This window comes from Idiotropiscis lumnitzeri, chromosome 13 (genome assembly GCF_059441095.1).
Source record: "Idiotropiscis lumnitzeri isolate Australia: NSW breed Sydney's pygmy pipehorse chromosome 13, RoL_Ilum_1.0, whole genome shotgun sequence".
NCBI classification, from domain to species: Eukaryota; Metazoa; Chordata; class Actinopteri; order Syngnathiformes; family Syngnathidae; genus Idiotropiscis; species Idiotropiscis lumnitzeri.
In genome coordinates this window covers 16849143-16916752 of record NC_142403.1, presented here as the reverse complement: position 1 = coordinate 16916752, position 67610 = coordinate 16849143, and the positions used below count along the sequence as shown (strand labels likewise).

Genomic DNA, 67610 nt, shown 5'->3' with positions numbered 1-67610 from the left:
TTTGTATTGGGCACACCACAGAAATGGAAAAAAAATATTTGAACTCCAAGGCTAATGATTTGGAGTTATCGGAGAAAGTTGCAAAGACAAGACACGAAATCTCCTTAGAATGCACGGAGAGTTCCACCTCAGGTCCAGCTTCCTCAAGCCGAACACAAAGAGGAAAGAGGTGGGGTGAGGATTCGTGAGCTTCACAGGAGAAAACAACCAGCCCTCCAGAAGGAGAAGGAGCCAGATGGACTGTCATGGGAAGACGAGCACCTCCATGGCAGACAACAAAGACACATCCCAGTGGCTGCAAAAAGTTGGACTTGAAAGTCAGTACGGAGGCACTAATCAAGGCAGAACAAGAACAGGCCCTAAACGCAAGATCAATGAGTTCTAGCAGATTAATAATATTCCCTTTATTAGTCCCACAATGGGGAAATTCGAGATTCGAACCCAGGCCTCCTGGGGAGACTGGGTCCTGAACGCGGCGCCTTAGACCACTCGGCCATCCTGGCAGCCACGAGATTCGAACCCAGGCCTTTTGGGGAGACTGGGTCCTGAACGCGGCGCCTTAGACCACTCGGCCATCCTGGCAGCCAAAATTCGAGATTCGAACCCAGGCCTCCTGGGGAGACTGGGTCCTGAACGCGGCGCCTTAGACCACTCGGCCATCCTGGCAGCAGATTAGACAGGAACCCAGAGGGAGATTATCCAAAGAAGCTGCACAGAAACCTCTGGCTAAGGACTCGAGTTTTAAGGCAAAATCTTACTTTTATCATTGAGAAATAAAATTTGTATATTTTTCGAAGATAAAAAACAAATGCTGAAAAGTCATAACCTTGGGAAATGTTTCAACAAAATGTACACATTTGAGGAAAAGCCTGCAAACTTAGTTTTTCCATCAACATCCACTGCGACTTGGAGCCTTTCCACTTTATTTACAGTGTTGAAAACAACTCAAACGTGATCTACCCTCACACTAAGCAGAGCCTGACTCGTCAAATCCCGCCTGTAAATCCTTACTGGAGGCTCCGATGTGACAGAATATGAGTGAGCGCTTGTTTCGCTTATCAATCCTCAGGAAAAGTGGAGCCTGGCTAGTCTGAGGAGGGGGGGGGGGATATCTTCCCTGGGATACGGGGGAGTTTGGTGGGAGGCCAGCCCGTTCACAGCACTGTTTACGTCTTTGATCAAACGTGTACGTGTGTACGTGTGTGTGTGTGCGCGCAGCTGGTACCAGGCTTGGTGTTGTATTACCTCGCTGGAGGAGGCTCCAGGATGACAGATGAACATAGAGAGGGGACGGGGGTGGGAGTGGGCGTGGGGGTAAAAAGGAGGGCAGTTGAGCCAGCGTCTGACACCCCGTAAGCTCTTCTTATGCTCGCTCGCTATTGTTGTTTGGCTAAGCTATGGCACAAATGCATTTGATCGGGACTGCTGTCGACACAATGTGGCCGTTGTTCACCGTGATAGACAAGACGGAGGGGAGGAGTAGGAGTGGAGTGCACGCCTGTCAGCAACACGAGTAGCGAGTACAGGCTGTGATTTTTGAGAGCCTGTATAACAGGTTTGAGGGGAAGAAAAAGAGATCAATCAAGAAAATAAAGTTGTATGTATCAAGAAAATGGTAAATAATATAATAAAATAATTGCCATAATTTCAAAATTGAGTTATATTTGCCCATTGGTGCTAGAAGGTGACGCCAAAGCACTACTTTTTTTCCCCAGTCATACATTTGATAAAAAGTTGCCCATTTTCATCCTCAATTTTTTTTTAAAGTTTGATGTCATTGAGAAAATATTTATTGTCTATGTTCACAAAAAGTGCATATTTCGAAGAAATAAAATTGCTCTACTCTTAAGAAAGATGTTAGCCTTTTTCAGAAAAAGTATTTAAGAATTCTTTTTTCTTGTCAAAAATAAAAAGAGCAGAATTTCGTCACAGAAATTTAACAAAAAAATAAAAGCTATTTTTTTTAGGGGAGAAAAATATGCCAAAGAACTTCACAGATTCAAGGGGTGTCCTTATGTATACTTTTGAAGAAGAAAAAAACTTTTTGATCACTCAAGTTAGCAACCTTTGTGACACATGTAGTTAATTACTAAAAAAAGAACTGTGACCAGTGACTTTAACTCCTCATTTATATGTTGTGAACACGTGCTTTTACCAGCATGATGAAAAGTTTTGACCCGGATAATGTGCTGTAAAGCTGTAAAATATTTGACTTTTCCTCACTTGCACAACTCTACAGAAGAAGCGAGCAGGCGCAGACGCGGCATTCCTCTTCACTCCATGCAGTTTGGCTCCACGTTTTATCATGTTAAATTGTTGAACATTTAAAATGTTAATGAAGGACTGTGTTTTTACCAATTAAAACATGACTAATGGACTGTCACAACTTTGGGGAGTTGAACGCACCGATGACTCCTTTATAAGAATACAACACGCATTTGGCGACATCTACTGGTGAAACGATGAAGTGCAGGACTGCAGTATGTTCTATAGCAGGTAACACGGCGACACTTAGCGACGCAGAGACTGCATAGCAGAGGAAAAACGTAACAGGTGAGGATAAAATGCTCATTTGGAATTGAAGTGCAAAGGTTGTTTATTATGGGATGGCAGAGAAGGCACTAATTCTGTTTAATGTTGCTGTGTACTATTTTTTTTACTTGTACTGTGATTCGAGAAGAACTGAAGGTCTTCACAGCTGAGTGTAGCGCAGATATTTTTTCCCAGAAGGCATGTCTTTAGTGGACACGCCTTTAGGGAAAAGAGCGGCCGCGTCGGCGTCGGAGACGTTGGGAAGCACCATGACTTTGTCGCCGGGCTGCAAGACGGCAGAAAGTCGGTACCGTGGTTGTGATAGCACGCGAGGCGGAATACGGGAAAGGACGTCGTCGTACCTTCCAGTCGACGGGTGTGGCCACCTTCTTCTGCGCCGTCAGCTGCAGCGAGTCGATAACGCGCAGGAGCTCGTCAAAGTTCCTCCCCGTGGTGGCCGGGTAGAGGATGGACAGCTTCAGCCGCATGTCGGGTCCGATCACAAACACCTGGACAAAAGTTACAAGTGTCAGAAAAGGATGTACTGCGCGTGTGGTTTTTTTTTTGTGTGTGTGTGTGTGCGTGGTGTGTGTTATTGCTTCTTTGAGCTTTTTTTCCCCTCAAATTCCAAATTGCAAGATGGCCGACAACAGCTGTCTGTGCGTTTTACACAGAACTCTCCAAAGGCAGAATAACGCCAGTCAAAGGAGTCATTTTTGTGACATTTGTGTCTAAACAGTACAAGCCCCAAATGGGGAGATTTTGCTTTTATCCGCTTTGGCCTTTCACACAACAACAGTTCTTACACAGCGAGCGGTGAGCGGAATGCCGTCGCCGTCGAGCTCATCCGGGTCCAGCATTCCCAGCTTGGTGGACAGCTCCCTCTTGTGGTCAGCAATGATGGGGAAGGGCAGAGGACTCGAAGGCTGATTGTTGAAGGCCATGATGTCCTGAACACAGTCAGACACGCGCAGTCCAGGCGGGTGGGGGGGGGTTGCGAGAGCGAGAGAGAGAGAGAGAATTAAATGATTCCCATCGTGTTCATTTAATTGGGTTTGTTTATTTCGAGGGAAAAACTGGATTCAAAACAATTGTAGAAATAAATAAAATTGGAAAATATAAACAAAAAATAAATAAAATCAATGACCGCAGTGTCACCGGAACGGTTGCAAAAGCGACAACGTTCAGCTTGGGTAAATGACGAACACGCCGTTGGACTTTATAAACATTTTCAAGGATCCGTCGACGCTCCTAACTTGTCATATTTTTAATTATCTTTCAAGTTAGCAAGTCGGAAGGTTTGAGGATTACAGTTGGATGACACTGACAAGCAGGTTATCGCTTGCGCTTTAAAGTTAGGCAACACAAAGAATGCGCGCGTTCACACACTCAAGTCAGGCATGACCTGCTGTGACACGCGCGCACACGCACACACACGCAGGACAGGGTGGAAACGGGGTCACCAACTCCAGTCGTCGAGGGCCCCAATCCTGCATGTTGTCGAGGTCTCCCTCCTCCGACACAAGCGACTCAAATGATCACGATCGTTGCCAGGCTTGCTAATGAGCTGCTCATTTGAATTAAGTGTGTTGGAGGAGAGAATTGGTGACCCGTGACCCTCAAATTGCGAAAATTTGCAAGCAATTGACACCCAATAAAAATATTTATATAAAGTACCGGTAAAGCTCCTTCTCTTGCAAGAAGCGAACATCCCGTAAAGATGGCTGCAAAAGCAGAGCGTTGGATGCTTCATCAGTTATAAAACAACCCCAGACTGTCAGCTCAATATTTAACAGAATTCACCGGCACATGCCAAGATCGGTTGACAGAGAGTATCTACCCCACGTAACACATTAAACAAGAATAAGGGTTCATGCGAGAACACCATCCCAACTGTGAAGGATGGGAGGAGCATTGAAAGTATCGGCATGTTCTGCTAACTCAGAACTTTTGATGGCGCGATTTAAGCTAAAAGTGTATGTACGCACAAAATCCGAAAAAAAATCGTACAAAGAAAAAAAAAAATTTCTGACCTACCATTAGGACATTTTCCCTTGTTAAATCACTTAACTTACAACCTGCACGTGCCACCCTCGCTATCTATATATCATATATTCATTTATGGTCAATGCAATAGCAGCACATGAAAATGACTGAGTCATGCTGTTTGTGAATGTTGAGCAATGCCGACAATAATCATCAGCGGAGTGGAAACAAAGGGAATATTGTTTGCTGGCCTCAGGCGGCACTGTACAAAAAAATCAAAAATAGGGACAAGCCAGGCAGGCCAGAAGAAAAACAAGAAAGCGGTCGGACTTGAAAGGAGAGGAATCCAATTGCGATGGTGCGACCCATCGAGCCTTGGCAGAGGTGTGCGTTCACACAGAGGGACACAATCCAGGAATGCAAATGTTGCCGTATTCAATTTATGTAAATTGCACTGAAAAAAAAGGAGTTGATTTTCGGTTGCACCAGTATGTGATTAAAAATGTGTTCAACTAATACAGAGCTTTTGTTTACTTGGGAGGAAAACTCAGGAAATTACATAAATTTAGCACATTATTTTCCAACCAATGGACATGTTGGAATTAAGGCCATCTTTTCACGTGGCTAAAATGTGAAAAGCTATGACAAAATGGTCTTAAATGAACCGACATCATTTAAATCAGGGGAGGGGAAACTTTTTGATTGGCCACAATGGCTTCTAAAATTTGACAGAGGGGAAGTTGGATGGAGAGTTTTGGAAACCTCACCTCATCGGAGAAAAAAAAACAAACATTTTATTTTAAATGAAAGTGAACAAAAAGCATTACAACCAAATATGTCTTTGACGCACCACAGTATTTAGAAAATAAAACATTAACAAGGTTTATTCATTTAATTTTCTCAAGATTGGCGGGCCATATTAAAATATTTAACGGGCCGCATGTGGCCCCCGGGCCATAGTTTGCCCACACCTGATTTAAATAGTTTCATTGAACAGAGGAAAAAAAATTACATTGTTTTGAATCATGTGCAACCCGAGTACATTTCCGAATTAAGTAAATTAAGTCTTTTATTTCCCCGGTTGACTCATTTAAGACACATTGTCGCTCAAATGCATCTGCCCAGCCAACTCCGCCTCCTCCAACTTACCTCCCGCCCACACCACAATGTGATCTTTCAACCAAAACACTTCATTTACCCCCCCGGAAGGTAACTTGAAAAAAAGCATGAGCAGCATCTTTAGAAATGCAACAGGTTTGGAAAGAGGAATGCTCCCGTGAGTGTGTGTGTGTGTGTGTGTGTGTGTGTGTCCTCCACCTTGCTCCATCCGCAGTGATCCTCCACACTGTCGACGGACAGGGCGATCATCTTGACGCCGCGCTTGGCGAACTTGTCGGTGAGGCTAGCAGCGCACGCCAGCTCGGTGGTGCACACAGGGGTGAAGTCCTTCGGGTGGGAGAACAGGATGCCCCATCTGCTCGTACAAAAGAGATGGAAAGAAAAATACATATAATATTAAGCGTTTGTAAACTTTTGAGGTGGCTGGGTCCTTTGCAAGGACACAAACTATGACCCCGCTTTAAGGTAATTTCAAACTCATCCTACACGCGCTGTGCTCTTAAAATAAATGGCTGACAGATGTTTTTTTTTTTTTAAATCCACAGAAGTGTGCATGCACATGCGGTGAAGGCCACGTATACTTCCACTAACAACACAGGCTAAACTTAGCTCCACCCTGATATACAAAGCTGTTAAGTAGTGAGGGGAAAATGAAGATTCATATTTGCTTCATGACCCAGCTGTTGTATTTTTTGAGTCCTGTAGATGGCACTGTTGACACCGTTTTTCATTAGAATTATTTAAAAATAGACATAACAATCCAAGACTAACTCCTCCGTCCGAGAAAAAAAAAAAAAAAGCAACGACTGAAATGACAATTCTTTTAAAGCCTAATTCCTTGGGTAGTCACATGCTAGTGTGACTTCTCACATGACTCCCCATGATAAACGCGTTCTCGGTTTGAAAGTCTCGATGCAAGAAAGCCGTCAAATAGGCTACATTTGCATGTGGGGAATTTAATTTAGGCAGGCACAAAGAGGGTGGGAGCATCAAGTGTGTGCCAACAAGCTCGGCCAGACGCCCAAGTTCCTGCATGAGACAATATAAGCCTTGTGTCCATGCTGGTCCCAGGTTTTGCTTAGTAACAAAGTTGAACAGTTGTTATTCCGCCAAATGCAAGCGAAAATGGAAGTATTGGAAACTAATACAATAACGCGTGGACCACACCATAAATACATTCAAAGCCGACACTTGATCATTATTGACACCATATTGTAAAAGTTGTTAAGGGGCGACAATACAATACAATCATGAACAACTATTATGAAAACTACGAGTGACCAATTAGAAAATTATCAGTCAGTATACAGCATATAGTAATGTATCAATAATGGCATTTAGTATTTTTCAGATGCATTTTCACTGGATTTTTTTAATTTGCTTTGTTTGAATCCATAATGGATATGATTTCTAACGAATTTAATAATAATAATATTCCTTTATTAGTCCCACAATGGGGAAATTCGAGATTCGAACCAAGGCCTCCTGGGGAAACTGGGTCCTGAACGCGGCGCCTTAGACCACTCGGCCATCCCTAATGTACAGGAAATTGCTAAATGTAAAAAAAAAAGACTTGAAATAGATGCACATGTAATCAGAAAAACAACGTCGGTGTGTAAATGTTACTTTTGAAAGAAATATTTACAAAACTTTAAAATAAACTTTTTTAATGATTTTCAAGAGATACACGATCTCTTCTAGCACAAAACTGAAACTAAAAATGTAAAATGACTCCAAAGTTAAAAAACAAATAGGTTACAAAATTAAAAAATAAAATGACTAAAAAAAGAGCAAGGGGGGGGAATATTCACAAAATCATCAAATGGTTACCGTTAATTTCCACCTCTCCATTTGTCTATGACGCAGATTTTGCTTATTATTATGAGCATTTCGGCACGCACACGTGTTTTCTGTAATTGACAAATTGTTTGCACAGAAAAGCAGACCAGCGGCTTGATTAAATAACGCACACGCCGTCCCGCTTGTATAAAAAATATGTCGAACTTCGTCCCCCGGAATAGCTGACTTGCTCCACTTACGACTTGCCCAGGAAGTCGTGAAACTTAATCCGACCGATGGTGGTGTCGGCCTCGAAATTGGGAAACTCTTCACCGAGCAGGATTCCAGGCATGCTTGTCTCCTTTGATGATCCACGCGTGGGAAAGATTGAGACCCAGTGGTGGTCGTTGACCTACCCCGCACGAAAAACAAACCCGGAAGTAGGCGTGCTTCCTGAGTCTGACATCGACCAATAAGAGGTGAGCACGGAGAAAGTCTTTTTTTGGGCCGTGAACTTTATTGAAAAACATATAATAGATAGCTACATTCTTGATTATATCTTCGTTTTAATGTTTTATTTCAAACGATAGAAATTAAGCAAATGTGGAATGATGAAGGGGACTGGAAGGGAGAAAGGAAGGAAGCAATGATGAAGAATGGAAGGAAAGAACAAGGACGTATGAATGCAAAGGTAGGAGGGAGAAAAGGATACAACATACTACAGTGCAGCAACATGGAAAATGGGTTGAAAATAAATCATAACCATAATTTTTATAATTACATTTTGAGAAAATATATTTGTTGCTTTATTTGTAAATGTATATTGTGCTAAAATTAAGAAGGAAAACAAATCAAAATTGTTAACATGTTAATATATATTTAACAAAAATCACGATCACAAAGCACACACTTGTCATCGCGTCCAGAGTTGATTGAAGAGGAAAAACTCAACTTCCCAGCAGGCTTTGCGATAGAACAACAAATATGGCGTAATACGGTTTCAGTACGTGATTTGAATACCCAAGCTTTTTCGACGAGATAAATCGGCGACAGCCTCCACAACACTGCGGAGACATTCCCATTGCGGTGCCATCCCGCCGCAACGACTCTAGCCGACAAAATGTCTTCTCCAAAGGCTAAAACCCCGAACCGCGCCGGCGGCGTAAGTGGGGGAAGCCCGGTACTCGGCGGTACCATCAACGGCCGCTACGAGTTCATGTCCCTCACCAAGCCGCTTACCCGGTCGTTGACGCCTCCTCATCTCCTCCAGCGTCAGAGCTCCGACACGGCCACCGCGCGGCTGCGCGCCTCGGAGAGCCCCACTCGTCGCCGCGGCTCCAGCTCATCCACCGGCTCCGGGCCGCCGGAGGAGGACGGCATCCGGCTCAACCCGTCGCTCCTACGCGTTGCCCTAAGCTCGCTGCTCGCCATCGACTTATGGCTGTCCAAGAGTCTTGGGGTGTGCGCCCGGGAGGACTCGTCGTGGGGGAGTGCGCGGCCCCTCATGAAGCTCATCGAGGTGACGGGCCACGGCATCCCTTGGCTGGCTGGAGCCGCCTACTGTCTCTACAAGAGTGACAGCGCTGCCGGCCAGGAGGTCATGCTCAACCTCCTCATGGGTAAGTGCAGCAGTCCGCTGGACAACCACCTTGGTCCAAGCCAAACAAAAAGTGACGAAAGGTGAAAGACAAAACAGAATATCTTGAAATTACCAAAAAAAATGCACTGAGAGCCAGGGAAGAGAAGATGAAGATGATCATGTTCACATTACTGTTTATTTTCTAGGTCTTCTACTAGATCTGGTCCTCGTGGGCGTGGTGAAGGCGATAGTACGACGGCGGCGTCCGGCCCACAACCGCATGGACATGTTCGCCACCTTCTCGGTGGACCGCTACTCCTTCCCGTCGGGTCACGCCACCCGCGCCGCCATGTGTGCCCGCTTCCTTCTGGCACACTTGGTGCTGGCTGCTCCGTTGCGGGTCCTGGTGCTGTTGTGGGCGGCCACGGTGGGGCTGAGCCGCGTCATGCTGGGTCGCCACAACGTCACTGATGTGGCTTTCGGCTTCTGGATGGGATACTGCCAGTACAACCTGCTGGAGGCACTCTGGCTCTCGCCTCAGAGTTTGCAGGCGCTGCTGGGACACGCAGCGTAGCAATCAGACTTCTTGTCGTCATTGTGGGAATGCTGAAGAGCAACGACGGATGTTTTGAACACGCTACTGCTTCCAAGTTTCTTAAACGATTCAAACCATTCCAACTTCAAAATATTCACCAAATTCAGGATATCCTGGGAGCCATTTTTTTTCTTTTCCCTCAATGTTTTGTTTGTTTTCCGTTTGCCATGAAATCATTCCCAAATCACTAAAGATATTTTAAATGTTTAACTCAGTCTTCCACATCTCAAATGAGCAAGTAATCCCAATTCAAAATATTGACAAAATTCAAGACATCTTGGGAACATTTTTCACATTTTCCATGAAAATCACATTGAAAAATGAATCATCCTTCCACATTTATTATATCCATTGATTCAAAACTATTCCAACTTCAAAATATTCACAAAATTAAGAACTTCTTTGGTGCAGTTTTTCCAAACTCCTAGTAAGTCCCATGGAAGTAAATGAGACATGTGGCAATTTGAAGTCCTTCCATCCTTTCATCTTTCTCAACCGATTAAAACAACTACAATTTAGAAATATGCACACGTTTCACTCACGGCATCCTGAATTAATATCTTTACAATTAATTCAGGTCATTTTCGGCAGTTTTTTTTGTCACATTCCTGCATTCTAGGGCATTCCACATGTGCCATAATTGCCAAATAAGTGGATACTGGTGGGCGTTTTTTTTTTTTTTTAATTTTGCTCCAATGAATTCCAAAATTTAGAGTTCAGCCTCAGCTCTTCAGCATTCACATACTATTTCTCCATCAATTGCATTCACTGTCGTTATTGTAGCTGCACTTCTGTGGATCGTGTGAAATATTTATTGTCTTACAAGAGAGTGGGTTGTTGGTGAATTCTACAACTTTTCATTTGGTCCAGTTTTATATGGATTCTTTATATTGTGACTCTTAAAGGCGGTTTTAGCTTTTGTTCTGTTGCAATTGAAAGCTCAGTACTGTTCTTGTTTCGCACGCACGGCACACACTGTAAATACGCTCGACTGCATACAGACTGTAAAGTCATGAGGCGCAAGAAGCGTAGACATTTTTTTTTTCACTTTTGGTTGAGGTTGTTTGCAATTTTCCTATGAGTGTTGTTCCAAATCACGAGATTTCTTGCTTCAACGTGGGTCTATATAATCCCAGAAGGCATGAAATGTGTGATCGCGAGTTAAGTGATGGAGTATGTTTTTTTTTTTAAATCTACCTTTGATTTTTGCTACATCTGCCATTTTGTATTTGTTTCTGTCCGGAATTATTGGAAACCAACAGGGTTCATGTTTTTCCATGCTGGTTATACCACGTTTTGCTTTTATGACTGTACGTAATTTTGAATGCTCATAAACGGTGTTCAATCAAGACGAGTATGAAGTATTTTATTCTTTTGACTTTTTTCGATTAGTTGGACACGGACGATTATAGTCCCGGCAGGGTGACCAGTAGCCAATTGGCAATGTTCATTTTGTTTGTTTGTTGTTGTTTTTTACCTTTGGCCTCTGGCCAGTTTTATTTATTTATTTTATTTTATTTTATTTATTTATTTTATTTTTTGGGGGTTCTGTTATAAATCACCAACAGGAGATACGGCAGCTCGGCATGAGAGGAAGAGCTAAAAAGTTAATTGAAGCAATGGAAATGACTAAGATTGGAGAACCCAATCTTTACTCGCCAACAGACAAGTGATTGGCTATTCCAAAAAAGTACAGTTCCTTGTTTCCTTTCAAAGTCAGTTTATAGCAGATTTGAGCCTGATAGTTGATCATTAACCCTTAGAAGTCAATGAAGGTCAGAGACTGTTTATGATTCATCAATTGTGTGTGTGTGCCGGGCAAGTGGGAGGGCGCCCGGCAGGCCATCCTCACCCAGTTCCAGCGTATGTTTCAGCCCCTGAAGACCAGGAAGGTTTGTCGGTGGCTAGGTCGGCACCTTTACTAAAAATGATCAGTCCGAATTATGTTAATGAATTACAGTACAATTAAAAATTTTAAATTGAAAAAAAAACCTAAAATAAATCATGATACATTAAATTTAATAGGATAATTAAAAATTAATTAAATAGAATTTAAATGGCGATCAAATTAAAAATATAGTTCATAAAAAGTCAAACTTTTAAACAAAAAATTACTTTGCATTTTAATCACATACAATTAAAAATATAAACAAACTTTTGGAAAAATTACAGGAAAAAATATAATTCAAGTCAATGTAAAGGTTAATTACACAGAAATTAAATGTAATTGTCTCTGAAAAATTAAATGAAATTAATTAAAATATACATTAAATTAAAACTTAGTTCAGAAAAAATACACATTCAATTTAAAATCAAGACGTGAGGGAAATTTAATTTCCCTGAGATATATTTTAAACACATTACAATAAATACAAATTAATATTTGGAATTGAAAATTACATAATTGATAAATCCTAGCTCTGCCAGTGAAATGAGCTTTTTAGTGATATTTTAACACTGACTTGTCTTTCTCTTGTCGTTTGTCGCCGGCAGGTGGAGGAAACAAACGCAGGGAGCTTGAGCGGCCTGTTCAAACTGAGCCTGTCACTGGTGGCGGCAGGTGGGGCAGTCTACTACGTGCACGTTCTTGCCCAACCTCGTGTCCAAACTTTTCCCTCAAAAAATGTGAATCACTTTCAGCCCGCTAGATTAATGCTAACTATAAATAGCATCTATGTTGCGGCGCTTTAACATGATTAACAAATGGCTGAAACACAAGTGGTAGAGCAAAACATACAAACTGACAATATCATCCCCATACTTGATTGCAAAATTCAATCTGTCCGATTATTTTTGCTGGCGAGTGTTTTGTGGATTGTGATACCATCACCGCTAACGTCTGTGTTGTCTGTTTCTCCTCACAGCTCTCGCATTTTTTCTGTTATTACCTGCTGTTGATAACCTCGGTCGACTGGTTGGATGTCTGTTGCGCCGCACCCCTCAGTCACGTTACAAAACATTTGCTCGCGTACTTCAAACAATGTGCTCTGTCCTGACTCGTTTCAAGCATCTAGAAGTAAATACCATGAAATAAAGGATGGAATTATGAACTTTGCTTTCATATTTAATCTCAATCTGAACCATTCATGATTCATGTTAGATAACAAAGTGGGTAAAAAAATGTTTTCCCCCCCTGAGGACATTTTACTGTTTTTGTACTCCTTAACCTGCCAGTAAAGTTGCAAACCACACCACCAAGAAACTCACACCCTATTATTACCACTTATAGAGTGTTACGTGACTTTTGCCGGATTCATCCATTATCCACGCCCGTGCCGGAACCAATCTCAGTTGTCTTCGGGCAGTGGGCGGGATTCATCCTATACTGGTCGTCACCCAATTTACTGGATTTCCCTAAAATTGACGTGGATAAGCAAGTTCAACCATAAAGGACAACTCAAGTCAAAGATGTTAAAACTTTTGTTGTTGGCTACATGCTATTCATGTTAGCATCTTCTCACTAAAATTCATTTCTATATCAACTGATCATATCAATTTACAAATAACAGACAATGAACCAACAATGTTATCAACAGACAGGGAAATAATCTTTCTTGTTTTGGAAATCTAAATTGGTTTTTATGTACTGCTTGGTTTCTGCCATAAAAATGAAGAAAAGTATGAACTGCCAAGGAGCTAGCTAGCGAGTCTGCTAGATGGCTAGATTTCAGAAAAAAAAATTGCTTAATAGCCACAAAACATGCCATTTTTTTTCATTCACAGTTGTTGCTAACTAGCTAATTCGTTTGTTAGCTGACATGCTAACGAACAAAAACACATAATAATCAATTTCCAAATAACTTTAGAATTGTGTTTGCTAGCTGTAGTGGTTCATTTTTTACATCACAATTAGTTTTTCAATTGTTTGTCTAAAAAGACTTTTCTTGTAAAAAAAAAAATATATACAATACTTTTCTCTAAAATCTGTTGTTTTTAAATTAATCTGGAACGCTTGGAAAAATAATCAAAAATTTCAATTTTTTACTCAAAACTCAAATTTAGCTGAAAAATGTGTTGTTGTTTTTTTAAATCTCAAATATACAACTTATTTTTTACACACAGCTTTTATTTTGAAACAGTGTGATATGTTTTAACAGTTTTTACAGTTTTGTTCTAATCACTTGGCAAGCTAACAGGATTGCACAAAAACTGCCAGACCCCTTCCGATGCCGCAGTAAATTTGCTGTTCTGTGGTTATCGTGTCACGCGTTCTATTATTTTGCTTTCATGACGGAAGACTATGAGCATTTTTTTGCTCGATTGAATTTGCACTCTGATTCGCTGTCGTCATCTTGAATGAACCGTTTATCAAACTGCCAACTTCAGATGGCAACTGTTGAAAGCAGGGGGTGGTCAGTGAAAATAATATCAAACACACACACACACACACACATCTGACACTCCAAAGAAGTCTAACAATTCACTTTAGCTTTTGTGAATGACAATGAAGTCCCGGGAGATCATTTTGCGCCATTGAGACGTCTCCTCTGTCTTCCAAGGTACCTTGCATGTTGGTGTGTTGTTTTAGTGTCCAGTTTGTGTTGCGTCAGCCACACTTTCAGTCATGCTTTTGGCGCAAATCATTTCCACATGTAAAGCCATTACAAAAACAACTGTGAAAAGGATGAGGAATGTTTTGTTCCATTTAATGGCAAATGTCCAAAATAATCAATTATCAGATAAAGTCAGTTGACCCCAGCAACAATTGCGTTCAACACGATAGGGCAGGGGAGGTGTCAGGTGTTAAACGTTGACTCATTTCCCGAGCAGTGCTTGGGCGTCTTCCAATCAGATACTCGTACGAATCAATGTATGGAATGCAGCACATCACACCTAGAAGCAAAAACAGAGTGTTGAACGCCACAATACCCTCTTTTGCCACCAGCATGGCTCAGAAGGTAGCTGTGATCGGCGCCGGGATTTCAGGCCTGACCAGCATCAAATCCTGTTTGGAAGAAGGTCTGGATCCCACCTGCTTCGAGAGCGGTCCTGACATCGGTGGTCTATGGAGATTTAAGGTTTGCTTTTGAAACAAAATACTCAAAGCTGGAAACATGGACCAAATTTTCGTCAACGCACGACAGGAGGAACCGGAGCCCGGGCGGGCCAACATTTACGAGTCGGTGGTCCTCAACAGCTCTAAGGAGAGGATGGCCTTTAGTGACTTCCCGCCTCCCGCAGAGCTCCCCAACAACATGCATCACTCCGAGGTGCTGCTTTACCTGCGGCTCTATGCGCAGAACTTCGGGCTACTGCGGCATATCCGCTTCCAGGTGGGCTGATTTCGAGAGATTGAGCAAAGAGGAAGATTCCTCAAGCATAACTTTTGTTTTTTTTGTGTTTGTGTCTCAAGACTGCTGTGGTCAGCGTGAGGCAGACTGCGGACTTTGCCGACACTGGTCAGTGGGTTGTAGAGACCGAAGGGCGCGACGGCCGGCGGGAGAGTGAGCTTTTCGATGCTGTGATGGTCTGCACGGGGCACTTCACCACGCCCCACCTGCCCCTCAAAGACTTTCCAGGTAGCCACACTGTCACTGATTGTTGGGTGATCAGGCACCAAGCACCAATGTTGATAGTTTACATTTGTGAGAGGTGGTTGCCCCCCTAAAATTTTTAATAATCATCTATACAGGAGAGGGAACACCTTTGAAAATTTACCGCAAATTTAACTATTCTCACATTTTTTAGGAACCCATCTCTTTCAGCTCTTTGCCACCATCTTGTGGCAACTTGATGTTAAGAAAACTACGTTGACATGGACTGAAGAGCTTTATGTGGAAAAAGTCGTGCTTTTGCCACAATTTTATGGCATTAAAAGGCAATTACAGGGTGTCAATTCAAGCGGTGAGAGGACTCGGTCTGAATTCGATGTGTCAAAATGAATCGACAACTCATTGATTATCAAATTAATCGATGACAATTTTAATGATCGAGTAATCATCAAGAGCCATTTTTTAACTTCAAAATTGTTCTCCGATTTCGTTAGTTCTTCGTGAAACCAGGCTTATTTATCTTTTGTGCTTAATCAGAATAAGTCGTTTCCAAGAAAATGCTTTTAGTTTGGAGAACAATGACGGAACCAGTAACTAAATCAGATTGAGCCGTGATTGGTCGTTACTTGAGCTCTGAGCAACTCTGGTGTTATTATCAGTTAACAGAAAATAACAAAATCCCCCTGAGGACAAAAAACGGGTGGATCTTGCTTCCAAACTCATATTCCACTTACACAACATCAATCAAAATGACATGTTTCGACAAGTGAAGGCACATGAACATTTTATTGCAAATATTTTTGTGGGGATTGACTTCCCCTTTAAGGAGGAAAATGCTCAAATTCAGATTGTGCTAGCACGTAAGCTTCCTAGCTACTTTTAAAAACGGCACACCATTATTTTTCATATTTTACACATTGCTTAAATTGGATTTGATTTGAAGTGGATCCTGTATTTTTATTGGACAATCTGATTTCCGGGTTTAGCGCATTTTTGTGTCAGCGTTTGTTTGACACACGTCACACATTCACAACCATTTTTTTTTCTTTTTCTGTCTATGATCCAGGTATCGAGAGCTTCAAAGGCAAGTACTTCCACAGCTGGGAATACCGAAACACTGAGGGCAATCGGGGGAAAACAGTGGTTGTCATCGGGATTGGAAGCTCCGGAGGTGACATCGCGGTGGATATCAGTCGAGTTGCTGAAAAGGTATGTCTCTTTTAAAGTACTCGAACTGAGAGGCGTGCACCTCAAACTGTTAGAAATTTAAAAAATTAAAAAAAAAAATGTAAATTGACATGTACACAATAAATGTCGTCTAGAGCCTTTTGCTCTTAAAAAAAATATTTGGTGCCAGTTTGAACAGAGTTTGATTTACACTTGGAATAAAGTAAAATTTTAGGATTCATTCTACTCCACACAATTAATATAATCTTTTATTTGATGAGAACATAAATTTGTCTCCACATTTAACACTGAGAGCCATATGTACTCTCAGCGAAGAGATTTGGATCCATTCTTAAGTTTTACTTCCCCCTAGTGGCCGGGGGAGGAAATTGTACATCAAAATGTAAAACTCACTTGGAGGAAAACAATTATGACTCTGGAGCGTAAAAATATTTGACTAAATTTACTTATTGATTTTTTTAAAATTATTCTTTCAACGTTCTTTTCTGTAGTGCATATAATTTACAAGACACATCTATTTTCATTTTAAAAGGACAAATTGATGCTCCACCCACATAGCTGGGATAGGCAAATTGTCTCAGACACACTAAAATACTTTGAATAAAATTTAATAATAAAATAAAATTTACTCTGAATATTTTACTCTCTTCCAAGTGTAAACTGTACTCTATTTTGACTGGGAAATCACATAGCCATTTGCAAAAAAAAAAAAAAAAAAGAAAAAAATACTGTGTAGTAGAATGCAAAACAAATCACAAAGGCTGCAATTTAAGAAAAAATAACTCAGCTTCATTTTGGTCAGTCAGTACGCTTTATTTTTTAGTTATAGATACTGTATATGTATATTTTGTTAATATAGTGTTATGTGTTTAAGCCCCACTTTTAGTGTGAGCCAAATTCAAAAGACCAAAAGATTTAAGTATAATAAATCTGATTTGGTTGATTCTAACACAGATGAATTTATTTTTTGTGGGTGTTAAAAAAATAAAAATAAACAAATACACAACAAGTGGCCTGTGAAAAATAATCACGTTAACTCCCAATAGAGAAAATGGAAGTCTTTCAGTCATAGAATTAACCATGAGATTGCATGTTGACCTGCAGGTGTACCTGAGCTCGAGGAGCGGCGCTTGGGTGGTGAGCCGCGTGGGACCCCGGGGCCTCCCGGTGGACATGATGTACGCCTCCCGCGTGGATATGATGCTGCAAAGACTTTTCCCTTCTCGTAGCAGCAGGATGGCGGAAAATATGTTCAACCAGGCCTTTAATCATGAGCTCTATGGACTGAAGCCACGACACGGGTACCAATAACACGCTTCCTTTTGAAAGCCTTTGGAGGTAGTATCAAAGCTGTAACGGAAGAGCCTACATTTATTTGCTTTATTACACAGAATCCAGTCAGGAGGGATAAACGCATCCTGTCTGGTGGGACGTGGGCAACACTTGTCGGGGAGTGACAAGTGCCCTCAACAGAACAGGGCGGGAGAAGTGAGTGGCGGGTTAAGAAAAAAAAATTATGGCTCTGATACTACCACTGAAGTCGATAAAATGTTAGGTCAACTTCATTGCTATATGAGAATGGAGTTGTATTTTTTATTTAAATTTGTTAAATGTTCCCATGTTAAACGCTGACTTTAATTGTAATATATTATATATTTTTTAAAATATTATATATCTTTTTAATATATTATTGATAATATATATTTTAATATATTATCTAAAAATCTGTTTTTGTTCCTGTAAAATGCTTTTTTTAATCCCGAAAAAAACGCCATCTTTGTTCTTATAAATATTGCAAAAAAAAAAAAAATAATAATAATAATACAGCTTTATTCTCATGACCTCAAAACTACCAAATGCTTTTCTAAAAAAAAAAGTTAATTTGTTATCTTAAACGATTTACTTTCATAAGTCCTATGAAGTCATTGGGAAAAAAACATCTGTATTAATCCATGTTTGTCTGTTTCAAAGAATTTTTCAGCAAAACGCCGTTGTGAGCGATGACCTACCGGCTCGGATAATCTCCGGTCGCGTTCGGTTGAAGGCAAACGTCAAGGAGTTCCGCGGATCCACTGTGGTTTTTGCTGACGGCAGTACTGTAGATCAGGTATGCTCAAATACCACTAAATGTTATTAACACCTGAGCCGAGATTGGTCGGTACCCGAGCCCTGACCTAATGTGAGGTCATTTTCAATTGACATTATTTGGCAAAAAGGCTGCTCCTTGAGATGAATAAAAATGTGTAGATTTTGCTGCTTAATTCATATTCCTCATAAGCAATATGAATGAGAACTAGTCGGGCTGCATAAAACACATTATTGTATTGAACATTTTTGGGTTGACTTCCCCTTTAAGGTCACAAAATGTGAAAAAAGTTAGTCAGTATGAATATTATTTCCAAGGCGCTGTATGAATTTAGAGGGTGGCACGGAGGACGACTGGTTAGCACGATGGCCTCACACTTCAGAGGTGCAGGATTTGATTCCGGCGCCGGCCTTCCTGTGTGGAATTTGCATGTTGTCCCCGTGCCTGCGTGGGTTTTCTTCGGGTATTCTGGTTTCCTTCCACATTCCAAAAAAAAATGCATGGTAGGTTGATTGAACACTCTAAATCAGGGGTGGGCAAGCTTTTTGATTGGCGGGCCACAATGGGTTCTTAAATTTGACTGAGGAGCCGGACCAAGAGCAGATGGATGGAGGGTTTTGGTCACCTCACCTCATTGGAGAAAATAAATATATTTAATTTTAAATGAAAATGAACAAAACTATTACAACAAAAAATAGGTCTTTGACACACCACAGTATTTTGAAAATAAAATATTTTTTCATTTAATTTTTTTTCAAGTTAGGCGGGCCGGATTAAAACGTTTAATGGGCCGCATGTGGCCCGCGGGCCGTATTTTGCCCACGCCTGCTCTAAATTGTCTCGAGGTTGTATGAGCGCAGATGGTTGTGCCCAACGATTGGTTGGCAACCAGTTTAGGGTGCACCCCACCTATTTTCCGGATATAGCTGGGATAGGCTCCAGCACGCCCGTGACCCAGATAAGCGGCTCAGATAATGGATGGATGTCTGAATTTAATTCCTTAGGTCGACGTGGTGGTGTTCGCCACAGGATACAACTACAGCTTCCCCTTCCTGCCTCCGACGCTGCAGGAGAAGTCGGGTTACCGTCTCTGCCTCTACAAGCACGTGTTCCCGCCCAGGCTCTCCAGACCCACGCTGGCTGTGGTGGGCTTCATCCACGGCCTGGGCTCCATCACGCCGCTGGCCGAGATCCAGACTCGCTGGGCTACCAGAGTTTTCAAAGGTAAAACCTTAAAACAGGGGTGGGCAAACTTTTTGATTGGCGGGCCACAATGGGTTCTAAAATTTGACAGAGTGGCCGGACCAGGAGCAGATGGGTGGAGATGGAGGAAACCTCACCTCATTGGAGAGAAGAAAATATTTAATTTTAAATGAAAGTGAACAAAAGCATGACAACAATATATATATATATATATGTATTTGAAAAAAACACAGTATTTAGAAAATAAAACCTTAACAAGGTTTATTCATTTAATTTTTTCAAGTTTGGCGGGCCGGATTAAAACGTTTAACGGGCCGCATGTGGCCCCCAGGCCGTAGTTTGCCCACGCCTGCCCTAAAACCATGTCTGGCAGAAGTATTACGTTTAAAATGGATTCTTCCACTCTTCTGTAGGTTTATCACATTTACCTAGCGAGGAGATGATGCTGGAAGAAATTGCCACAGAAACCGAATCCATGCACAAAAGGTACAAGGTGAATACAGCCAAGATCCTCGCCCGTTACCAACGTTGTCTTTAAAAAGTCGGTTTGCCCTCTTTTAGGTACGCCTGCTCCGAGCGTACCCCCATCCAGGTGGACTACATGCCCTACCTGGACTCCGTCGCATCTCGGATCGGGGTTAAACCAAACATCGCGCTGCTGCTTTTGAGAGATCCCAGCCTGGCGTTCCAGGTGTTGTTTGGGCCATGCACCTCCTATCAGTACCGAGTGAGCGGGCCGAGTCGCTGGGCCGGGGCTCGCCAGGCTATCTTTTCTCAGTGGGACCGTGTGGTTCGGCCATTCAACACAAAAGTGGTACCGAAAGCGCTGAAGATCAGATTTGTGCCGAGACCAAGCACACCGTCCAAATTAAGCATGATGCTTTTCTCAAGTGCAGCTCTGTTGTACAGCTTTTTTTACAATATTTAACGGACTCTTGTCTTGAAACATTCTAAGCTAGCGTAGGGCTAAATGTTTACAATTATGCACTGTTTGCTTTTTAAAAGCGCAGTAGCGACATTACCTCGACAAATTGCACTTAGTGTGAGGCAAACTCTTGTTTAGGTAGCGAGCTAGCTAGCTAAACCGGTCGTCTCGAAGCTTCTTGTATACTCCCCAAACCTTTCCTCATAACGTGAGTAGTCTCGCAAAAAAATTATCAATGAAATGACTGAGGGTATTTATTCATCATGTTAAAAATAAATTGCAAAGTATTTTTCACGAACCTCCAGTACACTCCCCCTGGCTAAACAGGAGGTAACATTTTTAGATCGTTAGCAAGCTAGCTATCTGAACAACACGAAACCTGTTTTTTGAATCGTTAGCCAAGTCGCGTTTTGTAATGGGTGGCCTTTTTGTGTTCGTTGTTTTGGCAAAGGCAAGGAAATATTGTCGCGTATTGTTTATTTTGGCTGCTTTCGGCGTTGTATGCTAGTCAGCTAATTAGTAACAATTTCAGCAATCCGATGTGCCTGGAGACACAGGCGAAGGAGGAAAAAGCAATTCCATTTTGGTGGACGTGCAGACAAAAAGTGCAAATTGAGAATCGTGCACGACAACAGGACAGTCCATTCCTGCTCAAAACGGCGGCGATGTGCTCAACTGAACCCAAATTAAATATTTTCATTGAAACAGGGTGATGATTTTTTATTTTTTTGGACAGTTAACAAGTTACGCATTCATAGCACTTTTAGCCCTTGTGGTTATTCATTGACTAGGAGGATGCTCGGCGTGGTGTTCATATGAGTGTGTATATATATATACATAGCTACTAAAATGGCAATATCTGATGTTTATACTTTTTGTTGACAAATAATATCATTTCATATTTGTATAAATAAATGTTGATATATTTAACTTTTGTCCAATTATATGGATTAATCTGATTATTCTATAACATTTTATTTTGCATTCAAGCGTCAATTTTTTTCCCCCCCTGATTACTGTTTTTTTAACCAATTACTGCTGTTTATTTGGTATTACATCATGATGAGGAAAACTAAACAACAATTTAAACAAAATCACACAAGAGGGATTAATCTGATGTAATGTACTCACCAACCCTTTTTGGGATTCCTTTTGGGTTTTCCAAAAAAAGATTACACCTAAAATCTCGATTCCAAACTGACTTTTTATAAATACATTGGGCAGAAATTGGTGCATTCCCACTGCTTTTGAGAAGTCATAAGTTTACACATTTTTCACAGGCTTACTTCATTGAGCCACGCCTCTAGAAAAAAAAAATGCAGTGTGTTCATCAGTCTCTTGCACAAAATGGGTGTGTCGTTCAGGAGAGCCAGGAACATAAAAAAAACAGACCAACAAGAACAACCCCCCCAAAAAAAACAGTCATTCAGTCACTCTGTCAGGTGTTTGGTCGCTCCACTCCAGTCCAAGACTCATCAGACAGAAGCATGACACTGACGGTGGCCGTGATCGGCGCGGGGCCCTCGGGTTTGACCAGCGTCAAGTCCTGCTTGGAGGAAGGTCTGAAGCCCACCTGCTTCGAGAGCGGCCCTGACATCGGTGGGCTGTGGAGATTCAAGGTGAGGGGAAACAAATATGCTCAAAAACGTTAAAAACGCCGCTTTATTTCGTCGAAAAAGGCTTGGGTATTCAAATCACGTACGTACTGAAACCGTAGCACGCCACATTTGTGTTGTTCGATCGCAAAGCCTGCTGGGAACTTGAGTTTTTCCGCTTCAATCAACTCTGGTCGCGATGTGTGCTTTGCAATCGTGATTTTTCTTTTATATATGTATATATATATATATATATATATATTTTTTTTTTATATAAATCCAGTACCGTGTTTGCTTTGATTTTGTTTTTTTGGGGGGGGAAATTAAACTGATTTTTTTAACTTATCTTTTTGCAGGGTGCAATAAAATTTTCAAGAAAACAAATGGGCAAACAATGTACTGTGATAATCCAAAATGCGCAAGTCCAAAAATAACACAAAATCTAAATATCAAAACAAAAACATGGATTTGTCAAAAAAACAACAAGATGTGGCATGGACAGATAATATTGAAACAAAAAAGGCTGGAACCTGAATCGAACCCTCCACCCCTGAACTGTGAGGCCGTAATAAATATTTAACCAAAATCACACTCAACCTAAACAGAACATGACATTATGTTAACTACATTGTGACTAGTTAGATAAGTTAGTTAATAGGTTATCTGTTGTTGGAGAATCTTAAATTATGTGATTAAAAAAAACATGCTACATGATTATTTTACTGAGATTGTATCAAATTTGTCGCGTTTTTTTCCTCATGTTTATTTTGCATCCTCCACCGCCCTCCCCCAACATTGAAACATTTAGCATCCATCCAGTTTCTATTTCGTATCAATACCCAACCATACAATTTCCTATAAAGTGGGATTCTTGCAGGAGGAACCAGAGCCGGGACGAGCCAACATCTATCAGTCGGTGGTCATCAACAGCTCCAAGGAGATGATGACCTTCAGCGACTTCCCGCCGCCGGCCCACTTCCCAAATAACATGCACCACTCCGAGGTGCTGCTCTACCTGCGCCTATACGCCCGGGCCTTTGATTTGCTGCAGCACATCCGCTTCAAGGTGGGTTGCTGCAAACTCGACCAGGGCAATTAGTGGGAATAAATTAGCAAAATTTCGAACGCAAGAATATTGGGGCCTGTCTCCTTGGTGTCCATTCAGACCACTGTGGTGGATGTGAGGCAGACTCCAGACTTTGCAGCCACCGGATGTTGGGAGGTGGAGACGGAGCGGTGCGACGGCCAGCGTGAAATTCATGCTTTCGACGCCGTGATGGTCTGCACGGGACATTACACCACACCACGCCTGCCCCTGCATGACTTCCCAGGTACAAGCACCAGATGCAACGTGGCGTGATCCAATCCACATATCAAAAATAATGAATTCTAAAATCAATGAATAAAGATAATCAACATCAGCCTGTTGTGTTTCGTTTTGTTTCAGGTATAGAAGATTTTGAAGGCAAATACTTCCACAGTTGGGAATACCGCAGCACCGAGGGTCTGCAGGGGAAACGGGTGGTGGTGGTCGGCATGGGAAACTCTGGAGGCGACATCGCCGTGGATATCAGTCGAGTTGCTGAGAAGGTATAACGTCCTCCCTGGACGTCAGCTAGATTTCACCTCTCCCCTGTTTGCGCCGACTGTGCAGGTGTACCTCAGCACCAGGAGCGGATCGTGGGTGCGAGGCCGCGTAGGTCCAGGCGGCCTCCCAGTGGACCTCTTTGTGAAATCCCGGATGGAGGAACTGAAGAGGAAGCTGTTTCCTTCGTGGGTCAACCAGATGGCGGAGAAACAACTTAATCAGGCCCTTGATCACCGACTCTATGGAATCAGACCAAAACACTCGTAAGGCGATTTTGAACATTATTTCACACACATGGTACAAAATAACTTTAAAAAAATAGCATATAAATTTCCACAAGAACGTGTACTGTTAGAAGTATGGCGTGATTATTAATACACAAACAAGGTAACTTCCATGAGCGGAACAATCTCGGGAACATTGACATGACACAGTGCAGCGACACTCAGCGTCCAGACGGTGGTACTGCAACACCACCTGTAACACGTATCGCAACATGGAGGGGAACGTGTAAAATTGCAATGATGATTACGGCAATTGACTGCTGCACTGGTGGTGGCGGTCAGCTATTTTTCTCAGGTTCCTGTGGTGAATGACGACCTGCCGGCTCGCATCATCGCAGGACGGATTCAGATCAAATCCAACCTTAAATGCTTCAATGCCACTGACGCCATCTTTGATGATGGCACCGTGGTACAAAAGGTAAGTGTGCTTGTGGCCATGTTTTAAATCGCTCCTTTGCCAAAATGATTTATTTATTCATATATCCGTTCCAGCAACATAAAGTGACAGGTAGAAGAATAATTAAAAATTCTCCCACTAGATGGCAGAATGTACAATAAACCTACATAATCACCTTGGGCTTCCTGTCCCAGATTTCACGCTCTTATTTTTTTAGTATGCAAATTGGGTCAAGATCACCATGACATCCATAATAATACTCCATCGTATTTTTTTGGGGTGATGTGCCAGTGGACTAAAACCGCTCGTTCGTGTGGCAGGTGGACGTGGTGGTGTTCGCCACAGGCTACAACTACAGCTTCCCTTTCCTGCCCCCTGACCTACAGGTCAAGTGCGGTCCAGGCCCACGACATCACCTCTACCGCCACGTGTTTGCTCTCGGGCTGGCCCGACCCACTCTAGCCATGATCGGCTTGATCGACGGCTTCGGCACCGTCAACCATCAGGCAGAGCTGCAGGCTCGCTGGGCCACGCAAGTTTTTAAAGGTACACTCTATCTATCTATCTCAAAACTGTATTCTGATTAATATGAAGTCACACAACCAAACCCATAAAACACGTGAGCCGTGACATTCGCAAAATGAACTCGAGGGCACTTTTACATCAATTTCAGTTGACAGCAGAGGGCGGTAGTGTGACAAAATGGCTGCGCCCTGAGATGAATGAAAACGAATGGTTTAATCCTTTTAATTCTAACTCCACCAACGCAATATTAATCAGAATGTCTTGTTTACTTGTTCCAAATTATCTTTAATCATCCGTCCACACATCCAACGTCATATTTTGCCTCTACGGGCCGACTGAAATCATTGCTTTCCCGACCCGTCTATTCTCGCTATCAATGTACCACAAGCACATCATGGCAACAATTTGAAGTCGGCAGAATGACACACAAAATCATCACGCTAAGTGCATTGGCCAATAAACCAGATCCTTAACACTATCAATTTTGAAATGAAAAGAACTCAACTGCCTATTTCAGCCTCATCTGAAGATGAACAAAGTCTGTCAATCTTGAACTTCCTTGACCTTGCCGTGACAAAAAAAAACATACAACAAAGAAAATGTGACAGCCACTTGCCCGGCTAAATCTCTGTCTTGTCACTTTGGCTCCACTTCCTTTAGTTAAAGACTTACTTGGACTTTAAAGGACCATCGGTAAATTAACTCCTCTGTCAATAACTAGGGTTGGTTTCACCTGAGAGCAAAGTGACTGATTAACCATTCTTGCACACACATCCTCCGCTAGACGTGATGAGCTGGCCACAAATCACAGCCTTACGAGACGTGTTATGCAACATCTGGGACTGCGAGATAGTCTGAAAAAAAATCAATGGCCGTGCATTCATCCATCCACTGTTTCCTCTTATGTGTCCTGCTGCAGGTTTGATCAGTCTCCCCTCACAGGATGCCATGATGAAGGACATAGAGAAAGAAAGTGCAACCAGGCGCAAAAAGTAGGGCGCCGTTGTTTTTATTTTTTATTTGATTATTTACAGAAAATTAACCGATTCTTTAAAATGCATTTTAAAAATGTTAAATGTATGCATATTTTTGTTTTTTACTTTATCGTTTATGACAAATGAACCTATTCTTTAATCAATACAAAAATGTTAAATTTTTTCAATATTTACAAGAAATTAAATAACCAGTTCTCCAGAAAAATAGATATTTTTTTTTATTTTAAAACATATCCAACGGTTTATTACGGTAGTTTTAGTTTGATAATAAATTACCCATTTATTTGAAAATTAAGTTAAAAATATATAGAATGAATTTTTCATATTTTCATTAGATTATAGTAACCAATTCTTTATTAAAGAAAATAATTTAAAAATATTTAATGCATGCCACTGATTATTATTTTTTAATTTACAATTAATAAAATATGTAAACTGTAATTAAAATTGTCACTTTATTTTTTTAAATAATTTTATTGTCTTATTTACAACACATTAATTAACCAATTCTTTAATCAAATTAATTTGAAAAGGTACTTCATATTACGCAATTTGTACAATTTACCATACATTGACCAATAATGGAGAAGATTAAAGAAAAATGTCAAATATTTTACTATTTTTATTTTATGTGCAATAAATTAAATTAGTGTATTTTACTATTACATTATTTACAATAAATGAACCAATGAGTTCATCCAATGTATTAAAACTTCATTTTTCACTTATACTTTCCAATTGCTTCATAAATCATAACACCAACCCATTTTAGGAAGTAAACATCTTCATGACGAAGAAACATTCCAGGACTCTTGTGGCTTAAGTTTTCTTTTTGACTTCAGTTTCACCAACGGCGAGAAGAACGCCGTGCAGGTGGACGTCTTCCCGTACGTGGACTCCCTGGCCGTGGAGATCGGAGTTCGACCCAACATCTTGTGGCTGTTCCTCAGCGACCCCAAGCTGGCGTGGCAGGTGCTGCAGGGCCCGTGCACCCCGTACCAGTACCGCCTGGTCGGGCCGGGCAAATGGGACGGAGCCCGCCAGGCCATTCTCACCCAGTGGGAGCGTGTTCGCCAGCCTTTCCAGAGCCGCCGAGCGGAACCGGAACCGCCGTCAACAATGTCTTATGGTCTCATTGGGCTTTTATCTGGCGCCGCCTTCCTGACTTTTTGTTACTACAAGAATATTTATCTGTCCTGTTTTTTCTCTTAGAACAATGTCAGATGTTTTTATGCTCAAGCAGCACACTTGAATCTTTTTGTCTTCATGAATGCAACATTTTAACATTTTCTAGTATGAACTCTTTTTTTTTTCCTTGTGTCCAAGTTGCATATTTTCTGTTCATTTTCGCCACAAAACACAAATGTTTATTATATGAGATAAAAAAAATATACAGTGGATGTACAAAGTCACACGCTTGTTCGAATGGCAGGTTTTTGTGGGAAATAAAATTGGGACCATGACAAGATGAATCATTTCAAATACTTTTTTCTGCCATCAATGTGATTTATGCCTATTTTTTTTAAAGAGCGGTACTAAACAATAAATGCAATAATGTAGTTGCACAAGTGTGCACACCCCCTTTCAACTGGCGACGTGGTTGTGTTCACAAACAATCGAGCGCATTCAAACTCATGTTTAATGGATGTCAGCTCACCTTTCCAACAATTTCAAGTGCCTTTGATTAGCCCCAAACATTTTTGGAGTCACATTACAGCACCAAGTCTGGAGAGAAATTACACAGCATCGGAGGAATGCCATTTGTCAAAATTACTGTACCGGTTGGGAGAATGGTATCACAGATTTTTTTCAAGGCATTCTATATGCCATGGAACACAGTAAAGACATCAAGTGACATGACCAAGAATGGGAACTTCCTTCAAAATCGAAAAGAGGAACATTGGTCAAGGAAACTGTCAAGAGGTCAACAGCGATATTGCAGGACCTGCAAGGATTTCAGGCAAGTTAAATAGTTTGAAAGCAATCCTCCATCTTCACATGCCTGAGCTGTGATGAAGATTAAAGTTTTATATTACAAATACGCATCCGAGCCTGGTTTTAAATGGCCTGAACATACTTAAAAAATGAACAAGAATACAATCACGGTCATTCAAGACAACGCCATAATTTATATAATTGGAGTTTTCCAAGAACAAAACCTGAAGGGAAAAAATATTTTAAACATGACAGATAAAATGGCAAAATTGAAGATAAACAGTGTACGAAATAAGAATGAAGATGTACTTTTGTGGAGAAAAGAATTTTACAAGAATAAAGTCAGAATATTAGGATAAAACATCTTAAAGACAATTACTTTTATTATTTTTAACTGCAAAATGAAATGGTCAGTTTTGTAATGGTGATTCTTAATTTGATTTGATTGTAATTTGTTAAAAAAAAAACATTCAGTATTTTGTTGCAAGAGCCTTAATGCACCTTATATAAGTGTACCTAATGGAGTGTCCGGTGGGCGAGATCTTTTGTTTGTTTTTCCAGCAGGTCACGCTGCGATGATGAGTTCAGGGGTCAAAGTCGGGCGCAGGAGACTCCAGTACTCCGCCCACTTGCAAGCGCCTCTGTGAGCAGTAGACAACACAAAAACACGAGTCACTGCTATCGTCTTGTCTTGAGTGCAAAGCGGGTAAGAGAGCAACGAATGTTTGTGTTGTCACGTCATATTCTGTCGCGCTTTTTCAAGCAACAAAACAAACGAAGCCTTGTTGACTGAAGTTTGCTGCGTTCACTGGCAGTCTCGATCGTTGGCGAGTTTTATGTTTGTTTTTTTCCGAATCCTGGCTGATTCAGATTTAGTGCTGCGTGCTACTGATTAACTCAGACGTGTGCGTGGGGGACGTGCATGTGTTTTGCGTGGTGCAGACACACTTTGAACGCTTCTTTGTTGTAAGGACACTCTTTAAAAAGCACATCGTTTTAAAGAGCACATTTGCTGCTGGGCAGCGTATTGCAACGTAGCAGAGGTTGACAAAACAAAAAGTGCTTGCAAATAAGTGATTTTTAAAAAGTAAAGAATTCATCAGCAATTATTTTAGTGAAGAAAAGAAAAGTAAAGACTGAAAAAAAAAATTGTCAACAATATGGAATCCTCGCGTCGATAACTTCATTAAAATAAAGGGGAAACTGCACGCAATACTCTAAATACTAAATATTTTCAAATAGAGGGCGGAAAAATGAAGTATGGTCAGAAAAATAAATACTCGAGTACATAATTTTAAAAAATCGACTCAGTATTGGCGAGTAATGAAATATTTGTATTTAGTTAGTCTCTATCTGTCATCTTGACATCTTGAGTTTAAATTTGAATTTCAAACGCAGATATTTCTTTTTTTACCATAAAATAAGTTAATGATTTTTGTGCATCCCAAAAAATTCATCATCTTAAATTTAAATTCTAATTTAGATGGCACAAAAATACCATATGCTGTATGTGCTTCAGTGTCAAAAAGTCATAATTTAAAATCCAATTCAAACTCAGATTTCTGCATCAATTAATCTGCATCAATCAATCAAGTCGTCGTCCAATTAAATGTCACAATAAGGACACATTTGCTCAATTTACGCAGCTTAAGTATGCCTCGTCGTGTGGCCGTGATCGGAGGAGGAAGCTCGGGCCTGGCCTGCATCAAGTGCTGCCTGGACGAGGGTCTGGAGCCGGTCTGCTTTGAGAGCAGCAATGACATCGGCGGGCTGTGGAGGTTCAAGGTGGGTTGAATGCGGTGGAGGAAATGTGAACCATGGAATGATTCAAAAGATGACCACATTTATGAAACGAGGTTTCAAAGTCATGAAAATTCAAGCCCTTCTCTCCGCTCTCAAACACTGTGGACATAGCGCATAAAACCATGTCGTGCTCAAATGTCAATCAAATATGACTACTACGACTTGAAAAGTGGATGCTAATTTGTTTGGCATTTCTCCTATGACTACACATTCCCTCATGTTTGAGCCATGAAATTGTATTTGGTGAAAGCTTTTGGTGGCTGAAAGAGAAATGCTAATATGCTGCAGTTAGTGCGCTTACATAAAGCAAGATACCAATCTGAGTACAGTAGAGAAAATGCTGAAGCAGACTGATAAGAATTCAACTTTATCTCTTGTGGTCTGGCACTATTGCGAAAGAGGATAGCTGAATTGCTAAAATGCTAACAGTTGCTATGCTACCATCCATCAAAATAGTAACCTGAGCAAAAAACAGCTCTGAGGCATATCGACAAAGATTTGAGTCTTTTAGTGTGGTGGGATACTTGTTTGAACAAGAATAGCTCAAATGCAAACATGCTAACACTTGGTTTTCTAGCAAATATTACGATAGCAACCTAAGTGGAGAAAGTCCTGAGGTAGAAAGATTCTACAGTGCGCTCTTTGGGACTTTTTGGAAAGAGATTAGTTCAGTGTTATCATGGCTAATGTAACATTTATAATCAGTTCACAATGCTAGCAGTTAGCATGTTATGGCAACTCAGTTTTGATAGCATAAAGGTCTGAGCTTTCTGAACTTAATGGGTATTGTATATTATTGTTACTTTGTCCGTACTGTAAGTACATTTGAGAGTCCGTACGTTTTGACTTATAAACTTCAGGGTTTGCTGAAAAAATAAAAAATAAAACTAGAATTCAAATTAATCAATTTTCCATGGCTCTTTCTGTGAAACTTGAAGTGTAATTAAGCAGTTGAATCAGCCCTTATTGTTTACCAGTCTTTTTTTTTAATTTTTATTGTTTTTTAACAGAATGTAAGTACATTTGCCACCTCTAGTTCTTTTTGTAATGTCCATTTGTGAACGTATGTTCGTCATTGCAGGAGAACCCCGAGGCGGACCGGGCCAGCATCTATCACTCCGTTATCATCAACACCTCCAAGGAGATGATGTGCTTCAGCGACTTCCCCATCCCGGCCACCTTCCCCAACTACATGCACAACTCCCTCATCATGGACTACTTCCGCCTTTACGCTAACCACTTCAATCTCCGCAAGCACATACGCTTCAATGTAAGCGCAAATTTGTTGACAATCACAAAAAGCTTGACAAACAACTTGCCGTTGTTATATTGAAACATATTCTATACCCCCCGGATTATATAGTTAGTATAATATTACGTAACAGCCATGTAGTCTTTTACTTAGGTATTTATTTATTTCTGCTCTCAGACCAAAGTCCTGCAGGTGAATCAGAGGGCTGATTTTTCCCGTTCCGGCCAGTGGGACGTGGAGACGGAGACCCAGGAGGGCAAAAAGAGTAAACACATTTTTGACGCAGTGATGGTCTGCATCGGACACCACTGCCACCCCAATCTGCCTCTCCAGGACTTTCCAGGTAGCAGGGGGGGGACATATGGGAATCATTGACAGCGCTAAATTAATTTGCAATTTTATGTCAAGTTAATTTTTTATAGCCATTAATCAAGACAGGGTCAAAAGTCACAAAATTGAATTACAACTCTCGGTCAAAATTTTTTTTCTGGGAAATTATGCTTTGGTCCTGAAAGTTGAATTATTGTTCAAATGAATTTGCATACACACATAAAATTAAAACATGTCGTCATTACGTGCGTTGTGTGTCGAATTTTAAGGGGAAAAAAAAAATCTTTCCAACATTTTGGAATCCATAAAGCTATAACTAAAAGCATGCATCCAGGAAGTATTAGCAGAGCTTCACTTTTTTTTCCTAATTTTCTTTTTTTTTAATGAATCTAAAATAATAACCTTTTTTTTTCATGTTGTCATAGAATTTTGATGAAAAAATATTCTAATTTTGCAAAAATATCTGTAACATTTCAAAATGGATTCAACCTTTGTGTCCTTATGCAACCCCCTCACTTTTATCATAAGCTTTCACCTCATTTCAACTTCCAGCGTCTGCATCTCGAGGGATCAAAGTGTTTCGTTCCTTATTAATAATTGACGGTGAATGCTGTTTTGTTTGAGTCAGGCTTGGACACATTCCAGGGAAAATACTTCCATAGTCGCGACTACAAGACACCTGAGGACTGGCGGGACAAGAAGGTGGTGGTGGTCGGCATCGGGAACTCCGGTGGCGACATAGCTGTGGAACTCAGCAGGGTCACAAAGCAGGTGATGTGGTATACTTTGGATCATGAGCTGTTCCCTTGCCAATTACGATGTTTTAAACTCGATTACCATTTCAACTCGATGAAAAGCACAATTTATTTTTTTGTTTTCTAAGACTGCTTCTCGTTCCATCCGTTCAGGTTTACCTGAGCACCCGTAGAGGGGCTTGGATTCTGAACAGAGTCGGGAGGAATGGCATGCCCATAGACATGTCCCACAACAGGGCGCATTTGCTGATGCGATACCTGCTTCCCTTTGGAGTGGTCTGCGGCCTGGGAGAGCGCCTCCTCAACCGGCGGTTTAATCACGGCCTATACAGCTTGAAGCCCGAGCACAGGTACACTTCATAAAGCTCCCGCACTGAACTGCATGTCGGAGCATGAACCGAACATGAATGGAATGACTTGAACATTTTTTGCTGCTTTGCCTCCATTAACTCATTCGCTGCCAGCCCAGGTAAAATAAATGTACTTTTTGACGTCTATATCCGTCAATGGCAGCGAATGACTTTAATGTGCTGCTTATCATTTTGAGTTAGCACCCTGCCGCTGTTTGCCGTATTGCTGAGAATGTCGTCCTCATGCGATTTGCTTCTCAACATATCAGGTTGTTCAGCCAGCATCCCACCGTGAACGATGAGCTTCCCAACCGTATCCTGTCGGGGACGGTGCAGGTGAAGCCCAACATTAGCCAATTCGAAGGCTCCACGGTGGAGTTTGACGATGGCAGCGTGGCGGAGGATGTGGACCTGGTGGTAGGTCGTCGAAAACTTCATGGTGTCATTTCGGCACAACGGCATCTTGTTTTTGTTTTTGTTTTCAGGTTTTCGCCACAGGCTACAGGTTTTCCTTCCCCTTCCTATCCTCGCATGTGATCACCGTGTCGGAAAACAAGGCGTCTCTGTACAAGTACGTGTTCCCCCCGGAGTTGGAGCGCCACACCCTGGCCATCATTGGACTGGTGCAGCCTCTGGGGGCCATTATGCCTATCGCTGAGATGCAGGCTAGGTGGGCCACCAGGGTCTTTAAAGGTAGGACTAGAGAAGTTCCTGGCAGTGGCGGGCGGTCAAGGCCTTCAAGGCCTTCTCTGCTGGCCTAACATAATCAAGAAATCATGCCCCTGTTCTTCACATTGATGTCATATTATATCCTAGTGTTGAATTTTTAGGTTAGAGTTTTTATCCAATCAGAATTCAGCTAGCTCGTGTTGCCAGGCAGATTTCATAATACCAAATAGCGCGCGTGATTCGTCCGAGGCCTTCAGATACAATCGTGCAGGCGTCTGTTCTGTGTCTCAAGGGGGCTTTTACCGTTGATAGACAGTTGCGATAGCCAATCAGATTGCGAGTTGATGACGATAAGGCTTTCTCGCTGGCCTTAGGTTGAAGGTGATGAACGCGTTTTGCGATTGGATATTCACAGCGCTATGCGGAATCAACACAACAGTAACTGGCGACCGTTCAAAAATCTGAAATATATTCTTGATTTTTTTTAAACCACAATGGCCGAAGGAGGGAAAAGTGTGGATTCAATTGCAGATGCACTTGCGACGCCATTTTCAAGTCAGACTGCGTAAGTGTTTCCCTGTTCATTATTTCTCCGGCCGTGGTGATATTACATAAGTCTACTTTCACTTAAGTACAGAGTGTGAATCCTTTCGCCGCCTCTGTCACTGTGTTCAAGCAAGTTAACTTAAATGTTTTGTGACGTCGTATTTTGTGGCTTCATCAGGCTGCATCAAGCTCCCTCCAAAGGCTGACATGCTGGACGACGTCAAGTATAAAGAGGAAACCATGTCTGACAGGTAACTGAGACAAAAATATGCGAGTCGAGGTACCGCAATATAAACACTGGGATGGTTGTCTTGCATTTTCAGGTATGTGAGCAGTCAGAGACACACCATCCAGGTGGATTACGCGTACTACATGGATGAGATAGCAACACCGGTGGGCGTGCGGCCCAACGTAATCCGCCTGCTGCTGACCGACCCGAGGCTCGGCCTCAGCTTGCTTTTCGGCCCCGTCAGCCCGTACCAGTACCGTCTGCAGGGGCCCGGCAAGTGGGCCGGAGCCCGTCAGGCCATACTGACACAGTGGGATCGAGTGGCCCTGCCCATGAAGACCCGACCGTGTGACCAAGCCAAAGCCGAACGCTCTCTGAAGTGGCCGCTTGTTATGTTGTCCGCCGTGGGCGTGGCTGCGTATGTGAATAGAAGCAACCTGGGTGCTTTACTGCAAGACCCCACCGTGCTTTTGGACCGGGTCAAATTGCACCTGCCTGTACTGGGACACTGAAATAAATATGAGTGGTGACACACATTTAGAACATAAAATTAATGCAGCTGGTAAAAAGGGAGATAATGACTAAAAAGTGATCATGTTCAATGATAACAGTTTTTGTTGTAGTGAAAGCATGTGTTCTTTATGACTTTTTAACTAAGATGAAGCACAAAATTGTAAATTCATTCTCTGATAAGAGTTACTAAATGGACTATGATCCACCCAAAATGAATGTGAAACGGCAGCTCATTTTAGCTATAAAATAATAACCTGCATTTCCAAATGACAATGATAATAATAAAGTTATCAGAACTGTGCAGCCATCTGTTTCTTCATTATGCTTATTGTGGAGTTTAACGTTGAACATGGAGGGAAAGTGTGGTGATGGCGAAATAGTGCCATCTAGAGGGTCTCTACGAATACAACACCTAACGCAGGCTGGAGAGGGAAAAAAAGCGCCACGATGCTGCGTGGGACCCATCCGACGCCATAATATGCGGGGCTTTTAGAAAACATTTTTAAACGTGTATAATCATTACAGACATCACATATATACACTCACGTTAATTTATCTATCATTAAAAATATTTTAATTAACTATATCCGACGAGAAACTGGTGAACGCCGGTAGAACCCGGAAGAAGATCCGCCACGCGTGATTCGGTCACATTCGGGTTGCCAGGTTTGTGCAACATGCAAAAGAAGTATTTGACACATACTCATCAACATCCACTGCATAGCACCATCTCCAGGCAGAGGAGCAACATTAGATGACAGCATTGACAGACTGAAGAAGTCCTTCCTCCCCCACGCCAGGAGGCTCTTTTGTTATCCCACCATGGGAGGTAAAGGCTAATATCACCTCAACTGTGTTCTATGCAAATTTTGTAGCATAATTACCACAGCCAACATATTATTCCATCTCAATGTAGTGGCACTATTGTTGGATTGGTGTGTGCTGTTTGAGTGAATACTACAAAAAAAAATGAAAAACATAATTTATGAGCGGTTGGATATGGCAATCCGTTTATTGTAGTGTCAGATGAAAAAAAAGACAAGAATAAGACATAAATCACTTACTCAGTGTTGGTGGTTGAGCTGGATGATTCAATTTATATGATTGTTCATTATCTGTTTTCTTGAATGCAAAACAAAGCAAAAAAATCAGATTAACTTTATTTATAGAGCACTTTAAAAACAACTATCAACGAAAAAGGCTGCACTTGGTCCTCGATACCTCCAGCAGCATATGGGCCATTGACCTAAGGCAGCGGGCATATGCTATTGAAGCTCAGAAAGAGAAGGAGTGGCATGATTGTTTAAAGATCTGTAAACAACTACAATAATCTTAAAAATAAACTCTCAAATGAGTTTATTTGTAAGCCAGTGAACGGAGGCCAGAATTTGAGTTATGTGGTCCCTACTACAAGCTCGGTTAGAAGGCGAGCAGCAGCATTTTGGACCAACTGGAGACGCTAGATGGAGGACAGTCTGATTCCATTATAAAATTTATTCAAGTAATCCATTAGAGATGCATTTAAGGCATGGACTGCTGTTTTTAATTGCTATTGAGGAATGAAAGGCTTTACTTTAGCCTACTGATAAAGATGAGATAAGATGGATTTACAACAGCAGCAATTTTTTTTTTTTAAATCTCAGTCTAATTTCAAATTGTTAAAATACATTTTTAAAATTCACAAATGGTTTGTTTGACAAATGTTGCCTAAATAAACCAATTCCGGAATAACCCTTTTAACAAATTATGCATTCTAAACCTTTTTAATTTTAAAAAACAGCTACCGCTAAAAATTAATAGCGAGACAGTTGGAAAAATGTTCCAAGGAGAGCGAGCCAGCGAGGAGGTGGGGGATACGATGAGTTAAATCTGGCAACCTACGAACTTCCATCTTTGATTGTGCGACGGGCCACGGCGAGAGCGGGGCCTCACTGCTCACTCACCTTAGCACAACGCTCCTACTCCCCGGTAAACGGGCGTGGACATATTGAAAGAGCCCACCGGACGACGCCGTACCGGCTCCCCAGAGCGAAGCCCGAAGCAACGAAGACAATTCGACCGGCGAACCGCGGACGTGAACTCGGACGCCGTCACAACCGACGAGCCGAGTGGGCTAACTAGCCAGAGCGGGGCTAGCCAGCTTTTGTAATCCGCCGGCGAGACACCCAAAACTCGCCCTCCCCACCCGCCCCCCTTCGCAAGAATTAAAAGCCAGGATTCCTACAAAAAAAGTAAAAAAAAGACAAAAGGAAGCACCGGCACTGGCAGGTAAGGCCGCCGGGGCTGCTTCGAAAAATGGCACCGTTTTTTTTCGTCCCCCCCTTAAGTGTTAGCTCGCCGCTGCTAGCATGCTTTCAGCCACTGGTAAGGGGCTCAAAGAGGATGTGATGGCGGCCGGTGAGAAACGAAACCACGTTCAGCCTTGCCAAGCGGCGGCGGCCTGCTCTCAAACCAGACCACCCCCACACACCTTAAACTCATTATCCACCAAATCCACTCATTTTTTTGTAGACTTCCACATCGCTTCGGTTTTACATGTAATAACTGCGCCCACCCCCAGTTGTGATTTGAGCCGGGAGGGCCTGCGCCGCACGCCGGTATGAGGCACCGAGCCGCAACCGGTGGTGACGGCTAGGCTCGCTGTTGGCCTCACGAACACAACGAGGCACAACGTTAATAATGCACTTTTTTTTTTTTTATATAACTTCATCGCCGCCATCTTATGGAGTCAATCCAATGTAACGGATTGCCCTGCAGGCAGATGACTTTGAAAGGAGGGAAAGAATGTGAGGGGTGGGATGGGGAGGGTCCCAGTCGATGTCACTTTGACAGTCTGGCTTCAGGATAATGGAACGCGAGGAAGGACTCTTAATGAGTATCGATTGATTGGTCTCTCGGTAAAATAAATAAATAAAAGAAACGTGAGGTTATGAGATCAAAGTCAGGAAGGTGGCAAAACATATAATATAAAATGGGAATATAGACAATAAAAATGAAAAGGAAAATAAAAAAAAAGACTGATGGGAGAACCGTCTTAATGTTGCAAGTTGTAATGTTGGTTGAATAAAGTAATGAGAATGCGGTCGTAATGTCTCAAGGAAAAAGTCTTGGCGATGTTTTGAGAATAAATGAGTCATGATTTGCAAATGAAGTTGTATTGTTGGAGAAGAATAAAGTCTTGATGTTTTCAGAATAAAGTTGAAATTACTTGAATGAACGCCAAATGATATGTGAAATGACGTTGCAAAGACATGAGAGGAATAAAAGTTATCATTTTAACAGAATGTTTTACTGTAATGTTATGACTATCTTGTTACTCATGATAGAAAGTTACTGATTGAGAATTTGTTACGAGAATAAAATCTTTTTAGAAAAATGTTTTTGTCATCAATTTTAAATACTCATTATTTTTTTTTTAGATAAAAAGTTTAATGACGTAAAAGTCCCATTTAATTATGATGATCAAAGGGAATAGAAAATAAATAGTACAAGGTGCCCTCATGGTTGATGTGTTAAATGCGTTCAAAATTGCCAATATCACCCGCCTATGTTATTACTTTCGTAAAGTAATACCGTAAATATTTGTTTGCAACTCAATGCTGGACAGTAAAACCATTAAGTCCAGCGGTAACTGAGCGTACCCACTCGTGCGACGTGACCGTGTATTTCTAGTTCATTGGGCACAGTCGTTGTGATTGTCACAAGTGACTGCTGAGAATTGGAAACAGTGTGCGGAGGGTTTCCCCTCGGGATGGGGTTAAAATAAAAACGAGTCAAGTGCGTGACCCACTTAAGGGAGCGTCTAATTATCGGAAAAGCTTTCATTTATTACTTGTCGTAAGTGATGCCAATGACACACACTGCAGCTGACCACTAAATAATAAATTACCAGTTGGTGTGTATACGTGTGACTTAGCCTCAGAGCTGTTGTGGCCTGATTGTCGTTAAAAAAAAAAAAAAAAAGTAATTCATTCTGGCTAATTTTTTTTTTCTTAGGAGCTGGTTCCGGTGGCTAGACCAAAGGACCAGACTCAATGAGTTTCCAGCGAAATGTCCGAGAAGTCAGGGCAGAGCACCAAGGCAAAGGATGGCGGCAAAACAAAGTATGCAACCCTTAGCCTTTTCAACACCTACAAGGGCAAGTCTTTGGAAACCCAGAAGACTGCAGGTAGGACCTCGCATGCTCCTCGTGAAAAGTGTCGTATTTCCACGCGCCGGGCTCTCACAATGAAACTGTCGTGTACTATCAATGTCCTCCTCTTTGTGCGCCAGTCGCTGCCAGACATGGACTGCAAAGTTTGGGTAAAGTTGCTGCCAGCAGGCGCATGCCCCCTCCCGCCAACTTGCCCAGTCTGAAAGCGGAGAACAAGGGCAACGACCCAAACGTGAACATCGTCCCCAAAGACGGCAGCGGCTGGGCTTCCCGGACCGAGCCGGGAGACGAGAGGTAGCGTCATCGCTTTTTCATTTTAGAGGCTACTTTTGAAAGTTTGATTTTGGAATCGGTGCCTTGAATTTGTGTTACTGCAGGCAACAAGAGACACCCCCACCCCAAGTTAAACCAGCAGTGGTCCCGTCTCAGGAGGCTCCCTCGGGGGGAAGCCGCTCCTGGGCGAATAGCAAGCAGACACAGCTAGACGGTAAGAAATCAATATGACAATTCTTATTTCCGGGAGTCATTAGGTTTTTGCTTTGCTTGTAAAAAAAAAAAAATAAATAAATAATTATTATTCACTTTAATTGAATGACGGCTCCAGTTTCTTTATTTATTGAAGGATTTATTGCATAGCTGAATTTAGAATACTTAACGAAACCACTGTTACTTGTTTACAACTGCTCTTAACTGAGTACATAAAGGTCAAAACAAAAGGCAAACATCGGCCATTTGGGCGATTTATTTTTTGCCAGATGTTTGAAGGGCCATAAAGACCCATTTTAATTTGTGATTTATTGTCCGGGCCCTATTATTTAATTTCACACTTGATGAGTGGGCTGGCATCCCGGCGAACCAACTATTTGCATACGACATTTTGTCAATATCTCCCCTTTTTAAATGTTTTTCTGATATTGATCAAGTGTTTGGTGTTGGCACAGGAGCTCCTCGCGTGAGCAGCCACTTCCACCAGGAATTCCCTAGCTTGCAAGCGGCCAGCGATGGGGAGAAAGATGGCCAGCAGGACGAGGACGAGGAGCCTTACGGCCCGGGCCCCAGCCTCAGACCTCAAAGTATGGCTGTGCATTTTGATGTCACCCTTTTTTTTGGGGGGGGGGTCACAGGCGCCTTAATAAAGCGTTTCCTTTGTCAGATGTCGGTAGTTGGCGTGAAGGTGGCGGACGGAATTTGAACACCGCGTCCAGCCCCTCTGAGATGGACAACAGGCCCACAGAAGAGGGAAGCGCCGGTCCCGATAACTCCTCAACACACGAGGACGCCGACGAGGCCGGACGAAATCTAACCGCCGATGCCCAGAGGGAGAAGAGGGACAGCAGGGAGAAGCTGCCGCCCCCGCCCCCGGGCCCCTCTCAGCCCAAACTTAACGGGGGCCAGCAGCCACCTGCAGGGGTGCCCTCCCACTTTGACCCCACGTTCAGGAGCATGATGCCTCCCTACGTACGTCTGGTGCCGCAGCGTTAAACTTTTTCACTCGTTCCATCTCGTTAGTCGTATTTTTCCTGTTCCAGATGTTTCACGCTTACCCTCAAGTGGCACAAGGTCCGAGGCAAGCCAATATCCGATACACCGTGGCACAAGATGGCGTCAGGTGGGTTCCCTCGTTTTAATCTTTGTCTTGGAATCACTTATTAATAACCTGCTGTGATGAATGAATCGCTTTTTGCGGTGGCCTCAACATGGCTGAGATTTCTGTCATTTCGGTTTGAAGCATCCTTAAGAGGAGTCACTTGTTCTTGTCGACATGGTAACTTGAATGAATCATTTTTCTTCAGGGCTCCTCGCTTGGCACGGCCTCAGCAGCCACCCCCTCAAGCGTGGCTACAAGATCCAGACCGACCTTCGATCGTAAGCGCAACAGAGCTCAAAGAGCTGGACAATTTGGACACGGATGCTGATGAAGGCTGGGCAGGTCAGTCAAATGAATCCGTTTGAATAAATGGTATCCTCGCGTCCTGCCCCTCTTTTAACATTTATTACCCATTCCGCGTTCCAGGAGCTCAAATGGAGGTGGACTATACGGAGAAGCTCAACTTCAGTGATGATGAGGAGAACCAAGCTGCTAAAGAAAAAGGAGAAAACTGGCAAGTGTTTTAAAGTGTTTCATCTGGTGCTTCATGATGTTCTGGGTGATTGTGGTCTCTGGGAGATGGTTGGCGTGTTTTGGTAACCTCACCCATCGGAGAAAAAAATATACATTTAATTTTAAATGAAAATGAACAAAAGCATTACAAGAAAATATCTGTCTTTGACACACCACAGTATTTAGAAAATAAAACATTAACAAGGTTTATTCCTTTAATTTTTTTCCAAGATCAGCGGGCCGGATTAAAACGTTTAATGGGCCGCATGTGGCCCCCGAGCCGTAGTTTGCGCACACCTGCTTTAAGGCAATATATTTTTTGTTCAGGGAGTGGATGGGCAAAGTGGAGCGCATGAGAGTGCGTCCTCCAGATGGCCAGGAGGGTTCAGAGGAGCAAGGAGGCGCAAAAACATCATGGGCGGACAGTTTAGATCCCAAAGCGCCGGCACCCGGCAGCGCGGCCCACTACAACAAAGCAGCTGCCTTGCAGGACTTCCAGGTAGTAATACATTGTGCACGCTTACCGGATGCATAAGCCGCATAATGAATCCCTGCTATTGTATTTATTCCCTAGGGCGGCTCTCGGCCTGGTAGCGTCGGCGCTCCGCGTGGCAGCAAACCACCTGCCGCAGTAGCTGCCGCTGACGAGGACTCGGACGCGTGGCGGCAGAAACGCAAGAAGTCGTCAGAAGTTTCCGAAGCCGTGGAACGCGCGCGGCGCAGGAGAGAGGAAGAGGAAAGGAGAATGGAAGAGCAGCGCCTCGCCGCGTGTGCTGAAAAACTGAAACGGCTCAATGAGAAACATCGCCAATTGACGGAGAGTCATGCCAGTTTGCCTCAGACCGCATCCGATGAGGGCCCAGCTCCCCAAGAAGAAGCGCCATCAGCTCCAGATCTCGCGTCGAGTCCTGCGCCCTCGGTCGCCGTTTTACAGCCACAGGTCTCTGCAGTACAAACACATCTGCCCGAGGGGGCAGGGATCAAACTAGAGCAGGTCGAACCAAACGCGGAGGAAGAGGACAAGGAGGAGGCAACCCTACCTCATCGTCCCATCTCCCCTGCTCCTGTGGTCTCAGCCCCTGAGCCTGCGACCCAAGCAGAGAGCACCTTGGCAGAGGTCGAGCCACTCGCCAACGAGAACCAAGCTGAACGGACACCCGTGCCGATCCGAGACTACTTCAACATGGAGGACAACAAAGGTGAGAGAAAATTGTGTAAATATTCGTGCAAGTCGGACTGTCGGGACGTATTCATGTGTCCAAAAATGGACTTTCCTCTAACACCAGTTTCATATAAAAACACAACACCAAACATAAAGAATGTCTTTTTGAATAATGATGAATCCACTGGATAATTATCGCTTCTGCCGTTGTCGCGGGTTCGTTTGTGGAAAAAAATGATAATGATGGCGCAGTCCAAAAACAATTAAGTTCAGTGGGTTTTAATGACCCCAAAATTGACCAATAGGTGAAAAAGATATTTACAGTAACGACTCAAGTGACAAAATAACAAAAATCAAGTGAGTGAAAATAGTTCAGTTATACTTTAGATGGCGGTAAAAGAATATCTCAATATGCCACTCACAATGAATTTATTTATTTTTTGCTTTCTGTTTAGTGGATGAAGCACACCTGTCACTGCCTCATATGGACACCCCCAGCGGTGAGGATGTACCCATGGCCCCCCCGCTGCTGGAGGGAGAGGCCGCCGCTGCTATGCGTCCTTCCCTCACCTCCGGCTACTCCAAACAGTTTCAAAAATCCCTGCCGCCTCGTTTCCTCAGACAACAGGTGAACTAAAATCCATCTCTCTGTTTTCTTCTATAGTTAGAATGTCATCATGAGAAATAAATTGAGAAATTTCAATCTATGTTTTTTTTTTTTTTTCGTTCTTTCTTGGCCTCATAGGAGCAAATGAAGCAGCAACAGTGGCAGCAGCAGCAACAAAGTGGGGGCTCCGTGTCCCCGTCGAGTAGTGGCGGAGTTCCATCTACCCAACAAGCACAGCAACACCGCTCAATGTATCAACCCATCGGCCCCCATCACCAGCACCTGGCCTCCATGGGTTTTGACCCCCGTTGGATCATGATGCAGTCCTACATGGACCCTCGCATGATGTCCGGGCGCCCGACCATGGACATGCCGACCAACATTCACACCGGTAACTGCATTCTTGCTATCCTGGGTAAAAATGACTTGGGAAAATTATTCTGTTAAGTTAACAATACTTAACATCCGTTTGTTACTCTGATGGTACTCAAACTCTCCAGGGAGGATCCCCCCAAAGCAGATTGCACGCAGAGAGCCCGGAGACAACTCCAGCTCCAGCTCCGACTCCTTTGACCACTTGACTCGACCCATCCGTGACCATGGTCTGCCGCCTGACTCAAGGATGGTGTGGGGGTCTGACCCGTACACGCCGTCAGAACCACTGCCGTCTGTTACGCCCCCGAAAGGGCGCGATGACGGCAAAGAGCCACGGTAACAAAAGAAAATAGCACAATTATCGAATTTTTATGTTCCCATGTTTAACCGTGAGTTTCTCTGATTTTAGGATTGACTCCGGTTTAGATTTGGAAAGGGGTCTACCGCCCGTGTATCCCCAGCAACACAGTGTGCTGGACTCCCGCAAGAGTAACTTTTTTAGGGAACCACCTGAACCCATACCAGCCTTTTCACAGAGCCCAGACGACGCGCCCGGGCCTATAGACCGGGTTCCCGTCACCTCCAGCTTCGACCATGATGAATCGGGTCTGCCGAGTGGGGAGGAAGTCGAAGCGCTAGGAAAAGCAATGCTGCAGAGAAGTGTCTCTCAGGGCTCCTGTCACTCGCTGAAGCTCGATGAGCCGAGGTTTGATGGGCTCCCACTGGGAAGCAAAGCACTAGAGCTGCAGGACACCGTTGAGCGGGCCGAGGATAAGCCTCAGAACGATCTCTTCACATCGGCCGCATTGACCAACAACAGAGCCACGCCACCAGCCGACGGACTCCACAAACCGGAGAAGCTGCTTCTACCTGTTTCAAGCAAGCAGAAGGCCGAGCTACGCTGGGGTGGGAGGCCCGGCCGCAGAGAAGGACTGGGGGGAGAGAGACCCCTCCGCAGGTCTGGACCGATTAAGAAGCCTGTTCTAAGAGATATGAAAGAAGAGCGAGAGCAAAGAGAAGAGAGGGAGAAGCGTCACGAAAGGGGGGATAGGACCAAAAAGGACCCGTCCTCCAAAGCGCCCTCTGTGGCCGCCGCTGTCTCTGCCGCCGCCGCCGCTGCCGCCGCTTCTGCTATAGCGACAGCAGCATCTGAAGGCTCCAGGGTGCAAGGCGAGGCCAAGAGGGAAGCTCCTGATATTGAGGAAACACAGATTGGCCTTCCTAAAGCCAGAGAGTCCCTAACATCCTCCGGGGTCCCGACGTCTTCCTCTCAGGAGGATAAGTCTGACAAACCGCCCAGCATTGAAAAGCACTCAGAACCGAAACTGCCCCCCAGAAAGGAGTCAAATATCGCGCTCCGTAACTATCGACGAGAGGAGAGGGAACGAGACCGCGACCGTGAGCGAGACAAAGAAATGGACAGAGACAGGGAGTGGCCGATCGACGCCAATTTTAAAGGTCGGGGTCGAGGAGAGTATTACTCCAGAGGGAGAAGCTTCCGTGGGACGTACAGCGGACGAGGGAGAGGCGGTCGTGGTCGGAGCAGAGAGTACCCTCACAGGGAACCTCGATCCCGCTCAGATCTACCTTCCGGAGCGGTGGCCTTCCGTAACAGGGAGGAAAGCGAGACCCGCAGCGAAAGCTCAGACTTTGAGGTTATACCAAAGCGCCGGCGCCGACGCGGCTCGGACACGGATTCGGAAAGTGAGGGTGGAAGGGAGTCGGCCAGCGATACCGGGCCATCTGATCGCGAGCCGAGCGCCAAGCCGAGTCGCCCGCTTCGACGGGATTTCCCCGGCGAGTTGCGTTCTGGCCTCCACAAGCCGGGCTTCGGACCACCTCATATGGCGGAGAAAGCCAGCTCTCGAATGGATGACGAAGGTAGGCCCAAACCCGGGTTTCTGCCCAAAGGAGAGCCTTCTCGACGGGGAAGAGGCGGGTTGTATAGCAGACGAGGTGGAGCCCGGGAACGCGGAGGCCCTCGCTCGGCCCCTCTTAGAAGACCAGGCGCCCGAGAGTCGTCGTCTCAGTGGCCTTCCAAGCCAATGGAGACATTCAGACCTGAGGACATGGAGTCCACATCAAGATACGATCACCCGCCATCGGATCGGCGTCCTCCGAGATCTGACGGCAAGAAATTCATGGACGGGGGCCCTCAGAGTAGCAGAGAGCGACCTCGCCGATCGAGACCGGCGAGGCCTCCCAGGCAAGACAAGCCGCCCCGCTTCCGGCGGCTAAAGGAACGAGAGGCTGCAGTGCTGGCAAGTGGAGAGCCAGCCCCAAGTCGCCCTGTGTCTCTACCGCCTGTGCCTGCTGCTCCTGTTCCTGCTACTGCTGCCATATCTGCACCTGCATCGCTCTCTCCGACCTTATCGAGAGCTCCAGGAACTCCCTTGACTGTTCCTGCAGAAGCGGCAGCAACCCCACACACCCTCCCTGCTCCCCACGAGGGGCCCTTCTCTGAGACGAGTGCCCCCGTCACCGCCGTCGCAGCAGTCGGGAGCAAGTCCCCCGACTTGTCCAACCAGAACTCCTCTGATCAAGCCAACGAGGAATGGGAGACGGCCTCCGAGAGCAGCGACTTCAATGAGAGGAGAGAGCGAGAGGAAAGGCGAGGAGCACAGGAAGCTGCCAGCAATGCGTCTGCCGCCCCGGCGCCTGCACCTCTTCAACGCTCTCTGACGCCGAGTAAGAGCCCGCCCGAGGGAGTCGTCTCACCCAAACGAGATGGAGCCGTTGCTGGCAAGAGGAGCTTCTCCAGTCAGAGGCCTATTGAGAGACAGAACCGAAGAGGCAACAGTGGAGCCAAACCAGGTCGCAGCTACGGTGGGCCCAAGGGGGACAGAAGGGGCGGAGCCAAAGGTCCCCGCAAAGGGTGAGTGCCCAGTTTGTTGTTTTTTTTTTGTTTTGTTTTTTTCTGGCTCAAACTTTGGCAAGTGCATGCCTAATCAGGTAATTTAGTTCAACTTGTTCATGTTTTAACTTTAAGATACTGCACGTATGAACGCTGTGACCACATGTCTCAAGTGGCCAAGGCCTAATTATTTTCTTTAATCCAGCCCTGGCGTTCAGCAAAGCTCTGACGGAACAACATCAGCCTCTGGATCGTCGAGGTCTGCCAAAGATCAGGCTGCACGACGCAAAGATGAAGCCAAGCTGGCTGTAAAGAAGCCCAAAGAGAACGCTCTCTCGCAGTTTGACCTCAACAATTATGCCAGTGAGTCAACTATTAACAGCGGCACACTTTCCGCTCGTGTTCCCCTTTTTTAATTTAAATGTCCGTTGCTGCAGGTGTGGTCATCATCGACGACCACCCGGAGGTGACCACCACTGATGACCCACAGTCCAGCACCAACGATGACGGTTTCACAGAGGTGGTCTCGCGCAAGCAACAGAAACGTCTCCAGGATGAGGAGAAGCGGAAGAAAGAAGAGCAAACTACTCAGGTGGGAATTCGGTCCCGTGAAGGCTCACTCACTTTATTATTGCTATGATAATTATTCATCTTCTGGGAGGGCCTTCAACATGCCTGATTGAAATTGGTCTCTTCCCCCTTTTTTTATCCAGTGGATTAATTTTTTATCCAGGAAATGGAAATGCAAAATCACAGTCTTGCACTGTGTTTTTCATTGCAGAACTTGTTTGCAATAATTGTTATACCGATGCTGTGCTTTCAGAATTGGGGTAAAAAAGGTTCCGGCGACAAGAGCAGAGGCGGTGGAGGAAAGTTACCTCCGAGATTTGCTAAAAAGCAATCATCACAGCAACAACAACCGCCGCAGCAGCAGCAACAACAACAACACCAGACGTCTTCACAATCTCAACCTGCGGCACCAGCATCCACCCCTCAAGTGCAGCAACAACCTGCCATCTCTGCTCCCCAGCATCCTCACCTGGCGCCCGCTCAGCCGGCTGCACCCCCCCAGACCCTGGAAGGAACCGTGCCCTCTGTGCCGGTCACCACTGTGGAATTTACCTCAAAGAGCCTAACCCCCACCACAGCCGCCGCCGCCGCCGTGCAACCGCATGGCAATCTGGGTACCGAACTGTGGGAGAAGAAAGTAGCTGGCCCAGCCGGCCTCCCTGATGTCAAAAAGCGTACGTGTTGGTTCAGCTGCTCCTTTTTTTTTTTTTTTTTTTTAAATCTGACTGCTGAGTGGAAGTAATTACTCTTCTTAATTTCTTGGCAGTGGGTCCCATCAGCCCTCCTCAGCCTCCTTCTGTGAGTGCCTGGAACAAACCTCTGACCTCCTTTACCGGAACAGTCTCCTCCGAGGTTTGTTTGGCCTGCCATTCAATCCACTTTCCCTCCTCTGCACCTGTAGTTCCGACAGGTGGGAAAATTCAGTTCATGACGTGAGTCGAGTCAGATTGAAGTCACAGATTTTGACACTCGTGGGTTGCTTGGCAAAAAAAAAAAATATGAAAGACTCGACTTGGCTTGACTTTGACTTGGCCCGTCTTGCCTGTTTACATATACAAAATAATTATCTTCAAGGCAACCTCCTAAAATGCTGTTATTTTTACACACCTATTGTATTCTTGTCAGGGTGGCAAGTCTGTTGCAGAGGGTGGCGTGGAGTTGGCCATCGACAGTATTCAGTTCGGGGCTCCGTCGTCCGCAGGCAGTACGGACAGCGACGGCGTTCCCGCTCTGCTCGAGACCGCCACTGACAACAAGCTTCCTGCTCCGAAAGAACAGAGACAGAAACAACCTCGCGCTGGACCGATCAAAACACCGAAGGTAACCATCTGCGTCTTTAATGTTTTCGTTCTGTTGACCGTATGTTCTCAAATAGAGGCCGTCACTCCATATTTGTCATTAAATATGTTAATTCCCGTGAGTGAAATTAAATTGTCACTGCGGGTCAATTAAAATGCATTTTTTACCAATGCAAAATTTTTAAAATTTATTTTGGTGTTCCAGAAATACACTCTAGCAAATAAAAAATGTGAACTAACTCAACTTATCATTCCTTTTCCTCAGCTCCCCGACATGGAGCCAGTCGAGACCAAGGAGTACAAGCCGGGTCCGATTGGCAAAGAGCGCTCCCTGAAGAACCGCAAGGCAAAAGACGCCCGAGGAGGTGAAGGCGAGGGGATGGAGGCGGGAGTGCCAGGATTGCCAGGAGGCGGCGTTGTCAGCAGAGCTGCCGCGTCCAGTCCTCCCACCAGCGACGCCGCCGTGGCCGAGCTGGGCGGAGACATCGAGGGCATGATCACGGTGCCCTCGGCCGAGTACACCAGCAACTCCAAAGTAATATTCCCACTATCTCTTAATTTGTGTGTTATTGAGATCTCTGTGAAAAGTTTTCTTGAATGTTTTTCATTCTCAGGAGTCTGTTACGGACTACACCACCCCCTCTTCCTCGCTCGCTGACAGCGTTCCTACCGGAAACAATAAAATGGAGGAGAGTCTGGTCGCCAACGTGAGTGTCCATGTACCTTTGTTACTCGGGGGCGAGCAAACAGAGCATACATTAAATATATGCTCAAATATTGATTTTTTTTAATTTTTTTTAAATAATTATTGTAAACCAGTGTCACATTTAGTCATTCCTATTTGCGATATTTTAAGTCGAGTTTTCTTTCTTCTCTGGGCTCCTCTCAGGTGGCACTACCACACTCGTTGCCGCTTCCTCGCCGAGAGACCTTGCAGCAGAGCTCTCCTCTCAGCACTGTCTCCCCTGCCACTGTTGACCTAACGCTAAAGGTACGACATATTCAAAATCATGACGTGATGCTCTCAACATGCTGCAGTTCGGAAGAACGATTCTTCCAAAAAGTGGCTTCAAGCTTTTTATGGGCTCTCTCATTTTAAGTTTACTGTCAAACTAATCAGCAATCCAACCGCTTTATCCTCACTATTACGTCTGCATTTTCACCAAGAGACGTCCTCCCCTCTTGTCCATATTTTCTTTCCAATATATATATATTTTTTTGTGCCTCAGATGGAGTCTGCTCGCAAAGCGTGGGAGAACTCGCCGAGTCTGGAGAAGAACTCCCCGGTGACCACCTCTTCCTCACCCATCACCTCCTGCGCATCCTCCTACTCATTCTCCTCGGCATCCATGCCGCAGATCCCTGTGGCGTCCGTCACCCCCAGCACATCGCTTTCCGGTAACCAATGATTTCACAAATGCATCTTACCCCTTGTCACCCCTCAGGTGTGGAGAAAAAAAAATCTCCACAACTGTCAAATGATTTGGTCGTGTTCAAATTTCCCACCTGATCATAACAGGGTCGAGCACCTACACGACGTCGTCCCTTGGCACCAAGACCACAACGGCCTCGGACCCTCCGAACATCTGCAAGGTGAAGCCCCAGCAGCTGCAGGGTGGGAGCCTGACCTCTAGTGGCGGCGGCGGCGGCGGCAGCTTTTCCCAACTGGGCTGCGTGCCGCCACTGCTGCCCCAGCAGCAGCAGACCCCGCAGGTGTACGTGTCTCAGTCTGCAGCAGGTGAGACAGACGCATGAAAGAGCACCTACGCTTCCCACCCTGCCCTTTCTATTTTTATTTTTTTTATTTAAACCATTACCCATTTCTCTAGGTTCTGCAGCTCAGATTCCAGCCTTCTACATGGATACTAGTCATCTTTTCAGCACGCCACATCCTCGCTTGGCTCCTCCCTCTTTGGCGCAGCAGCAGGGCTTTCAGCCCGGCCTCTCGCAGGTATGCAAAGTCATCGATGATGGTTTACATCAAGAGCAGAGGGTCCTCTTTTCAGGCAGATTTCAGTTTACTGTCATTGACGGGGGTGTCAAACTCAAAATATACAGTGGGCCGTCAAACTTAAAACAAAGCTGCGGGCCAGCATTTAATTTTTTAAAAACAATATAAATGGTGATTTTTTTTTTTTTTTTTAATTGAAAATGTTTATTGAAAGTAGTTTCATTAATACAATACAATGTTTAGTTTTTTAAATTTCTATTATCATATAATTACACTGTGGGCCAAATTTTGCCCGCGGGCCAGAGTTTGGCACCTATGATGTAAACTGAGATTTGCCGCTACTGTGCTGTCGAGTTGGATTTGACTTCCATAACCATCAATTACAGTTACCTTACCTCCACCTTTGTCGCACCCTACATATCAAAAGTCGTATTTAAATGTTTATGGAGGGAATGGAAAAACAGAAAGTGCCCCTGAGTAGTTGCTCAACGTGCATTCTGTACCACGTATTCTCGCTTCATGTACCGGTTTAACCTTGAAATTCCGTATATCAGTCGTAACACGCTTTCCGTCTGACTCTTCAGCCAACAGCGGTGCAGCAGATACCAATCCCAATTTACGCTCCGCTGCAAGGGCAGCCCCAGCACCAGCACCAGCACACGCACCAGGCCCAACTCGGACTCGGCGCCGGTCCTCCAGTCTCGCAGCCCCAGGACCTGTTCAGCTCCTCGCTGCAGCCGTACAGGTACAGTTTAGCTACCCGAAACCTGTTTGAAACTTAAAAGTTGCACAAATGTGGCATAAACTCACGGCAAGTGTTGTTTCCTTGCTTCAGGTCTCAGCAAGCGTTCATGCAGAGCAGCCTGTCGCAGCCCTCCATGATGCTGTCGGGCCCTTCTCTGCACAGCTACCCCGGCGTGCAGGCGCCCGAGCTGGGCAAGCCGCAATCCAGCCTGGCCTACCAACAGCCCTCCTCCACCCAGCACATCCCCATCCTGTTCGAGCCGCAGCTCAACCAGCCGTCTGGCATGGGGGGCTCACAGCTCATTGACACCCACCTGCTGCAGGTATGCTCACGCGTGATTGCCGGATTTGAAGAAACGCCACCATGCTCATGTGATGTGTTGTGTGTGTGTGGGTTTAGGCTCGTCAGGGGATGAGTCAGCATTCCAACATGTATTCGGGGCAGGTGCAGCAACACGGTCAGAGCAGTTACTACAGCAACACCCAGTCTCCCAGCTCTGCAATGCAGCAGGTAAAAGAGATTGGAAAGGGGCCACAAGTACTGTGACAGCTGATCACCTTTTAACAAAGCAGGCAGCCTTACTCAAATATGCAAAGAAACGAAGCTTTATGTTCGTTTCAGGTGACGGTCCCCATGCCGGGGTCTCAGCTCTCCTTGGCCAACTTCGGCTCGGGCGGCGGCCAGCCTCTCTTGGCGATGCCGCCCACCCCTCCGCAGGCGCAGCCCCCCAACATCGGCAGGCAGCCGCCCATCACCCAGCCGTACCGAGGCCTCATGGGCCCTAGCCCGAGTCACAGTCTCAGCCACAGTCTCAGCCACAGCCACAGTCACAGTCACAGTCACAGCCACAGTCACAGCATGATGCAGCCTCCCACCAGCAAGGTACTAGTTTGTGGTGTGCACGGGTTCCTCCGCTCATGGTCACGTTCTGCTCTTCTGGCGGCAGCATTTGAATTATAACATGTTGCAGATGGACATGGACCTCAAGCTGTTTGGCGGCGGGATGGATGTGAAGCCCGTAACGCCTCCAGTCAGCGCCCGGAGCACTACGCCGACATCAAGCCCTTACAGGTTAACAGCCATGCGACACCCTTAGCTGCATTAACTCTTACGTCCAAGACTTTGAAAACCACTGCTGGTGGGTGAACTATAAACCGTGATCTGGGAATCGTCGTAACGCTGTTGTCTGTCCATCCAGGGCAAGCTCCACCTCCCCCAGCAGTCAGTCAGCCAAGTTGAACAGCATGTTGTACCAGAAGCAGTTTCAGCCCAACTCTGGCAGCATGAGGATGGCTCAGCACTTCCCCGGCCAGTTCAACCCTCAGGTGGGACATGTCGAAATCTTACTGAACTAGACTGGCTCGAAGCAGCCCTCAAAATGCAGAGTTACTGCAGCTCTACTTGTTGGCCAGTAGAGGGCGCTTATGTAGCATCACAAGGCATTTTTAGCTCTGAGTGAACAGTTTTGTTTTTGGGTGAGTCGTCAAAACTTGCGGCCTAGCTTTTGACTAACGAGGTTGGGAACAGAAATATCTGCTCGTGTTAACATTTTAAAATGGTCAAACTCTCAAGGACCCCCTGGAAATCAGCCTAAAATGATGCTTTCAAACCAAAATAGCCTCTTTTCAACTTACTGCCTTGCTCTTTAAAATGGAGTCTTTCTCTTGTGCACTCACAGCTTCTGTCACAAGCCAACATGGTGTCCCCCCTTGTGCGGGCGCCTCACACCAACTCCTTCGGTGGCGGCGGTGGCATGCAGCGCTCACCCATGGGCCCGCCCATGACCCCTAACGTGGGTATGGGCATGGGGGGCGGTGGCCTGATGACCCATCCTAGGCCTCAGCACCCGCAACACGGCCAGCACCCGCAGCACCTTCCTCCTCCCCGGGGGCCCGGCGGACCCCCCATGCCACCCAGGGGCACGCAGGCCGCCCTGAAAGCTGAGCAGGACCTCAAGGTGAACAGCATTTTAGATTCTTTACGAAATTTGGGATTTGAAAGTATATTTTGAGATGTTAATTTGAAGTCAACGATTTATTCCGACCTAATATTTCAGGTAGTCACTTAAAGTTAATGGTGGATAAAATTAATTTTGACCCATTTTTACAATCTGATGAGATTGATCAAGGACGTTGGTGTACTTTGGTGTGACTTTGCGTCGGTCCCTCCCGCAGGCCAAGCAGCGCGCCGAGGTCCTGCAGTCCACCCACAAGTTCTTCTCAGAGCAGCAGCAGCTCAGCAAGGCGCTCAAGCCGCCGGCTCAGCTACTGGACGCCACCCCGCCCCAGATGGCCCAGCTGCCGCCCTCCAACTCCAACCCTGACGCCGACAAGCCGCCCCAAGTCTCCTCACTGGGGTCGGCCAAGCCCGTCCGCACCGGACCCATCAAGCCGCAGGCCATCAAGCCGGAGGAGGGCAAGTGAAAGCGAGGAGAATCCAGCTGGCCGGCCGCCTTTTATCAGCTGCGTGTGCGTGCGTGTTTGGGAAAACGTAGAAGAGTTGACACAAATGTGTGCTGCTCACTTTTTTTTTTTTTTTTTTAATTGCTCTCTTTTTCTTTTGACTTCAGCTCCCTTTTTTTTTTTGGAGGATCAATTTGACCTGTTTAGTTAATGAATGTATGTTGCTTTTTGTAGTGGAAACAATCTTGTCGGAGATGCGGTTGAACTAATCGTGACATTCAAGCATCATTTCACCCCATAGAACATCCCAAATGGTCTCCCCCTCACCCCTCCCATGTGAAAATCTTCACCTCTTCACGCATGTGTGTGTTTGTGTGCGACAGGATGCTCCTGTATATTTAGCCAAAGGTTAAAACAGCACAGGGAGAATATTGTAGTAGGATTGCGCGAACAAACACACACACACACACACACGTATGCATTCATTTCGAGAACACAGAAGGAGCTGCAATGTGAACTGTGTTGGCAGAATTTTTTTTTTTTTATATTATATATATAAATATCTATATATACTGATGAGAAGCATCAGTCCTTTTTTTTTTCCTCCATGTCTGCCTTCTGTCCCAAACAAACAAGCAAAGAAGCAGAGCACGCTCTGGTCTCTCGTCTCTTCTTCGCCTTCTCCATCGGAGGCTCCCTCAGACAAAATGGCCGCGCCTCCCTGTTTTCCAGGCAGGTGAAGGAAGAGTTTGAGTTTGGAAAGATGAGTGTGTGGATGATGAATGAGAGGGAGGGAGTGTCATGTTTTTTTTTTTTTTTCTTTATGTTTTTGTTGTACTTGTACAGGGGTTACATCGCTGTATTAAAATATGTACGGTCTTATTTACATTTTCTTGGTTTGGTTACAGAAACTAATAAAAATGAAATACTGTTAAAAGAGGGCTCAAGCGTGCGCCGTTTTTTTTTTTTTGTCCTCTCGGTGGCATTGCAAGATTGTTGAAGAAGTCACTATTGAATGCTTGTGCCGGTTTTCATGTTTGGACGTCTTTGAACCAAAAATAAGCATACAAGCTGCAAAAGAAGTTAAGGGGAAGGGGCTTGTAGGAGCCGTACAGTGTTTGGTGGTTTCTCTTTGTTGCGATGAATGCTCGTGTGTTGTGCACGCGCCAAGCGTGCGCACACTCCACCTTCACGGTGATTGGTGGCGTCACAGGGTGGGGGCGTGGTTTTTTCTTATTAGTAAGTGCACTCACCTGTGGGTAATTGTTGTTTGGTTCGGATCGTGTGGTGGGGTGAGCATGGGGAAGAAACCTTTTGCTCACCGTACAATTCAGCGTAAGGAGCGGCGTAAAAATCATCACCTGTGAGCGCAACGTGTACTGGATTTGAGAGTTGGAACAAGCGTCGAACGTCGGCCAACTCTTGTTGCGGAGAAAAAGAGAAAGAGATGATCAGCCAAAGAGCGCGACAATGGATGACAAAGTAAGTGCCTGTCATTTGCTTTCGCTATGGATGCCCCTCTTTTTTAAATTTTTTTTTATGGATGCCCCTCTTTAGACAGTTAAACCAGTTGGGATGCGCGTCATCAATGTTTCCACCACCCTTAGCCTGCCGTGGCGTCATTTAACTTGGACGCCACAAAAGGGCTCAAAAAGCTAGTTGTAATTTTAAATCCAACATCTTACCGGAAATGACTATAAAAAGTCACTTTCAATATTTCTTTAAAATGCTTACAATAAAATAATTTAAAACCAATAAATATGTGATCCAGAAGCTCCAACTTCGAATTTTCATCTATGTATTTCTTCAAATATCCCTCGAAAGTCAACCAGTCAACCAACTTAAATTTAAAAGAAAATGTTCTGGAAAGAAAAGCTGCCTCAAAATTCCAACTATTTGACAAAAAAAAATTGCTTCCAACTACGAATATTCAAATCAAAATTTCTCGGGGGAGCTAGTCGTTCAATCGCAATTTGAAAATTCCCTCTTTTCTATATAAGAAAACCTTTTAGGGAAAAAATCGGTTGTTTGCTACTTAGTCTATATTTCAGCCCGTTATTAATTAAAAAAAAATCTAAATCTTATCTCAAGTCAGACACTGAGCAATCGTCATTTTAAAGACCTTTTATTTCAAGATGAACATTGTACATTAGCTGACTACAGTGCCCATGCAATATCATGTCAATTATTCACACACTTTACACTTTAGTATTTTTACACACACAAACAACACACAAAACGTCATGAATCAATCATTTAGTACGAAAAGTTGCGTGTCAATTGCACGCCAAAGCAGCAGGTGGCGCCATCGTAGCTCATCGGAAGAAAGACATTTCCTGGGTAAAGGCACAATCAAGAGGGCGATGGGAATGGCGATCATTACGTTACTTTACGAGGAAGTCATTAATACACTTGGGCGCAATGTTAGTCAAATGTCCCCGTGGCAGTATGGACACAAATAAAAACAAACATTAAGTACAAAAATAATTCATCTTCTAGGTACTGGTGCATGCGCTTGGCCTGCCTGCCAGTTCACAATTAAAAAAAAAAACTGTGTTACATAATAATAAAATATATTTTAACCTTCTAACGTAATTGGAGCTCTGCCTTTTTTAAATGTTCACGTTTTTATCATCATCTGCATCCAAACTTTATAACTTTTTTACTTCCATGGTTATACTTAATTTTTAAGATAAAAAAATATTGCATGTGTTTAAACAATGTATGACAATGTAATATGGTAAACTAAAGTTTAAAAAATATTTTGTAAAGATGTTAGTTTGACTTAACTTTTACATTTTTACCGAATGTTTTTGTTTTTATTTAAAACACTTTTTACTAAAATGTAAAATTTATTTTACTTCTGTCGGTACTGCTAATTTGATTTCTAGCAAATAATAGTTTTACGTGTGAAGGAAGTAGACTGTGGTGAAATCATGAAAATGGAAAAAAAAATGGAAAACACTAAACTGTAACATCAAATCAAAAGTTTATACCTCTGATGTAAAAATGATCATGTTTTGTGTGTTTGTACTTATGGTTTCCGTTCTAACTTTTGTTTTTGTTTTTACTTAACACGACTTTTTTTTATACATTTTATTTTTTGTTTTAGATTTGTAAATCATAAAAACGGGAAACAAGTAAAAACTTTAAAAAATGAATAAGTTAAAATGATGGCATAAAAATGTTTACTTTTAAATTTACATTTTTACTTAAATTTCAATTTATTCCACATTTTTAAATTAAACAAAATTGAGAAACATCCAAAGTAAAACTGCCGAAGAAGTTTAAAAGTCACGCATGAATTTTTTCTGTTCTATCTTGTTTTACATTTGTCATGTTTTTATTTTTATGTTATTACAATTTATTTTCACTCAAATTTGTTTTTTTTTTTTTAAAGAAATGTAACAATTACAAGAAAACGTGAAACTCTGAAGTTAACAGATAAAACTCATTAAGTTATAATGTAGATTAAAAAAATAAATTTGTGGTGAGCTTCTGTCGCCGTTTAGCCTCGACAAAGCTCTTGAGTCTTTGAAGCGAGCCGGGTTAGCCAAAGTCACTTCACGTTGGGAGGCGAGGCCCTCAGGCCTCAGCCGGGGGTCGCCCCAGCCGCAGGTCGTAGGATACCATGTGGAAGTTGTCCCAGGCGAAAAGCTTCTTCTGCGCCGGGTTGTAGTCAATCATGCTGTTGTAGCGGTACTGGTTCTTGAAGGGGATGGCCAGGGAGCGCCCGCGGCCGCTCTCCGTGTCGTACACGTAGTTGACGGTGGTGTTGGCCGCCCCGTAGCTGGCCACGGTGTAGAGGCGGCCACACACCAAGAAAGCGTTGGCCACGCTGTTCTTGCGGATGTTGGTCTCCCAGCTCTTGGTCACCCGCAGGTCATGCGAGTCCAGCTGGGACAGCACCACGGCGCCTTTGGCCTTGCTGGTGGAGTAGATGGCCCACAGGCCGCGCTCGTCCACTGCCAGGTCAATGTCGGTGTAGCCGCCCCACGAGTATGGGAACTGGCCGTGGAAGCCGGCGTGCGGCAGGTCGCGCCGCGCCGCCACGCTCTCCGACGCCAGGTCGAAGCGGATCAGGGTGCGACTGCGGCGGCGTTGGTAGTACAGGGAACCGCGGTACAGGACGGCGCCGGTGCCCTCCACCGGTTCCGGCAGCAAGACCACCTGTATAATGCCACATAAAAGTCAACACATTATATTGACATCCACGGCGGGGAAAAAAAAACATATTTGTCCAAAATGATAAACAAGTTTAATTTAAAAAATTCATTTGGGAAATAAAAGTGTCCAAAGTTGAACAATTTCAATTCAAAAACAAAATTCCCTGGCGAAAATCGGACCTAAATTTTTTTTAACCTACTTTTCCGGGGGGAAAAAAGGTGCCTCAAAAGTGTCACATTTTGTCTTCATGCAAAAGTCCAACAATTAAATTTTTTTGATGCTCAAAATGGATTTGAATTTCAAACCAAAAATGTTATCGTTATACATGGCTCAGAATGCAAACTATTTCAAATTTTAACAAGCATTCCTGGAAAGATAATACTTTTAGAAAGTTCAATTTTACCTCTAAAACCCAAAATTCACACAATTTTAAATTTGAAAGCATATTTTTCTTGGAAAACAAAATATACCTCAGATGTCAGATGAGTTCAAATTTTAAAACAATGCTTTCTACAAAAATCTGACTAAAAACCCAAACTATTGAAATTTTTCTGGACAAATATGACACTCCTCAAAAGTCCACCAATTTCAAACAAACATTTCCTAGCAGCGATAAAGAATAACCACCTTGGTGGGGAATCCCCTGGAGAGCTGCTCCATGTCTTCGTATCCAAAAAGCTGCCTGACGTCGGAGCCGACCGTGTCGATGCGCCACGCCATGTTGGGCCCGTACGGTGCCACGGCTTCGGGGTCCTGCATCCACACGCCATATTTGCCTGCGATGCTGTCAGCCTTCCTGTGAGTGACCGGCTCCGACACGGACACAAGCACGCCGCAACCTAGACCGCACACGACCGAGGACAGCAGTAAATTACACGTCAATCGATATCAGTTAATACTCGCTGCGCACAATGGGCAAGGAGGGCGCCACTGCCAACTAGTGGAGTGGAGGTGCAATTACACTTTATTGTAGTACGGCGGGGGGGGGGGCAAAAAGCATGTTCCTCAGCATCGCAAGGGGGCCGCCCCACTATTTTAGAATCACTGATTTAGTGGGACGTGCATTTACGTTAGCACTAGAACAGCAACACGACTTTGGCGGGAAGAATCGGTGGTGCTTTCTCGCCAGCATTTTTAAATCCAGCTTACACGTGTGAAGCGCACGTGTGACGATTCCCCCTCCCCTTGATCCTCCCTGGCCATAGAGACGATAGACAGAAGGTCCAAAAAAACGCCTGTGAAAAAGTCATCAGCGTGACGCTGCTATTCTGGACCCCGACGCAAAGTTCTTTATTAATAGCACTATTTGCTTTGGGGCTTGTCACTATGGGAGCTACTTTTTTGCCGGTGTCATGTTTGTCAGTGTCATGTTTGTGGGCCAGACGGGAGGAAGGACCGACTTGACAGAGCCTCCGACGTCATTGTATTTACTCGGAAGCTGCAAATCCAAGTCATAAAACAAAAAAAAAAATACATTTGTTTAAAAAAAAAAAATATTCCAGATTCCATCGTTTGAAAGATAAACTCAATGCCTTTAATCATTCGAATACTCAATTTTTATTGGCCCGTGACATCCCGTTTATTTATTTTTTTTTTTTTTTAGGACCATTCGGAATATGAGTTGTCATATGATGGCCTACATGTTAAGTGCCACACAAGTTTGTGTGAGACCAACAATGCCACACACTCAGTCGGTTGGCCCATGTGACAAGGCTCTGGAAGTTCAAGCCGCTGATTGATGGGCACGAGTGTTTAAAGAGACTCGTCCAAGGGATAAAGTGAGGACCTCTCGCACCCGAAGGGCGCATCATTACAGCCAGACCAACGAGGCACACATTTGACAGTTTGACCCCGTTACTTGTCATATGGTGGCCCATTTGACCAGCAGAAGTAAAAGCAGCTAATTTATGGCCACTGGTGTTTAAAAAAAAAAAAGACCAAAAAAACTGGGACGTGTGTTTAAAGATAGACTTGTCCAGGGGTTGAACCCGGGACCTCTCTCACCCATAGCGAGAAACATACCCCTAGACCAATAGGCCGCACAGGAAGGAAGCAGACTAAATTAATTGCAACACCAAAGAAAGAGAATGAACGCTCAAAAGACGTTACTTCAAATTTTTGTGACCTGTGTGTTTGTAATCCAGCATCAGGAAAAAAAAAGAGTTCAGTGATGGTTTCTAACCTGTGTTTCCTTCGGGTGCCGGAACTTCAGTCACCTCGGCCTTGAGCTCCTGGAAGCCCTGCTGCCATACAGAGTCTGTCTCACACACACACACACACACGTTGAAGAACCCAAAAAAGTTGATATAACAAATCCAGTGCTGGATTAGAAGACCACCTTACCTCTCAAACTGCTGCTGTCACCCTGCCTGATGGGTCGCGCCATCAGGTGGGACATGGAGCTTGAACCTGAACACACAAACGTGATTTTGAGTCAGGTGCTTCTTTGATTCTTTTCAGATTTTTGCAAAAATCGATACTATGGTCACAATCTGATGCCATCTGTTATTTGACATATTATTAAACCGTTTAAATGATTTCCAAATGAGGATAAGCGGATCAGAACATGAATGGATGCATTGACACTCTGAAAGTTAGTAACCTTTACTGTCTGAGACGTATTATAAAACGCCGATTCTGATTCTGCCCGACAGTGGCGATATAAAAACGAATTGAAGTCACATCCACGAGTTAACGGGTAGTTGGTGAGTCCGTGCGAGGGCGACAACAGCAGGGAATGTGACAGCAGGAAGTGGACACCGGCCCCTCTCGTCGCATTCCCAGCTGCTGTGGAGACAGCCAGTCGGAAGGCGACGTGACGCTCGGGGCGCTGCGGGGACGTAGTCAAATTAGTATCCGTTTTTCAGGTCGTTGGAGGTAGGAGGTCGTTGTTGACGGGTGAACGTCCGTCGAGCAGGGCAAATCCGGCAACAGAGTAGAGTATTTTCAAATACTCAAGTAATTATTCCAGAAGCATATTTCTGGTATGAATCGTCATTTGCATATAGGTTGTAACTACCTTATTATAAACCAATATTTGAAGCCGATATTTATTTCTTGGAAAATGGTGTAAAAATCTTGAAAAACAGTAACTCCAAAACTTTTATTAGTTTAATTAATTATTAGTTGTGAGTTGAAGTAGACTGACATTATTCAAATTTCAGCAAAGTCTGTTGTGTGTCTAACTCCAGGTGAAAAAGCAAACAGGCAGCTTACTGCTGATTGGCTGCCACCCACTGTATAAGGAACCAATCAGATGGAGCTGTAGGCGGGCCAATCTGCTTCTGCAGGCAGGGCCACCAGCACACCAGCGAGAGAGTGAGAAGTGTGCTTATTAGCGTGTAATTATTATAAAGTGTTCCCACATATTTTTTGTTCACGTCACAGAGACGTCCAGATGTCCATTTTAATCTCTCAAATCAACGAGCCGCCCGCCCAGCCCTAATGAACCAACTTGCTCGTCGTCGCCATAAAAGTTGAAAAAGAGTTCAACGCATGCCTTGGCACACAAACGGCGAGTTTTAATGATGCAGAAAAATGTTTTTTAATGGCTTTCAGGTGGCGGCTGTTGATGATGGAGACATGCGAATTAGAATCGTCAGCGACGGGGCGGTGGGGAATGTTTGGAAAGATAGAACAGGAGAAAAATCAGAGGATAATTCTAATCCCAAGTGTGTGTGTGTGTGTGTTGCTGCTGCCCCCCCCACCCCCTCCACTGGCGTCATGAAAAGCCTCGAGTGCGTAACCTCCGTTTCTAGGCTGTGCATCACATTTCAACTCCCCCCACCCCGAAAAGTTCACCATGCCAAGGAAAAGCGCCCGTCATAAAGACGTCATAAATATTGAGCTGACCCACTGCGAGTAAACTGAGCCGTGTGTCTGTTTACGCACAAACATTCACTTGAAAACATTAGTCCCTCCCCTGAGGAAGATCAAATTCCGCCAGGAAATGCTTTACACTGGCTCCCAATTAACTGCGGAATGCGTTTTAAAATTCTGCTCCTGATCAAATAACTGAATATATGAAAGAAATGCTGATTAAATATAAGCCCAGGAGGGCTGCCGGACTTGAGTCAATTAGTGGAGCCCAAATTCTAAATAAATACGGTGAAGCTGCATTTAGCTGTCGTGCTGCGCACAAATGTGGAGCGTAAACTGTTGAAAAAAAAATAAAAATAAAATTAAAAAAATATATATATACACAGAGAAGGCAGAACATCCAAAATTTAATTCAAGTGCATTTATTTAATGGGGGGAGTCAGTAAAAAATATTTATTTATTTATTTTTTTTTTTTTAACACATCAAATCATGCATGCCACAATTATTAGCACCCCTGATGTGAATACTTTGTACACATTTTCCAACAATACAGGGCCTCATCTCCTATATAATGTTTCACAAAATAGGGGGACTGTTGCTATCATATAGATAAAGATAAAATAGATATAATATACAATCTCTGGGAATCATCCAGCGACCTGGGTCCTCTCCTCTGCTCTCTCCTTTTTAGCTCACTCCGCACGTTTTTCAATAGGGTTGAAGTCTGGGGATTGAGATGGCCATGGGAGGAGCTTGATTCTGTGTCTGGTGAACCATTTATATGATTTTCAGTATGCTTCTGCAATAAAAATTGAATTCAATTTCAGGCTTTTAACACATCTTAACCAGGGGTGCCGATAATTATGGAGGCCTCTGTATATACGGTATGTGTACGGTATATGCATGTATGCGCGTATATAAAATAAAAATATAAAATAATTAATTAAAATAAAATTTTATTTATATATATATATATATATATATATATATATATATATATATATATAAAATAAATCAAAAAATATATAAATAAATAAATTAAAAAATATATAAATAAATAAATTTAAAAAAAAAAAATATATATATATATATATATATATATATATATATATTTATGCCCCCCCCTAGCAAGAAGAAAACGATTCACAACATTCATTCATAATAGCATTTTTGGTGCAAAACAAACTTACACCGTAGAGTTAATACTCACTGCGCACAATAGGCAATGAGAGCGCCACTGCCAACTACTGGCGTGGATGTGCAATTACACCTTATTTTAGTACGGCGTAAAAAAAGTATGATTCACAGGGTGACATGCGCCCCCCCCTCAGCATCGCATCGCCCCCCCCCCCCCTCCAGGGGGGCCCGCCCGCTATTTGTGAAGCTCTGTATTGGCGTGATGCACATGCCTAATTCTGACCAATCACTGTGACATGTGTAACCAACTGACCAATGGCAATCTGGCACAGAAAACATTCTGAACAAATCGTGTGCTGTAAGCAACGACTGAAATGTCGACTGACCAACTGTATGAAGAGGGACATGCGTACTCTGTCGTGGTTCTTACCTCCAGCCGGTCTCATCAGACCACCGTCCGGCACGGCAGGGGTCTGCGGGGGGCACGGTCTGCTCCTTAGCCTCTCCATCTCCCGCAGCATCTCCTCCAAGCGCCTCTGAAGCGACCCCAGCTCCCTCTGCAGCCGCTCCTTCTCGCCCTGCAGCAGATTCCTCTCGCCCACAGTCCGAGTCAGCGCTTCATGGAGCCGGGCGTCCGCCGTGGCGGCCCCCGCATCCCCTCTGGTCAGCTTGGACACCAGCGCCTCCAGCAGGGAGAGCCGGTCCTTGATGCCATCCACCTCGGGGCCTCCGGCTTGGGGGCAGCTGGCCTCGGCGGGGCTGGCCACGGTGAAGGTGTACTGGCATCGCCCGCTGCGGTCGTTGCCCCTCCAGAGGGCGGCTCGGTCTTGGGCGTCACTTCTTGGGACCAGCAACCCCAAGAGGCACACGGACAGAAGGAGGAACATGATGGAGGAGTTAATCCCAAAAATGTCTTTTTTTGTTGCTCCCTTGGCGAAAAGGTCGCTTCCACTGATCTCCCCCAGTGCCGCTCGCTGATATTTATACGGTGAGTGGACGAGGTGAAAAGGAGGGAGCAAGAGAGTGAGGGAGGGGAGAAAGAAAGATGGATTTACGGGAGGAGGTGTGTTTTGACTTTTTAAGCCCGGCTTTATTTTCACCCAGCGCCGACCCCAAACAAACAATCTCGACTTTATTTGTATTTGGCACCGTGTGTTTTATTTAATAACCTGGGTGTAATTATTAGGATGTGGTCCCTGCACATTCCGCGAAAGTCTGGACCTCATTGGATACAGTTACTGGAGTGTCCCGTTTCGTATAGTTAGTTGGGGGGGGTGGCGGCGGGGGGGTGCTAAGAGGGTTATAAAGTCCCCTGGGTCTTCTTTACCATAGGCAAGAAAACGAGTGCGGATGAAAGCATTTTAGAGAATTAATTGTGACAAAAATAAATAAGTAAAATGAACACTGTTCATCATGCATTTAACATTTAAAAAAAAAAATATTTCTGAATGATTTGTTAATAAAATGGGTAAAATGAAAAGTTTCACTTTTAAAAATCTATTTAATGTAGAAGAAAATAAAATTAAAATCGGAGTAAAATGAAAACATGTTACCTGCACATTTTTAATATAAAAAATAAAATAACTGTTTTGTTTATTGTAAATAATTATGATAAATAATTTCATGCATGCATAAAATATTTTTTTAAGAATAAAAATTAGTAAAATGTTTAATATGTTTTAAATTGGACAATTTATTACAAATAAAATGAGTGAAATTTTACACTTTTTTTTTTTTACATAAATGGTTGATCTATTGTAAATGATAAAATAAGACTAAAACAAGCAATGCGTATAAACACACACACACACACAAAATGAAAGCTATTTTGCCCGCCATTTTTGCCGCTGCTCGCTCTTCATCCCTTCACATGCTGAATCGCTCGTTGACTTTTAGCGTCATGCGATAGCCACGGTGATCCCGTTTATTTTCAGATGAGCAGCGCGATGAAAAATTCGCTGGCGAGACGCACGAGCCAGCCTTAAAAAAAAAAAATAAAAAAAATGCAGACGGGCCTCCTCATCTTGAACTTCATATTCTGCGCTTGTTTGGGTTATGAAAGTGGGCGTGGCCAAATCAGGCCAAAAAATTTCTACATTTTGGACTCATCCTCCGACACACCTGATTCATCAACAAGCTCGGAGAAGCCTGATAATTAATCATCTTGATCATTTGAATCAGGTGTGTTGGAGGAGGGAGCCATCTAAAACATGGTGGATAAAAGCCCTCGAGGGCCGGGGTTGTACACTCTTGCCCTAAACAACCAACCTGTGCCATTATCATCCTGTAGCAGAGCTTCTCAAATATTTTCTTAGTTAATACTCGCTGCATAAAATAGGCAAGGAGAGCGCCACTGCCAACTACTGGAGTGGAGGTGCAATTACACTTTATAGTAGTACTGCGGGGGAAAAAGCTGGGTCACATTTTCCCAATTAGCGTTGGACTGAACCGGAGAGAAGGCCTCGTTATCCGAACGGCGTTCGACGGAATTCTTCCAACTTGTGATTGATGTCGAAAGTTATGAAGAAGCATGTCTCAGTTTTGGGAAGATGGTGGGCAGATGTTTAAAAAGAGAATGGGATCAAGTGTTTAACCAGGCTTGTTTTTAACCAATCTTTAAATGTCTTTCATTGGAGATTTGTTGTCTTGACTTCCAGCTACCGAGACGCTCATATCATTCTTACCATATAACTTCTCCGAGTACTCGGTGTGTGTGCGTGTGTGTGACTAATACTGCTTGGCACTCGCTTCTTGCGTTTGATTTCCTTTGATGTGACTCATATAATCGCCGCTATGCCCGGAATCTGAAGTCATCCCAAAACGCAGGACCAAAACATGCTGTGCTGCCAATGTGGGAGGATTTTAGAAAAAAAAAAAAAAAAAAAAAAAAAAAAGTCCCCACTTTGCAGTTACAACATGACGGGATTTCGTGTGCTTCATCAATCAGACTTTTACCAACTGCATTTTTTTTAACAGGCGTGTGTGTGTGCAGGTTTGGAACTGTCGCAGACTTTGTCTTTTTAAAATGTCAAATAAAACTATCAACCTCGGGTGGACGTGCCACAATTGGGGCCTGTGTGAAATAAAAGATCTTGGTAGGACAATAATAAGGTCTGAGACATTTTTTTTAGCGGCTGCCAGCCCAATAAAATGTAAAAAAAAAAAAAAAAGACGGCATTTGGAAGACGGCACAGGACATCATCCGTGACAATTTTTCCTTTCTTCTTTTTTTATTTACATACTAAAAGCGACCAAATTAGGCCTGCACATGTACAGTCGTCTCCAAAAGTATTGGAACAGCAAGGTTTGTTTTTGTTGTATAATGAAGACATTGGAGTTTCAGAATTACATCAAAAACGAAAGAAACTGACTGTATCTTGGTGGAAGTTAATGTTTTCAAATTGCTGGCATCTTACAAATTAACTGACTCTACATGTTCGCTTCTTAGCAAAAATGTTGCCACAATCGTTCCACGTGAAAATAAGTCAATTTAAGCGTTGTCCATCTCACTCGTAAATTTGGTTGCAGTCGGACAAAATGAAGGAATTCAGGAAATGACCAAAATGACTTCAATGAGTAACTAAAAGAAACAATTTGCAATGTTTGTTTACTCCGTCATGAGTCCGAACACAGAATTGTGATTAATATGATTGTGCAATATGAATTCATCTGATAAACTCATAATTTATCGTCTACCTCAAGGGGGCGCCATTTTGGCTAAAACAGCCCTCGACTCTCAATTGAAATTGATTTCTAACTGTCCCAAAAACAGGAAAGTTGAGGTTGTCGTTTTTTTTTTTTAGCTATTGGTTTGTTTTTAAGGGGGAAGGGGGGGGGGTAAAGATAAATGAAGCATTTCCTCTTCTTTATCTGCTATCATGTTTCCGTCCATCAATTCACTCACATGCTCCTCCAGCTTGTCTCTCCAACTTTACGATGTCCTTCCGACCGCTGGCTCAAACCAGATCAAACCGGAGACTGGACCTTTAAAAGTATTTATTTCAGACGGAGAGGAGGCTGGGAAAGGGAGGGGAATAAGGACAGGAATGCTTACGGCAAAGTGTTACAGAATCAATATATACAGCTTTGGAATAAATTAAAGAACATTAAAATAACCAGGGGGGTATTTATGTCCGGACAATTTCACAGTTTTAAAAATGACATTCGGAATGCAAAGATAAGATGAAACATCCCTCTGACCCTCATACAAAACACACACACAGAGCAAAAAAAAAATATATATATATATATACATATTAGAAGCGCGACAGGACAAAACAGAACAGGTGGATATTGACCACATTGGCCGAGAGACATTCATGACCTTGAGGTTTTGCTTTTGACCTTGGGTGACGCACCTGAAAACATTGTGCCCATTAAGACCATAATTGAAAAAAAAAATGCCTTTTGTGGTTTGATTCAGTTCTGTCCAGAAACCTTTGCAGTACATTTCCAGAAAATGGTCACTTCCATGAAGAAAGTAATAAAAAGGATGAAGAAGAGCAAAATTCCTCCGTCGTGGTCCCCCCCCCCATATGACCGTCCTCCTCTCCTCGTTTAAATAGATTGGCAGGTTACACGATAACGTCACACTTTTAAACTGGACTACTTGGCGTAAATAAAACCCAGTCTACGCTTTCTAAAAACTCCAAAGCAGGGATGAAGGTGGCCGGGCCAACCATTGTGATGATCACTGAAGATGGAGGGGGATGAGAGAGGGGGGGGGGGGCGTCCGGTGCCCACAAACCCATCCGGGTAGGAGGACTGTGTACCAAGATGAGGTCGGAGGGTGGCCCGTCGAACTCCTCCTCAAATACTAACGATATCGCAGGATCACTGGAACTGAGAGATTAAGATGCAATTAATCCGACTGGACAAGATCAAGTTGTGTGCATCCCTCCATTTCAATGATTCCATCAATTAACCAATTTAACTCGTATTGTTCAGTCATTAATAATAAATAAATGAATTAACAACAATTGAGCCATGAAAAAATGGATCTTTGACGCCTTTAGCCGTCAATGGCAGTCAATGAGTTATGCACGTGTGAGTAAATGTCTTATTTTGATGAAACACAAAATATAATCAGTCTGCTCTCATGAAGGACTTTTAGTTTAACTCTAAAGAATTACTCGATTATTGAAATCGTTGTTGATTATTTGATTAATCTAATAATTTTGACACCTCTGCTATCTGATAAAAGACTATTCAATCTCGATACATGAGGTGCAATATGATTCATAGACGGTCTAATTTCAAGACTACGTACATACTGCAAAATTTCCTTCAAAGATCCCCCCCCAAAATATTATTGAACACATAAATTGATTCACTTTAAAATGGAACAATTTAAGTTCATTTGATTTGACATCTCTTCGATAAAAAAAAACGATTTTTCCGATTAAAACGTACTTTTGTTCCTCTCACCGTATTGTGTGGCCTACAAGTGTTTTTCATCAAACTAAATCTTGTTTTGTGTCTTTAATTCCGCAACTATTGATTAAATCATATTAAATTAGGATCAGATTGAAACCAGGGGGAGGGGAGGGGGGGGGCGATGCAGCCCCAAGACACTCACTCACCAATTATAATCAGCAGGAGACCCACCACAACCAGAGCGATGATCATTTTCATCTGAGGATGACAAGGCACACGAGCGTGGTGACACAAATTATGAGCGAGTAAGAAGGCCGACAAAAAAAAAAAAAAACCACACCTTCATGTTCCGCCACATCATCCTCCTGTGCAGCTGTTTGGCTCGGCTGCTGAAAGCCGACGCGTTGTCCGATAGGCTCTCTGAAAAAAAAAAATAAATAAATAAATAAAAGGCCCATGAGGACACGTGAGGAGTAATTTTAGGCGAGGCTGTGTAGCGCGTTGACTTGGACGAGGGCTAAGGTGACTCAGACGGCGGCGCAGCTGTTGCGCAAGCTTCCAGAACACATGAAAGGTCGCCAATTTATACAACAAGAGGACAAAAACACATTTGCCGCCTACTACTTAACTCTGTGTCATGTC

At 43.7% G+C, this 67610-nt stretch overlaps 8 protein-coding genes across 13 annotated transcripts in view; 5 read left to right on the top strand and 3 right to left on the bottom strand.

Annotated features, from left to right (window-relative positions):
- Nucleotides 1-2578: 2578 nt before the first annotated feature.
- On the bottom strand, nt 2579-7856 carry prdx6 (peroxiredoxin 6). Its single transcript, XM_088313199.1, has 5 exons — nt 7677-7856; nt 5836-5992; nt 3339-3482; nt 2895-3041; nt 2579-2818 (listed from the first exon to the last, which is right to left on the bottom strand). Exons 1-5 carry the CDS (start codon nt 7766-7768, stop codon nt 2693-2695), a joined length of 666 nt encoding a protein of 221 aa, XP_088169325.1. The 5' UTR covers nt 7769-7856; the 3' UTR covers nt 2579-2692.
- plpp6 (phospholipid phosphatase 6) lies at nt 7589-10939 on the top strand. Of its 2 annotated transcripts, XM_088313198.1 has the most exons (4): nt 7589-7895; nt 8007-8107; nt 8687-9035; nt 9202-10939. In XM_088313198.1, the coding sequence occupies exons 2-4, from the start codon at nt 8018-8020 to the stop codon at nt 9567-9569; spliced, it is 807 nt and encodes a 268-aa protein (XP_088169324.1). In that variant the 5' UTR covers nt 7589-7895; nt 8007-8017; the 3' UTR covers nt 9570-10939. The 2 variants fall into 2 exon arrangements, with proteins under 2 accessions (XP_088169324.1, XP_088169323.1); XM_088313197.1 differs by lacking the exons at nt 7589-7895; nt 8007-8107 and having other exon boundaries at nt 8373-9035.
- Nucleotides 10940-14469: 3530 nt separating this feature from the next.
- On the top strand, nt 14470-21414 carry LOC148324768 (flavin-containing monooxygenase 5-like). Of its 2 annotated transcripts, none has more exons than XM_088312895.1 (9): nt 14470-14608; nt 14675-14863; nt 14944-15109; nt 16149-16291; nt 17375-17571; nt 18242-18377; nt 19361-19580; nt 19973-20045; nt 20121-21414. In XM_088312895.1, exons 1-9 carry the CDS (start codon nt 14477-14479, stop codon nt 20485-20487), a joined length of 1623 nt encoding a protein of 540 aa, XP_088169021.1. In that variant the 5' UTR covers nt 14470-14476; the 3' UTR covers nt 20488-21414. The 2 variants fall into 2 exon arrangements, with proteins under 2 accessions (XP_088169021.1, XP_088169022.1); XM_088312896.1 differs by having other exon boundaries at nt 19973-20052; nt 20121-20348.
- A 480-nt stretch (nt 21415-21894) lies between these two features.
- On the top strand, nt 21895-27371 carry LOC148324767 (flavin-containing monooxygenase 5-like). 3 transcript variants are annotated; one of them, XM_088312892.1, is made up of 9 exons: nt 21895-22103; nt 22957-23145; nt 23269-23410; nt 23527-23669; nt 23734-23930; nt 24234-24369; nt 24669-24894; nt 25793-25865; nt 26711-27371. In XM_088312892.1, the coding sequence occupies exons 1-9, from the start codon at nt 21972-21974 to the stop codon at nt 27078-27080; spliced, it is 1608 nt and encodes a 535-aa protein (XP_088169018.1). In that variant the 5' UTR covers nt 21895-21971; the 3' UTR covers nt 27081-27371. The 3 variants fall into 3 exon arrangements, with proteins under 3 accessions (XP_088169018.1, XP_088169017.1, XP_088169019.1); XM_088312891.1 differs by having other exon boundaries at nt 21896-22103; nt 23245-23410; XM_088312893.1 differs by having other exon boundaries at nt 21969-22103; nt 22943-23145; nt 23245-23410.
- A 983-nt stretch (nt 27372-28354) lies between these two features.
- Nucleotides 28355-34553, top strand: LOC148324766 (flavin-containing monooxygenase 5-like). Its single transcript, XM_088313840.1, has 10 exons — nt 28355-28509; nt 29450-29588; nt 30688-30876; nt 31036-31201; nt 31817-31959; nt 32097-32293; nt 32563-32710; nt 32779-32986; nt 33687-33759; nt 33832-34553. The coding sequence occupies exons 2-10, from the start codon at nt 29457-29459 to the stop codon at nt 34247-34249; spliced, it is 1674 nt and encodes a 557-aa protein (XP_088169966.1). The 5' UTR covers nt 28355-28509; nt 29450-29456; the 3' UTR covers nt 34250-34553.
- Nucleotides 34554-36161: 1608 nt separating this feature from the next.
- Nucleotides 36162-53409, top strand: prrc2c (proline-rich coiled-coil 2C). The gene is made up of 34 exons (XM_088313378.1): nt 36162-36518; nt 38247-38418; nt 38523-38697; nt 38781-38890; nt 39345-39476; nt 39557-39861; nt 39933-40012; nt 40197-40333; nt 40418-40505; nt 40832-41003; nt 41079-41703; nt 42122-42294; nt 42412-42664; nt 42774-42984; nt 43058-45523; nt 45708-45865; nt 45940-46094; nt 46326-46746; nt 46839-46924; nt 47198-47392; nt 47636-47905; nt 47985-48077; nt 48260-48361; nt 48600-48768; nt 48890-49108; nt 49200-49321; nt 49906-50066; nt 50157-50388; nt 50466-50576; nt 50688-50948; nt 51037-51137; nt 51265-51391; nt 51745-52023; nt 52241-53409. Exons 2-34 carry the CDS (start codon nt 38301-38303, stop codon nt 52487-52489), a joined length of 8556 nt encoding a protein of 2851 aa, XP_088169504.1. The 5' UTR covers nt 36162-36518; nt 38247-38300; the 3' UTR covers nt 52490-53409.
- Nucleotides 53410-55984: 2575 nt separating this feature from the next.
- myoc (myocilin) lies at nt 55985-62555 on the bottom strand. Its single transcript, XM_088313458.1, has 5 exons — nt 62023-62555; nt 58979-59044; nt 58818-58892; nt 57263-57474; nt 55985-56638 (listed from the first exon to the last, which is right to left on the bottom strand). The coding sequence occupies exons 1-5, from the start codon at nt 62477-62479 to the stop codon at nt 56054-56056; spliced, it is 1395 nt and encodes a 464-aa protein (XP_088169584.1). The 5' UTR covers nt 62480-62555; the 3' UTR covers nt 55985-56053.
- A 3016-nt stretch (nt 62556-65571) lies between these two features.
- vamp4 (vesicle-associated membrane protein 4) overlaps nt 65572-67610 on the bottom strand; it is a 7664-nt gene continuing 5625 nt past the window's right edge. For both annotated transcript variants that reach the window (XM_088313465.1, XM_088313466.1), the window contains exons 6-8: nt 67309-67388; nt 67175-67226; nt 65572-66434 (exon numbers count right to left, since the gene is read on the bottom strand). In XM_088313465.1, coding sequence (XP_088169591.1) covers nt 66409-66434; nt 67175-67226; nt 67309-67388 — 158 coding nt within the window. In that variant the 3' untranslated portion in view covers nt 65572-66408. The remainder of the gene's footprint in view (nt 66435-67174; nt 67227-67308; nt 67389-67610) is intronic.

Excerpts from the sequence above, each read along its gene's own strand:
- prdx6 (XM_088313199.1), bottom strand. The coding sequence starts at position 7,768 with ATGCCTGGAATCCTGCTCGGTGAAGAGTTTCCCAATTTCGAGGCCGAC. Across the intron at positions 3,483-5,835 it reads ATCACTGCGGATGGAGCAAG|GACATCATGGCCTTCAACAA; the intron begins GTGGAGGACACA and ends GACTGTGTTCAG. Across the intron at positions 2,819-2,894 it reads CCACACCCGTCGACTGGAAG|CCCGGCGACAAAGTCATGGT; the intron begins GTACGACGACGT and ends GCCGTCTTGCAG.
- plpp6 (XM_088313197.1), top strand. The coding sequence starts at position 8,537 with ATGTCTTCTCCAAAGGCTAAAACCCCGAACCGCGCCGGCGGCGTAAGT. Across the intron at positions 9,036-9,201 it reads CATGCTCAACCTCCTCATGG|GTCTTCTACTAGATCTGGTC; the intron begins GTAAGTGCAGCA and ends TTTATTTTCTAG.
- LOC148324768 (XM_088312895.1), top strand. The coding sequence starts at position 14,477 with ATGGCTCAGAAGGTAGCTGTGATCGGCGCCGGGATTTCAGGCCTGACC. Across the intron at positions 19,581-19,972 it reads GGCTACCAGAGTTTTCAAAG|GTTTATCACATTTACCTAGC; the intron begins GTAAAACCTTAA and ends ACTCTTCTGTAG. Across the intron at positions 20,046-20,120 it reads ACCGAATCCATGCACAAAAG|GTACGCCTGCTCCGAGCGTA; the intron begins GTACAAGGTGAA and ends GCCCTCTTTTAG.
- LOC148324767 (XM_088312891.1), top strand. The coding sequence starts at position 21,972 with ATGACACTGACGGTGGCCGTGATCGGCGCGGGGCCCTCGGGTTTGACC. Across the intron at positions 23,146-23,244 it reads TGCAGCACATCCGCTTCAAG|ACCACTGTGGTGGATGTGAG; the intron begins GTGGGTTGCTGC and ends GTGTCCATTCAG. Across the intron at positions 25,866-26,710 it reads AGTGCAACCAGGCGCAAAAA|TTTCACCAACGGCGAGAAGA; the intron begins GTAGGGCGCCGT and ends TTTTGACTTCAG.
- LOC148324766 (XM_088313840.1), top strand. The coding sequence starts at position 29,457 with ATGCCTCGTCGTGTGGCCGTGATCGGAGGAGGAAGCTCGGGCCTGGCC. Across the intron at positions 29,589-30,687 it reads GCGGGCTGTGGAGGTTCAAG|GAGAACCCCGAGGCGGACCG; the intron begins GTGGGTTGAATG and ends TCGTCATTGCAG. Across the intron at positions 32,711-32,778 it reads CGGAGGATGTGGACCTGGTG|GTTTTCGCCACAGGCTACAG; the intron begins GTAGGTCGTCGA and ends TTTTGTTTTCAG.
- prrc2c (XM_088313378.1), top strand. The coding sequence starts at position 38,301 with ATGTCCGAGAAGTCAGGGCAGAGCACCAAGGCAAAGGATGGCGGCAAA. Across the intron at positions 38,698-38,780 it reads ACCGAGCCGGGAGACGAGAG|GCAACAAGAGACACCCCCAC; the intron begins GTAGCGTCATCG and ends GTGTTACTGCAG. Across the intron at positions 50,067-50,156 it reads TCCTCGCTGCAGCCGTACAG|GTCTCAGCAAGCGTTCATGC; the intron begins GTACAGTTTAGC and ends TCCTTGCTTCAG.
- myoc (XM_088313458.1), bottom strand. The coding sequence starts at position 62,479 with ATGTTCCTCCTTCTGTCCGTGTGCCTCTTGGGGTTGCTGGTCCCAAGA. Across the intron at positions 59,045-62,022 it reads TCTGATGAGACCGGCTGGAG|GTTCAAGCTCCATGTCCCAC; the intron begins GTAAGAACCACG and ends TTGTGTGTTCAG. Across the intron at positions 58,893-58,978 it reads TGACAGCAGCAGTTTGAGAG|ACTCTGTATGGCAGCAGGGC; the intron begins GTAAGGTGGTCT and ends TGTGTGAGACAG.